This window comes from Biomphalaria glabrata, chromosome 7 (genome assembly GCF_947242115.1).
Source record: "Biomphalaria glabrata chromosome 7, xgBioGlab47.1, whole genome shotgun sequence".
Taxonomy (NCBI): domain Eukaryota; kingdom Metazoa; phylum Mollusca; class Gastropoda; family Planorbidae; genus Biomphalaria; species Biomphalaria glabrata.
Window position 1 is genome coordinate 18716200 of NC_074717.1, and position 72089 is coordinate 18788288.

General features: G+C 36.5%; 3 protein-coding genes across 6 annotated transcripts; all 3 read left to right on the top strand.

Moving 5' to 3' along the window:
* Window positions 1-821: 821 nt before the first annotated feature.
* Window positions 822-25227, top strand: LOC106050231 (uncharacterized). Its single transcript, XM_056035942.1, has 4 exons — window positions 822-1025; window positions 13678-13876; window positions 16039-16134; window positions 21707-25227. Exons 1-4 carry the CDS (start codon window positions 1009-1011, stop codon window positions 23708-23710), a joined length of 2316 nt encoding a protein of 771 aa, XP_055891917.1. The 5' UTR covers window positions 822-1008; the 3' UTR covers window positions 23711-25227.
* Window positions 25228-26064: 837 nt separating this feature from the next.
* On the top strand, window positions 26065-42848 carry LOC106062253 (uncharacterized). Of its 3 annotated transcripts, none has more exons than XM_056036612.1 (4): window positions 26065-26355; window positions 34495-34728; window positions 36603-36810; window positions 41003-42848. In XM_056036612.1, exons 2-4 carry the CDS (start codon window positions 34517-34519, stop codon window positions 41216-41218), a joined length of 636 nt encoding a protein of 211 aa, XP_055892587.1. In that variant the 5' UTR covers window positions 26065-26355; window positions 34495-34516; the 3' UTR covers window positions 41219-42848. The 3 variants fall into 3 exon arrangements, with proteins under 3 accessions (XP_055892587.1, XP_055892588.1, XP_055892589.1); XM_056036613.1 differs by lacking the exon at window positions 26065-26355 and adding an exon at window positions 30955-31174; XM_056036614.1 differs by lacking the exon at window positions 26065-26355 and adding an exon at window positions 31201-31253.
* Window positions 42849-47026: 4178 nt separating this feature from the next.
* On the top strand, window positions 47027-63346 carry LOC106051141 (2-aminomuconic semialdehyde dehydrogenase-like). 2 transcript variants are annotated; one of them, XM_056036069.1, is made up of 11 exons: window positions 47027-47120; window positions 49255-49450; window positions 51366-51566; window positions 52071-52282; window positions 52610-52776; window positions 53101-53171; window positions 58563-58667; window positions 58916-59087; window positions 59488-59601; window positions 60144-60239; window positions 61613-63346. In XM_056036069.1, the coding sequence occupies exons 2-11, from the start codon at window positions 49281-49283 to the stop codon at window positions 61757-61759; spliced, it is 1455 nt and encodes a 484-aa protein (XP_055892044.1). In that variant the 5' UTR covers window positions 47027-47120; window positions 49255-49280; the 3' UTR covers window positions 61760-63346. The 2 variants fall into 2 exon arrangements, with proteins under 2 accessions (XP_055892044.1, XP_055892045.1); XM_056036070.1 differs by lacking the exon at window positions 47027-47120 and adding an exon at window positions 47366-47378.
* Window positions 63347-72089: the final 8743 nt, after the last annotated feature.

Sequence of the window (72089 nt, forward strand, 5' to 3'; positions counted from 1 at the left end):
TAGAGCTTTATACCCATATTGAGCTGTGAATAAGTTGGGTGGTTTGCAACTTCGCGGCTGTGTGTATGTGTTTAAGTTAATTTCTATTAAGTATTGTTAAAGAGTTAATTGTCGCGCCTCTTTGCTGCTTTATATCAATGTTTTCTAACTTAACCTCTCTCATCCCTCTTTTTGGTTAAATTTCATTGGAAACATTAAAAGACTGGCGAGGGAAGGAGCAAAAAAAAAATGGGAGCGCCATCAAAGGCCCATGCCGACCAGCGAAATGATTAGGCCAAACACAATCTCGAAGACATCAAAGCAGTCCATGCCGTTCGTACATAGCAAACACTACGGTCTTACGTTTTGCAGTAATACGTACAGTGTATAGTGTATTTTTTGTTGTTGATATTCTTGTTGAATTTCAAACAAAATTAACTGTAATAAGAATTAAAAAAAAAAACAATAAGAAAACGTGTTCGGGCCTTTGTGTCTTGCTGCTGTCACTTGTTTTTTTAAAGTTGTCTGCATTGAAATGTTTTTTTCTTTGATCGCGACCAGACCGGCCCATTTGGTACCGGCCCAACGGGCATTAGCCCGTTTGCCCATATAGCCAGTCCGCCCCTGAATAGAAACAATCTGATATAAACTTTTCACATGTAAATTATGAGTTAGTCTGGTGTGAATGTACATTTGTTATTTATAGTTATAATGTTTTGTTTGGTGTAATGCACAAATTGTAAGACAAATTTCCATACGGACAATAAAGATTATTATTATTATTCGATAAAAAAAAGGAAAAGAAAACACAATAGGATGGAATTAAAATGAAGAGTTCGCATTTTTAACTTCAGACCGGAAATGAATGTACGTCACCAGAGATTGAGTGACAACACCAAATTGCACTAAAAATGTAAGCTTGTAGCTCTCTAGTCTTTGCCTTCGTGGTAAAGCAAAGAATCTGCCTTAGGACATAGCAGAAGCTCCCGAGAAAGTTAATGCTATTCCATACAGGCAGACGCTTCAAAAATGCCTGACCATTCAAGGTAGTCTACATCTCTATGTTTCTGGGTTGCCTTAGCTCTAGACATTCTCGATTCTACTAAAGTCACTAAAAGTAAAAGTCATTATTAATAATTAAAAGAAAACAATTTCTAAATTGAATACTAATATAATAGACTATTTATATAGTAGATCAATAATCTAATATATATATAAAATATAATATAAATAAAGTCTAGTTCTTGTGCATCTCTAAACTATGTTCAGCCCAATAGTCATAACGCTTTGCCTTAAGTCGTAGTCACTTTTAGTTCTAAAGTCAGTTGAAACATCCTAGCCACGTTGTTGTTTTATTGACATTTGAAACTGGACACCGCAAATTTTAGTTATGAAAGAATACATTACTAAGCTTATATCAACTCACTCTGTCTGTGTGTCTGTTTGTGTATCTGTCTGTCTGGACAAAAGATTAAACGCGTTATTTCTCCGACACCAATAAACCAGCTTTTCACATCACACCACAACGCTAGGTCACAGTACAAACATATTGTTTTCTTATAATATAATTGAAAAAATGGTTTACAATATTGTCAAAACCTATCAATGTGACGTGATGGGGAGGGCTGTCTGCAAGTTAGTTGTAAGAGCAGATACAATCAATTCTTATTCAACCAATAGTAACAAACTATTTCTGCCACTCATATTCGCTGTAACGTAAATTGGTTGGAAGCGTACCTCATCAAACTAGAAAGAAATAGGTTAATCTGTTTGTTTGTCCAACGCTCTCAATCAATCTTTCTGTTTGTCCAGCTCTCTCTATCTCTCTCTCTCTCTCTCAATCAATCTGTTTGTCCAACTCTCTCTCTCTCAATCTGTCTGTCTATCCAACTCTCTCTCTCTCTCTCAATCTGTCTGTCTCTCCAACTCTCTCTCTCTCTCTCAATCTGTCTGTCTATCCAACTCTCTCTCTCTCTCTCAATCTGTCTGTTTGTCCAACTCTCTCTCTCAATCTGTCTGTTTAGTTTGTCCAACTCTCTCTCTCAATCTCTCTGTTTGTCCAACTCTCTCTCTCTCTCTCTCTCTCTCTCTCAATCTGTCTGTTTAGTTTGTCCAACTCTCTCTCTCTCAATCTCTCTGTTTGTCCAACTCTCTCTCTCTCTCTCTCTCTCTCTCTCTCAATCTGTCTGTTTGTCCAACTCTCTCTCTCTCTCAATCTCTGTTTGTCCAACTCTCTCTCTCTCTCAATCTGTCTGTCTATCCAATTCTTTCTCCCAATCTGTCTGTTTGTCCAACTCTCTCTCTCTCTCTCTCAATCTGTCTGTCTATCTAATTCTTTCTCTCAATCTGTCTGTTTGTCCAACTCTCTATCTCTTTCTCAATATGTCTCCCTGTCAGTCTCTATGTCTGTCAGTAGGTCTATCAGTGTAACTGTCTGTCTGTCTGTCCTTCCATCTCTCTCTCCTCACCTCTTTTTATATAAATATATTCATGGACGTAGCCTGGGGATGGGAGAGTTTCGACTCCATTAATAAATTACATTTATGAGAATAGAAAAAAAAACAACCTAAGAAAAACTAAAACAAATTTCGGTGGCCTATCCCAGGGGTCGGCAACCTTTTGAGCCAAAAATTACAATTTATAAAATTTCGAAGTTTTTAAAGAGCTACAAAGTTTTTTCTTTTAAATGAAAAAAAACAAACAAACATAGTAGTGTTTTTCACAACAATATATATATATATATATATATATATATATATATATATATATATATATATATATATATATATATATATATATATGGAATTATTAGAATTTTTTTCGTTAACAACTAAAGAAGTTATACATTGACTTTCTACTTCTGATTTTACTTCAATAACGAACAGTTGACTATATAGTCTATGGCATCTTGTTCCTTTTACATGGTTTTAGAAAGTCTGGATACATTTGACTCATACGGTAACTAGTTTTTAGTTTTAAACTTGACTCTTAAATTTTCATTTGTTAGTTGGCTTCTTATTTTACTTGTAATTATATTTATGCAAGGGTACGCTTGTTTGCACAAATCTGTCGATCCAAAGATAGTCAGCACTCCAAATGCCAACTTCTTTACCTCACTGTCGCAATCTGGAAGACTATTCCATGCGCCGAATGAAAGTGCCTCAACTCCAGACATTTCTTTTAAAGTTGTCCACTTTTGTTGCGTTACTTACATTTTTGGACCTCTAACACTTCTATATGCTTTTCAATCAAGTAAATTTTCTACCCCACAAAGCTTTAGTTTTTAAATCAATCGGTTGCATTTCAGTATCAATTTTAAATGTATCTATGTGGATTTCGTTACTTTTGTGCTGATATGGCGTATTAGGAATGCTAGTGTCACAACACACTCACACAAGATGTCACAATGTGTTGTGATGCCGGGGATTTTACTTGAATTAAAAATAGTTGAATAAATGTCGATCTAGGATCACAATAAAAGATTCTTTGTTTAAACAAAACTCTGGAACTTTATTTAAATATAAAACGTAAGTACAGCTTATGTACAAATTACAAATCAATCAACACATAATATCACAAAGGCTTTTAAAACAGAGCTCTTAGAAGACCGACTGACTACTATGAAAATATTTTATCGACTGGCGTTCTTTTTACTCTCGCCAATTCTCTGGCGCTAACTCTTTAAAAAAATGTCTTTGTTTAATTTCAAATCAACCAATAGATTTGCAACATCATAATCACGTCTTGGGTAAAACCTGAGGTGCTGTCAAGGGTCTAGATTTGTGGGGTAATTCCTGAGGCTCAGTCAAGGGTTTATATTTCTTTTAAATGTGAAATGTACAAATAATTCTATAATGGCATCTGTGACAGCTAGAATAGTTTTGTAGGTTTTAAACTGCTCAAATCTGTCAAGAAATTAATCTTTGATTTTTTTGTAACTGTGCTGAAGTAATTTGTGTCAACAGTTGCACTGGTTTTATCGCGATACTGAATTAGACATTCAAAATGAAGTAATTGACTGCTCTGAATATCTTCTGCAAAAAGAATTAGTTTTTCTTCAAAACAAGCCAATTTATCTATCAGAACATAGGCTGGGTTTTCCTTTCCTTGCAGCTTTAGATTTAGCTCATTTAATTTCTCTGTTATATCAATAATATCAATCATAAAGTAAAATTTTTGCAACTATTTGTCGCAGTGGCGTAGCTACCAATGTGCGGGTGGTGCGGGCCGCACAGGGCACCAAGTGGAGAGGGGCACCAAAAGTGACCAAAACTCCCCCCAGTGTGTATTAATTTCCTATTTCCCTGAGCTTTTCAGTTAAAACGACTAATTGTATGGACACTAACAAACATAAACTACTGTATTTAAAAAATGAACTAACGATTTATAAACTAGTCATGTCGCTATTTTGTTTCATCTCCTTGACTATTTCTTCAATACAGTGTAAGGTATAGAACAGTTTGAATCTAATTTACTACATTTATTTCGGACACACGGTACATTTTGTTACTACACTGATCAATGCTCTGTAATATAAAGAAGAAGATAGGCCAACCTTTTTTTTACTTCATTGTTTAGTCCATTGGTTTAATCTAGACATTGAGTTTACAAATATTTTTCTAAACTCTTTTAACTAACTAGTTAATACTGTAACGTAAAAAAAAATGATGAACAGTGCTCAAGGCTGACTAGTCAGGCTGGCGCCTCAAAACCATTTTAAGCTCAGACGGAGAAATCGGCATATCTGGTTCTGTCCGGTCTGGGTAGACTATAAAGTCTAAAGAAGCATCGAGACAATTTCAAGTCACATCATTGCCAGAGTCCACCGACTATAGGCGAGCTGTTATTGGGTATGAATTAACTGAACAATTAAAAGCAACAAAGCAAGATGAGACGGTTATCATTGAATCCAGAAAAAAATGACGAGGCCGACATCCTGAATGATGAAGAAGAAGAAAATACGTCAATACCGCAGGTTCTATAGACTAAAGGACAGCACACAAGCATGTCTTTAGTACACTACTCAAAAATTCATACTGAAGAAGCTGAACCATCAGACAGTGTAAACAATACAGAAAGCAGGATAATAAACTCTAGACTTAACGACATTGGAGATTGGCCTTATGTCATCACAGATAATATTCGCATACACCTTGTCACTCAAGGATCTGAAACAGTTCAGCGTGTGGACAGTCAATTCAGAGAGGCGTATAGACATCAAGAATCAGCAAAAGGAAAGGCTAGAAAGCTTTCAAAGGCTTGTTTTTTCCGGCAAATGTCAAACGGCGAGAAAGTTCTTAGAAAGTGGATGTGTTATTCGCCCAAAAAAAAAAAGAATCCTTATTTTGCTTCCTCTGCATACTCTTCTCAACAAGATCAAGTACCAAATCTTCATTTAAATCCAAAGATGGATTCAATGAGTGGTGGAGGGTATCCCCGAAAATAGAAAAACATGAGACCAGCAGAGCTCACATTCAGTCATCGCTTGCTTGGAGGGAACTTGAAGTTCGCCTGAGAGTAGGGAACAATATTGACAACAAGGCCCAAGATTTGATTATACAAGAGACGAAAACCTGGAGAGTTAGTAAAATTACTATCAAAGTACGATCCACTCTTGAGGGAGCATGTGCTTCGAACTACAATATTGGGGGATCACGCTAAAAAACAAATCATACAGCAAGTAAAAGAAGCCAAATATTTCTCTATTATTTTTGACAGTTGTGATGTTGCTTATTCAGGCTGTCTTGAAGTCAACCAATTACTCTGCAGGCGTTTGGGTGTAATTGTTCGGGTGTATTCCGTGTAGTTGACCAACAAAACATATAGAACAAAACAACACCTGTTTTAACAAGTGAAGAGATGTAGTCAACGATGATGAACAAGTTCATATGGATTTATTCTGATAAAAGGCCACAGTAGAAGTCTCTGTCACTAAACACGTCGTTACCCTGGAGTGTTCTATCGCTAACTGATTTTCCGGTCTCTAACCCAACATATCCCAAACGTCACTAGTCCCGTTCAATATGCGTCTCCTATGGTGCGTCGCTAAATAACTAACCTATATAAATAAGGTGTCTAACAGATTCCTCCCCCCCTTGAAAAAAAAATATGTCAATATTTTTCCACTACTGTCAAGTCTTACAAGGGCATTTTCAATTTAAGGGGAAGACAACAAACATAAAATCTTGACATCTTCATCTTGACATCTTCATCTTGACTTGACAGTTCCTCATATTCAATGTCAATGTTCATAACATTCCAGAATCATCTTCATTAGTACACAGTTCATCATGGAGGAAAATGTGGCATCTTATGGGCACGTCCATACATTACAAATGTTCTTCACTGGCAGTAATCTGATAAAATACAATATTTCAAAAAACAATTATAGACTTTATTTACACATTCAATAAATTTTTTTTCTTACCACCCTTTTATACGCTTTTGTCCATTTTTCTTTTATACTCACCCTTTTCCATAGAACTAACTTTCGTCAATGATATATGAAATGATTCACACAAAAAAAATATCCTTACTTACTTTTAAATGCTTAACATCAAATTTACTTATCTCCCTTTTCCATAACATATAAATGGTGTCAATATATTAATATATATTACATACTCAATATAATCATAGTTTATTTACAAAATTATTTCACTTCAATGTCATTCTAGACAATAGATCAGCTACAATATTCACAGATCCACTAATAGCTTTCACTTCAAATTTATATTCCTGTAGTGATAAGAACCATCTATAAACACGACTGTTTTTCATGCTCTTTTGCTGTATATACTGAATAGGTTTATGATCAGTTAATAAAATGAATTTCCTTCCTATTAAATAGCTCTCTAGCTTAGTAATTACCCATATTACAGCTAAGGCTTCTCTTTCAATGACACTATATTTTTTCTCTGCCTCTGACAATTTTCTACTTACATATAATATAGGATGTAAGTTATCATAGTTCTGCATTAAACATCCACCAATAGCATTACCAGATGCATCAGTTGTGACATAAAATATTTTGTCTTTATCAGGCAGCCTTAATATTAGTTCATGACTAAAAACATCTTTAATTCTGTCAATAGCTTTCACACATTCCTCATTACAAACTACTTTTTGAGGTTTTCCTTTTTTAAGTAAGTCATTTAATGGATTCAATATTTCTGCTAAGTTCTTTATAAACTTTCTGTAATAATTTACTATTCCCAATATGCTTTTAATTTGTCTTTTTGTTGTAGGTATTTCAATATTAAGTACTTTCTTTATGTTATCTTCAATAGGGCTAATCATGTTGTTATTTACTTTATGTCCTAAGAAAATTATTTCCTCCAATCCTATTTCTACTTTTTCTGCTTGAATTGTAAGTCCACTTTCTTTTATTATTTTGAACACTTCTTTTACATCTACCAAATGTTCCTCCCAACTATTATTAAAAATACATATGTCATCCAAATAGCAAATAACATTTTCTTTGTTTCCAATTATCATGTTCATCATTCTATTAAATGTGGCAGGTGCATTTACTAATCCAAAACTCATATAATTCCATTGGAAAATACCATATGGTGTTACAAATGCTGTGTAAGGTTTTGCATTTTCTGTTAAAGGTATTTGCCAATAACCTTTAGTTAAATCCAATTTAGTAAAAAATTTTGCTCCATTTAATTTATGTAAAATATCCTCTATATTTGGCATTGGATATGGGTCAAATTCTGTGATGTTGTTAAGTTTCCTATAATCAATACATAACCGTATATCTCCATTCTTCTTTTTGGCTATTACAATTGGTGAAGCATAAGGAGATGTTGATGGTTCAATTATACCTGATTCTAGTAAATTGTCTATTTCTTTCTTTACTTTGTCTTGTAAATGTAGCGGTATTCTATATGGCTTAAGCTTGATAGGTTTTGGGTCTGTTACTTTAATGTCATGTTTAATAATATTAGTTTTTCCTGGTATGCTGGAAAAAATTTCTTTGTATTCCTGTATTATTTTAGTTATGTCTTTTGACTTTTTCTTAGTTAAATTATTAAGATTAATCTTTTGCCAAGTTTGATTCTCTTTTGTTTCTATTACAGGTATTTCCTTAATATCATTTTCATTGTGATTTTCATTTGTTATTATCATTAAGCATTCTTCTCTTTCTGAAAATTTATTTTCTATTTCCTCCTGAATGTTTTGTATCAACTCATCTTCTCTATCATGATACAGTTTCAAATTATTTATGTGATATGTTTTAATTTTCCCATTTATTTTAATTTGATAATTCACATCACTAATTTGTTTTATCACCTTAAATGGACCTTTCCATTGTTTACCAATTTTATTTTTCAGGTCATTTATCAATATTAATACATTGTTTCCTACTTCTAGTGTTTTCAATTGTCTTTTCTTATTTATATTCTCATGAGCACTTTGTTTGTATTTCTTATTGTTGTTATATGCTTGAGTCCATATTTCTTTCAATTCTGTTGTGATTGTTGTTTCACTGTCATTATTTAATTTATTCTCATTGCCTATTAGATTTTCTTTAAAAACATCTAATTCATCTCTAGGTTTTCTTCCATGTATTATTTCATATGGTGAAAATTGTGTTGCTTCATGGATGTTGTTTCTATGAGCAAATAGTACATAGTTAATGTAATGATCCCACTTGTTCTGATTATTCTGAATTATTTTTGTTAGTGATCTTTTTAATGAACCACCATATCGTTCACATAAACCATTACTCTCCGGGTGGTAAACCGAAGAGTATATGTGTTGTATATTGTATTGTTTAGTCCATTTCTTAAATTGTTCTGACTTAAACTGAGATCCCTGATCACTCAATATAATTTTAGGTATACCATGTCTTGTAATTACTTTTTGAGTTATGGCATTAATGATATTTTCTGTACTTGTATTTGATAATGGGATTGCCTCTGGATATCTACTAAACATGTCTATTACTGTTAGAATGTATTTGTTATTATTTTCAGTTTGAATTAAAGGACCTATTAAATCAATAGATACTTTCTGAAATGGTTCTGTAGGTTCATCCATTTCTTGAATAGGTGCTTTATTCACTATGCTTTTGTTAGATCTCTTTTGACATATGTCACATGAGTTTATGTATTTATTGATTGTTGCTTTCATTTTGGGCCAAAATACTTGTTTTGACAAATTCCTATAACATTTCTTTACTCCCCTATGTGCTGCTAAATTATTATCATGTGTCATGATTAAAACATCTTTCCAATATTTCTGTGGTAAGACAAGTTGTTTTATTTTCTTGTTATCATTACTTGTTTGTCTAAATAATATTTTATTCTCTATACAAAATTTCTCCATTGGATTATTATTGTTTTTATCTGATATTCTTGAATAAATTTTCCCAATAATATTGTCATTCATTTGTTCTAATGCAAATTTGGGTATTGTTTCTTTTTCACTTTGAGATATTTGTGTTTCAAGACTATTTTGTGTTTCATTTTCTATCTCTCTTTCCTTAACATCTGTATTTTCTATTTGTATTACATTACTGGCTTCTTTTTCGAAGTCAACCAATTACTCTGCAGGCGTTTGGGTGTAATTGTTCGGGTGTATTCCGTGTAGTTGACCAACAAAACATATAGAACAAAACAACACCTGTTTTAACAAGTGAAGAGATGTAGTCAACGATGATGAACAAGTTCATATGGATTTATTCTGATAAAAGGCCACAGTAGAAGTCTCTGTCACTAAACACGTCGTTACCCTGGAATATTCTATCGCTAACTGATTTTCCGGTCTCTAACCCAACATATCCCAAACGTCACTAGTCCCGTTCATTATGCGTCTCCTATGGTGCGTCGCTAAATAACTAACCTATATAAATAAGGTGTCTAACACAGTACAGCTGACATCTGAAAACTGGATCAAACTTCCCAAATTTTACGGTACGCTGTCATGAATAATGACGGGGTGCAGGTTTGTGAGTCATTTGTTGACTTCATCGACACAAAGGACAAGCATGCTGCTGGAATCGCTGAGATGATTCTAGAGAAACTGCGTTCGGATGGCTTAGACATAATGGACTGCAGGGGTCAAGGCTATGGTAATGCTGCGGTCATGAAAGGTCAAAACTACGGTGTCCAAAAACGTATTCTAGAAGTCACTATTTATTGCCTGCTCAAACAATTCTCTTAATTTAGCAGAAATTCGAGCTGCTGAAGCTGAAGTCAATTCGGTAACATTTTTTGGTACACTGGACCGTTTACATGCCTTTTTCTCAACTTCAATACACCGCTGGGATATCCTCATCAAAATAACCGGAACTAGCCTTAAACGTTTAGTTGAGACCCGCTGGAGCGCCAGAGCAGAAGCCGTCAAGATGATTAGGAATACACTTTCTAAAATTATAGAAACTCTGGAGACATTAACTAGCAGAGATGAAAATTCATCGACTACATCTGAAGCAGGTGGATTATTGGTTGCTATTCAGTCTTTTAGTTTTCTCACCTACCTTGGATTTTGGGCTCCTGTATTAACTGAAATTAATGATGCGCAAGTCTACCTTCAAAAACACGGATTGTCTTTTCGAGACTGCTCACTCAAACTAAAAACATTAGAGACATTTTTAAGTAGTAATCGAGAGGACATCGCTGAAGTCAGCATTACCTTTGCCGAAAGCGTGTGTTCAGATCTGAGAATCAGTACAGAACCTCAAAAACGTATTGGCCATAAGAAAAAGATGCCTGGTGAGAAAAGTGACGACTCTGTACTTACACACAAAGAAGAGCTACGAAGGGAAATTTATTCTACCTTAGACAGGATTGTTCAAGAAATAATCACCCGATTCGAGCAACTTCATGATGTAGTAGATAGATATGAATTTTTGCCGCCTTCCCAGCTATTAAATCCTCAGGTCGAAATCAATCTCGATAGTACTCCTAGCGACATTGATAAAAACGAATTTCTGCTGGAGCGAAAGAGGCTTCAACGTTTTGTCTCAGTTTCATCTGAAGCCTCCAAACTTCCAAAACAAGGACCTGTTGAGCTCTTGAAATTTATAAAAAAAATATCAGCTAGATGATTCAGTCCCGAATATCGTCATCATGATTCGCATATTTTTGACTATTGCGGTAAACGTCGCTACATGCGAGAGAAGTTTTTCCAAACTTAAACTGATCAAGAATTACTTGCGATCAACGATGAGAAATTTACGACTCACTAATTTGTCCATTTTGTCCATTAAACAAGAGCTGGTGGAAAAAATTGATAAAATTATTGATAGCCTACTTTTGCTAGCAAGAAAGCGCGTAAAATTCATTTGTAGTATGTTTATGTAAAAGCGATTTTTTTTAATTAACAATATTTGATTAATGAATACATATTATTTTGAACAAAAAAGTAAGGTTTTGCAATGTTATTGATTAGTTGTTTTTTTTTTTTTTGGGGGGGGGGGCATCAAGATGAGGTACCGCACCAGGCACCATATACTCTAGCTACGCCACTGATTTGCCGTTCTCTAATCCAATGTGTTAAGGCTATTTCATCTAGAAATGTATTTATTTCATTCAAGCACAAAACAAAACGTTTCAACACCTTACCTTTGGAAAGTAATAGCACTTTTTGTTTTGGAAAGAAGGAGGTCGGAATACTGAGTCTCCATTTCGTTTAAGTGGTAGAGTGCTTTTGACAAGATGCTGTTAACAATCTTGATTACCAAAGTCATGACCTCATCTATTTCGGTCTGAATCGTATTGGACACAAAACGCTTATTGGTGTATTATTCCATGAAACGTAAGAATTTCTTGGTTTATTGTGAATTATTTATTTTAACAACGAATCGTTGTTGCTCTTTTATTTTTTCCTGTCATACTTATAGCTCCATTAGTTGCTTTTTAAACGATTTAAATCGTTCTTCTTGTCTTCAAGGTATTTTTGCAAGGCATTCGCTCTATCGTCCCCTCTAGTTTGTCATGAGAGCGGTAGCAATCCTAGAAGTTCTTCTTTTGGACAAAATGGGCAACTTGAGCCATGTTGAATATCTTCCACCGGCAAATATTTTACTTTTAGCTATTCTATCTTGTACTGTTTTAGCGGATACTGTCAAATGTTTGATTTTTTTTTTCAAGATTTCTGGTTTGTTTTTGAAATCATGAAACAGTTCTTCAGATGCATATAAAAAGCAGTCTTTGACATACTCAACATCTCTAAATGGTTTGCCTTTTTGTGCCAGAATAGCATTACTTGTAGATTGCTTCTAATTTTGAGAAGACAATTCGTTTCTAACTCATTTACTTGAAACATGCTATAAGCATGAAAGTAGCGCTATATAAAGGCCATAATTTATAACATCAAAACACTTTGTTAAGATGCCAATTCGCCTTGTGTCAATGCGAATTAAAACCTACAAAGAAACATCCGACGAGGGCATCATTCGAGAGATTCCGACGGACTGACAACAGTGACGATGACGATGTAATGGGGGAGGGGTGTGGTGAACAACGAGTACAAGTGGCTGAGAGATCTATTTGGTACCTGATCCTCGTTAAAAATGTTTCGATAAAATAAATAATATTTAATATGGAACTAAAGAGCCGCAGCCTCACATCCAAAGAGCCGCATGTGGCTCGCGAGCCGCAGGTTGCCGACCCCGGGCCTAGCCGCTGGCTGTTTGGGTGGAGTAAATTTGAGGTTTAACTGTCAAATAAAATAAATCACACTTTGATCAGTAAATGATCTCCTTAAAAATGTGAATAGAAGATTTGATATTTGACTTGCAATTTTTTGTAAGAAAAAATAGCAGAAGCATATCTAAACACCTCAGAAAATGCATTTTTGAAGCTTAGATGACAAGAACAACACGCAGAGAACTGGGCCATATTTCAAATATTTCAAACTTTGTATTTGTAACTGCTCGAATAACTCACTGGCAAAACATGTCGGACATCATGGAGTTCAAATTCAGACTCGAGGGCCACACCCCCCCCCCTTTTTTTTTTACCTTATTTATATTAAATGAGACATTTCTCAGCATGCGAGATAGCAGACGCTTAAAAGTCGCAAGATTAGGGAGTAATTTACGCAATTATGTACATTCATAAGTATGTCTATCTCAACAAGTTCCATCCAAAATATGTCATATAAAATATATATCACTGACTTTATAATTTCTAAGAATGCTCCCATATCGCACTCAAATGGTCGGTACTGATAAACCAAGCGGTTTATCCTTTTTGAACAGGAAACCTATTTGATAGTGTAAGTCTTCGGTTCAATTTTGAGCCATTAAAAATCTATTATATGACTGCTTCAAAATAATTAATGCCATTTCAATAGAAGCCAGGATTTGAAACAATTATGTCAATATATAACTTGTTGTTTTCTCTCTCTTTTTTAAGTGTGGTTTTTTTTTTGGGGGGGGGGGGGGGAAAGAAGCGAAACTTAACTCGCAGTAGAATGGATAGGTATTTTAAACTAACAAACAACAAAATATAAGTGTGATCAATTGATAAAGTCTTAACATATCCAAACATGATTTTATTTTCTATAAAATTCTTAAAGGCTATGTTGTTCATTGCCATCTTACTCTAAGCGTTAGAACAACAACAAATATTTTACGTTTTTCTTGTGACGTTCTCACCATGTCTCGCACACAACACTTTGACTCTTCTCATTGAACATCCTGTATAGAAAGAGTATTGCTGTCCTGTGTTTCTCTAGCAACGCCATTCTAGACTGCTTGGTTCACGAGGTGTACAGACCTTATATAGAGGAGCACGTCAACGTCGTCCAGGTGGCTGAGCTGATGCCTTGCATGAAGGAGGTTCTGGCAAGCATGAGATCTGCCAACTCTCCATCCCAAGCTACTCACATCTTTCTGCAGCAGCTGAGACAGACCAAGAACCCAGATAAGTTTAAGGTGTTCAGTGACATTTCGTTTACTTTTATCATTCTTCCAAAAGTCTGTTCTCTCCACTGGCGGAAAGGAGGGGGGGCGGTAGGGGCGATCGGCCGACCTGGGGGGGGGGGCGGACGAATTTTAGTATAGAATTATACACAATTTGTATACGAATCTATTACTTATGTTAATAATATATACTAATTATTTATATTTCAACTTTTTTAGATTATTTCGCCCCCCCCCCCCAGTATGTTGGCTGACTTAATGGGGTCGTGAGGGGGGGATGGCATCAATCCCGCACCCCCCCTTCCATAAATTTTCGAGTGGGGGGGGGCGGTCTAATTTATTTGTAGAAATGAAAGCTTGCTAACAATTATCAATTAAATATCTATATGATTAAAACTTGTTATTAGTGTTTTAACCAATCTTTATATTATGTCGTTCCCCTGTTGGCCGATTGGGGGGGGGGGGCGAATACTTCTACTGCCCTTCCCACCTAAACCATTTGAGGGGGGGGGGCGGTCCTACTTTAATGGGGAAATCATAGTTTGTGAACAAAATAAGTTGCATTAAAATATAATTTGTATATGATGTCGCTCCCTTTCTGGTGTCTTGGCCGATTCGGTGGGGTAAAAGGGGGGGGGGGAATTGATTGTATTGTCCTCCCCACTCTAGCCCTCTGAGTGGGGGGGAGGGGCGGTCCTATTTTTATGGAGAAATTATAGTTTGTGAACAAAATAAGTTGAATATATATATAATATAAGCTACATATTGATATGTGAACCCATTGTATATTATGTCGCACCACACTCTAATATCAAATTTTATCATTAGTAAATATAAAAATGAAAAAGGGTTGTACCAGGTGGGAGGGGCGATTCATGCAATCGCCTTCCGCCCATCGGACAAAACAATACTTTTTCTTTTTTTGTTTTATAGTTAAGATATTAAATTTTTTCTTTTTAAATCTGTCACTAATATTATTTATATATGCTATAGATTAAATTCTTATATCGAGTCGCCCCACCCCTATTCTTTAATGCCAAATGCAATCATTAGCAAATATTATAAAAAGGAGCGAGGATTAATCGTTTTCACTCTACCGCCCCTCTTTTTCCAGACGAGTTGGACAGACGTAAAGGCCTATAAATTCATATTAGAATATTTTTCAAGTAAAACATTTTTCAAAAGTTCCTTTTTTAATAGGATGAATAATGAGCTGTAGATGTCATGGAAATGCGTTTCTGCAGGGAAGAATGCAAGAAATCGCTTTTGGCGTCGGGGCTTGATTACTGAAGAGTTTGAACTTGATCCGAGAGTGGGTGTGGGAAAAAAACGTGTGCTATTACCTAAAGTAACAAAACCCTACATATTAAGCCCATATATATATATATATATATATATATATATATATATATATATATATATATATATATATATATATATATATATATATATATATATATATATATATATATTATTTTATTTATGTGAATACTGAAGAATTAATTTCCCTTGATGCTATCAAACAAAATATTTAATTACCAGTAGTTAATAGACTAACTGTTTTTTTTTATTGATTCGTGTATTGTTTTCGCTAATGAATGATTGTACAAAGATTCAACTTGATCTGAGAGTGGGTATGGGAGATATAACGTGTTCAAACTTTTGACCAGACAAAGTTGATATAAGTTTTGTAAAAAGAAATCCAGACGAAAAATGAAGGAAAAAATGTGTCTACTGATTGACCCTATGGACGAGTCCTTATTTCTTGTTACGTTAGAGTCACAAAGTGTTTAGACATAGATAGTTCACTTTTTTTTTTTTAGCTCATGTGGCTTTAGTTGTAGACCAACTGAAATGGTAGGCCTACATTTATTTCATGGAAACCGCTCACTTGTGATCGTGTTAAGTTAAACCTAAGGAAATTGTGGAGGATCCCCTACACCACCAAAAAGAGTGTATGGTCAATAAATCAAGGTTCTTTTGTCTCAACCTAAAATTTTTTCTTTGTTTTTAATCCTAGGAGAGTCCATTGAACTTTTATAAGGTCCAAACATTGTGGGAAAATACGTCTATACTTTGTGGTATTGACAAACGTATGCTAGTTATTCCGTAGAATCATCTAGACACAAATTCTGCATACTATTTTAACCTTTTTGTGTTTACTTTTCAATTAGGAATTATCGGAAGCGCTGCTACAAGCCGAATATGAAGTCTTGTACTGTGCCCTCGATTGTGGTCCAGTTTGTTACTGCCTAGAGGAGCATAAGAAGGTGAAACACTAGGGGAATATTAAAAAAGAGGCGGCCCCCGTCGAAGTCAGATCCCTGTCGGATCTGCATATTCGCAAATAATATTCAAGAAGTGATTTAATTTTGATGGTCAAAAGTAATAATGTTTCAAAGATTCATTTGCCGTAAATTTAAATTTAAATTAAATAAAAAATAGTAGATTAGTTTTAGTATATTAAAACATTACAATATTGATCAAAACGTTTGGAAATGAAAATCTACACTTTTTTTTTTTTACACTTTAAGTTTAGAAATTGAACTTAATCTAGTCTATTTTAGTCTAAACTAGATCTAGAAATTCTAGATCTAGACTCTAAAATAATTTTAATTAGAATATAAATCCAGATCTAGATATACTGTAATAAAAATCTAGATCTAGTTTAAAAAATCTAGATTAGATCTAAATCAAGATATCATTCCTTTATTAAACGCGAGTCACATAACGAGGCTTAATAAACATTACTATACCGAGTTCTTTTTTCATTTCATTTGAAGAATTGATTCCATATAACGTCAGAGGGGAAAAAAACTAGCTAGACTAAAAATCGCCTTCATCAATACGAGCCATTTATCGAGTGTTCATAGACTTTGGTGCACCGAGTGCGTTCTTTAAGCCTTTAATTTAAAGAATTCATTCCATATGACGTCAAAGGAAAACAAATTCCATTACCTCACAATAGGCTAGTACCGGTACCATACACGAGATATTTAACGAGGGTTCATAGACATTGGTGCACTGAGTTCTAATAGAATTTATTTAAAGAGGATCAAATCTGCATTGTTTTTGCGTTTTGTCTGTCAGTCGGTCTGTCCGTCATCTTGATATAAAAAAAAAACAACTAAAAGTTATTAAAAATTGATTAACCTTTATTTTACGTTTCAAAACATCGCAATAATTTTAGGTATGAGCACAATTGAAAAGTTTATATAATAGATTGTTCCGGATGTTTGTATAAATAGTAAAAGAAAAAGAGAATTTCAAATAAATGTAATACCGTTAATTAAATTTTTTGGATGGTCTCGTATAAAAATTAGATGTACTACAGCCATGTGGAGAGATTTTCATACCTTACTTTGGTGTTTGGATTCTGTTTTCCTTAAAAATCGGAACATAATATTAACGATAATTAGATTTTTTAATGTTTTAGGTAGAAAGTTAAATGTACTGTAAGAGAGTAGTGAGTTAAAATATTTTTCATAAAAATCCGTAAAAACATTTTTTCGTAAATGAGAAGATTATTTGTTTATTAATTAGAAGAGGAAGTTCAACCAATTATTTGGCATTAGTAGATTTTTAAATAAATTCGGAACTTTCTGGCGACGATTTGTAAGAAACAAAATCCGGAACATTCTTTATCGATTACAAAACTTCTATGTTATGTTTCAGCAAGAAAATTAAATGTCTAAAAAGTAATTTTCAGTAATCAATTCTAGTAAATTACTTTTTTTAAAGCCCTGAACAACCTATTGTCGATATGTTTAAAATTTGTTTAAAGATGAAAATACGGAACAATTTGATATTGATAACCAAATTATAGTGATGCATTGTCAAATAATATAAGTGTAATATTAGTAAATTATGCGATTTCAAACAATCATTAGGCATAATTCATGTTTATAAAACAATATCCGGAGCATTTTTACACTTAATGAAATATAAGTCAGTATAGATATTTTGATTTAGCATTAATATGCTATTTACATAAAAAATGGAACAAAATATTATTGATAATGTGTTTTTTGCAACGTTTAAGCATGGAAATTGAATCTAATATAAATTAGAAGAGGAAACAAACATTTGTTTGGGTTGATTAGTTTTGCACACAAAAAATCCGGAACAATCAATTTTTAGATACTTAAAACTATTGAGATGTTACGGGAGGAACATTAAAGTGTAAATCAGATTTTCAATAGCTTTTAGAGTTCTAGTTTTTTTTAATCTAATCGTGACGGACAGACCGACCAACAGACAAAACGCACAAAAATAATCTTCTTTTATTCGGATGGGGGCACTAAACAAAAAATAAATAAAATCTGATTTTTTTTAAAAGTTCAAGGAATTGGTTTAGCGCCAGTTCATGTAGCGACGTTACGCTACTGCACGAAAATCGCTTCATAAAAAGTCCATTAAAAAAGATGTGCGTGATATTTACAAACAAAATGCATTATTAGCCTTTATAAACAAACAGAAAAGTTTTCTTTTAATTTTAGCAGCTAGTTGACCAGAAAAAACATCTTTAACTATTATTTATATTTGTTGTAAACATTTCCTGTACATTTTAAAAATATATTTGACTTGGTGATACTGAAAATACACATAAATTGTACATCTTTGTTAGCATATTGTAACATTGCCTCCCTTACATTTACGTAATTGTTTTAGAATTGGTGTATTTCTATGAAAAAATCGCTTGCATAATTAATTTTATAAATTAAACGGTTTGCTTTTAGAAAACCAAAAGTAGCCGTTGCAACTAAACTTTTGAAGCCGCATTTAATGATGAAATAATATTTTTCATATCTCTTCTAGTTTTCGAGATCTAAGTGTGACAGACATGTTTTACATGTTTCGGATGTCCCTTCAGAGTTGAAGTCCAAACTTCCCGCAGGACTACGGGGGATGGGAGCGGGCAGGGTTTGAACCTGGTACCATCGATGAATCCAAACGACAGTCCAGCGCGCAAACTGCACTACCAAACAGCCATGATTTAGAATAGATAAAGATCTATAATTTTAATTTCTAGACTTAAAGTGTATATTTTTATTTCTTAAGTCTAGATTGTCAATATGTCAATATTGCAATGTTATAAAATACTAAAACTAATCTACTATTTTAAAATTTAATATTTCAATTAGTCTATTAAATGATTATCTAGTGTATTTTTAACATAAATCTTATCTAAATTACATCTACATTATCCCAAATATATATTTTATATTTAGATTTAGTAGATATAGATATTGAGAGTGCTAAATTAGAAGTTTAATTTATGTAGATCTACATCCTCATTCTAGTTCCATTTAAATGAAAATGCTCAATACCAAAAGATCTAAAATCGCTCTTCTGACATATTGTACATATCTAGTAGTTGTCATTCCGTAATGTGTAGGTATATTATCAATAATAGGCTATTAGTTTGTAACCAGTTTGACATTAGGTTAGTGCGCAGGACTGATTATCTCTACGGTCTCGGTTTCATACTCGATGCCATCCTCCGTCGACCTGCGGGAGATTTTACATTTTAAAAAAATATTTTTACAACGCCAAATGAATCTTTGAAACATTATTACTTTTAACAACCAAAACAAAATCACTTCTTGAATATCCCTTGTAAATATGCGGATCCGACAGGAATCCGTCTCCCACGGGGGCCGCCTCTGAGTTTGTGTGCAACACAAACTCTCTTTGTAATCTTGTTTTGTTTTGTATCTTGAACAAGGGAAAGACTGTACTTGACTGATGTGATGGTATAAGTTAAATTAACCCTCTTTTTACTTTGTAGGTCGCCGCTTGAAAATGTCGAGCTAACAATAGAGAACTAGAAAAGTTTCTATGTTTCAACAGCGATTCTCTGGCAGTGTGGTTAGTGTATTGACCTGAGGAGGCTTAGGAGGCTTTAGCCCTCCAGTTTGAATTCAATTCGTTCATCTTTTATTTTTATATAAATGCATTTAAAAAGCGAGCAACCCAATTCCCCCTTCTTTCTCCCCCTACCCCTGTTCCAGACAAGGGATGGGATCTTAGCACATCGAGATAGCTAAAAGCATGAAGTTGCGCTAAACAGACATCATTAGTAAAAATATTTGTAACATTTGTAATCGTTATTGTTAATCTAGTCTAGATCTATTACACATTTGAATATTTGACTGATCCAAACTAATTGAGACAACTACGCTTAATAGAAGCTTTGTTTTTGTCATGCGATCCCTATCATTGGTATTAGGACTGGTTTATTTATAATGCGCCCCAACAGCTTTTGAATAACATTTTATCGTGTTTCAAAAGGATTTATACATATTTGCATACTTAATATAAAAAAGACACTCTTTCAGAAGACTATACGTAACTGTTTTTAAAGAGAAAGAATGCATTTAGTATATATTTAAGTCGAATATAATTGATAATAATCATTATTAAACAGTGTTTTGAATGTGTAAGCGTGTTTTTAATTATTCAAAAACATGATTCGAAGAATGAATTAGATTTGGGCTTTATATAAATTTAATTAGTAAATCCACGTCAAAGTATTGACATAAAGAGCAATAACCAACTGACCTTCCGAAGTCTCTCTTTTGCCTGTTCTTATCCCCGTCAATCTAATAATAGATCTAAAGCCATCCAGATTCTGCGCAATATGAAACGGTTTTTTTTTTTTAAAGCTCCCCTTGTTTTTCATAAAAACATTTTAGAGCTACTATAAGTGGATATCCCAGCCTAGATAAACGATTACCTACATAGTTTGCAGTTGTGTAACTCTTCTGTCAGTACTACACGTGTTCTGAAACAAACCAACAACTTTCTTTGTTATTACCCATCAGTCATCAGTGAGACGTTTTGATTCGTGACAGTGTCTACAATGGTACTGATATCCTAGCCTAGATAAACGATTAGCTACATAATAAACTCTTCTGTCAGTAATACATTTACAATACCAACGTTTCAATCAAATTTTGTTTTACAAACCTTATATCAGCTCACGCTGTCTGTCTGTCCTTCTGGTTAAAAGTTTGTACAAACCTATTATCAGCTCACGTTGTCTGTCTGTCCTTCGGGTTAATAGTTTGTACATGTTATTTCTTCAACATTCTAGAATCAAGTTATAAAGCTTACAAAATTATTTATTGTATCTGACAAAACAAGCTTCCGTAATATAAATAACCAATTAGTTATTGAATTATTGGTAAATAATTATTTTGTTTTTGTATCGAATAAGGGAAATAAATGACACTTTTTAAGAGATGTGGCAGTATATATGTTAGTATTAATTCTTACGTTTTGGACACGTTTTTTCTCGCACTTTCCATTCACGGATCACGTGAACATTTGGCATGAATTATTCATAGCCGATGACAGTACATGACTCAATGAAAAACAATTAACCAAGTAACTAATGAAATAGAGGACATTCTTTCATTGTGTTTTGTATAGGAAAGAGATAAGACGGAAGTTTATTTCTGCAGAGGATAGATTTATGACCCTGAATTGAGCGGTTCTAAAAAAAAAGCTTTTTTTTGTTGCGTTCTTTTAGTTCATTTTCGTGATCTATGGGCGCCACCCAGCTCTAATGGGTACCTCTGAGTCCACCCAGCTCTAATGGGTACCTCTGAGTCCACCCAGCTCTAATGACCTGACACTAGTAGGGGAAAAGGAAAGGCGGTTAGTTGTGCTGGCCACATGACACCCTCGTTAACCGTCGGCCACAGAAACAGATGACCTTTATATCATTTAGATCACAAGGTCTGAAAGGGGAACTTACTTTTTTTCCCTTTAAGTTAGAATAAAACAGCGTTTTTTTTTAATAACTCTTTGAATGATTATCTAATTCTTTTGTAGATGATGTCTCTCTTTACGCATGGCATTGAAGAAACGTTTAGCCCGAGTGAAGTTGGCGAGCAGCTCGCATGTCGAGGAGTCCTTGCCATCGATAACTTCCAAGCCATCAAATCTCTAGAAGACAACGGAAACCACGCAGACGCCGTGTTTTTGTTGTTTGATTCGTTAGCGAGGCAGAATGAAGAGTGGTATCAGCACCTACTCTGCGTGCTGGACTGCTGCGAATACACAAAGCTGGTCACCGAGCTAGAACCTACTTATTACGAGCAGAGAGGTGCTGACACTGCAAAGAAACCTGCAGCCAAGATCAGATCTGTAACGGAAAAGACCGTTGAAAACGCAGGTGCCGCCATGGGAGTGTCCGTTTACCCACAGCAGCCTGAAGAGAAGTGCCTGCCAACGAACGAGTATAGAGATGGGAGACAAGTGTATCAGGTGTACCAGGATGTGAATTCGGAAGGCAGAAAAGGAATGATGTTTCATGGACAACAACCAGAGAACAGAAAGGGAAATGCATGTCCAGTACAAATGCAAGACAACAGAAAGGGAATTACATATCATGGACAGATGCAAGATAACAGAAAGGGAAACTCAACTCTAATGGGTACCGGACAAGGTCTACAATGTAGACCTGATTGCAGACAGGGCCCTATATATTCCGGACAAGAGCAAGAAAACAGAAACCCTAGTACGTATCCTTTACAAGCTCCAGTAAGCAGACAAGTCAATATATATCCTGAACAAGTGCAAGAAAATATGAAGGGAACTTTATATTCTGGTCAAGCCCCAGAATACCGACCGGCACCAATATACGCTGCACAGGTTCAAGAAAGCAGACAAGGATTATTTTATCCAGCACAGACTACAGAAAGCAGGAGAGGCACAATTAACCCTGACATCCGCCCTAGTTATACGTATTCAGAACAAACTTCTGATGGTCGAACTGGAACTGCATACTCGGCACAAAATCCTGATAATCGACCTTCACAAATATATCAAGGACTAAATCCAGAGAGCCGCCCAGGAAGCATATACAAAGGGCAAACAGCAGATAGTCGAACTGTTGTCATGTATTCTGATCAAGTAGCCGATGCTCGTTCTGGTTTAATGTACTCGGGGCCAACCGCCGATGGACGGGCTGGTCCAGCATACCCCGAACAGGGCTCCGATGTTCGGACACCCACATCATTTCCCGGTCAAAATTCTATGAGCCGATTGGGCACAGCGTACGCTGGGAAAGTTGATCAGATTCGGGATAGTCGTCTTTTAGTAGCTCAAGATGCGTCTTTGAATCATGAACAGAATACAGATTTTAGAGATACAAGTGACCAAAGAGAAAATTTAAATCCAGGAGGTTTTTCTGTCAAACCTAGCCGCATTGTTTCATTGGCGCGTGACGGACGAATAATCAATTCTAAGTCTATTGATTCAATCCCAGCGGAGTCTCAAGTAAATCCAGTCCAATTCCCAATTGATTCCGTTGGGAATAGACCAATGGAAAGCTACCGTGCTAACAATCAATCACAGCAAAATATCCTTAATAAACAGACTATGGTTCGCGTGGCATCATTTGCCCCTGGGGTGAGACCTTCTAGTGCTGGTGCAGCCGTACCTTGCGACCAGGGCAAATGCCCAGCTCAAGAACGCGCGGTAGAAGGCGGTTGCAAGTTTTGTATCGGTAATTTGCCCTGTACTCTATTAAATAATCAAGTCAGAAAAGCGGAGGTGGCTCAAGCCGGGGGAGCCACTAATTTCCAGCCAGGAAATGACACAAAATACATCGATCAACACAGTAGGCCACAATACGAAAACGACCACAACAGAAATTTAACAGTCACCGATTGTCAGTTAGGATGTGTTCGGCAACAGTTATCAGAGCTGACCTGTCTTGTGTTGAAACAAATGACCCTGATAGGGCATATGAACGACAAAGTGGACAGGGTTGAAGCACATCTTTGCAAAATTCTTGAATTCAGCCCATACCTTAACCATGCAAAACATTAACCCTACATAACATCCTAGCTTAACAAAAATATATTTCTATTCAATGCAAATATTTTCCATGAACGAAGTTTCATGTTGGTAACAAAAAAAGTTTTAACCCTCTAATACCTGCCAGATGTAAAAATATTTCAGTGTCTCGATAAGCTTTAACCCTCTATTACCTGCCAGATGTAAAAATATTTCAGTGTCTCGATAAGCTTTAACCCTCTAATACTTGGTAGATGTTTCATTTTTTGTTTTTGTAACTTAGGAATCCGAGTTGGAATCTAGGGACATCTCCTCACACTGTTCTCTTTCTGCACTCTGTACTCAGTTTTTTGTGTACACTCACTCTGTACTCAGTTTTATTTGTGCACTCACTTTGTACTCAGTTTCATTTGTGCACTCACTCTGTACTCAGTTTTCTTTCTGCACTCACTCTGTACTCAGTTTCATTTGTGCACTCACTCTGTACTCAGTTTTCTGTCCAACCTTCTGTTTCTCTTGCTGCTACATTTCCCATGTTCTATTTTGCTACTATGTAGACTTAGTGCTGCAGGTCTGTAAAAGTATCACAAACTTTTGATCAACACAAAGAGTCTTCAACGTCATTTTATTTAGTCCACTTGTTTACACCTGAAATATTTGTTTCATTTCTTTTACTATCACAAAAATCAGATTGGAAATGTTCCCACATGAAATAAGTCTACTACACGTTTCAATAGGTCTCTGAAAAGATTAAAACGTTCCATTGAAAGTCACCTCAGAGTCCCGCTAAGAAAAGAAGTCGACTGATGATGTTACCGTCTGCTGTACAGACGTGCTACTGATTTTGAAACAGAAGCAGTGCCCATTACTCTAGCTGACCAGTGGACTGTAAGAGATGTTGGAAAGGGGAAGTTGAACACAAATGAACCTAAAATAAAAGTCTTGGTGGTCATTTTAAAATACGTATGTATTGGAACTATGTGAGAAAAAAAAAGTCAACTATCATTTCTTGCACCCAAAAGAAGCTGTTCTGGCCTGCAGAAATTAGAAAATGCTATCTAAAAAACAATGCATAGAAATTTGGGGGATGTTATCTTTTAACTCTATTAAACCCGACTATTGCTGCTTCAAAACCATCATGACCCAATGTTCTATCCTTTCGTTTAGTAGGTTAAAATAGACAAAAATAATTAGTGTTTAGTATAAGACATTTGATGTGTTGGATTATTTAATTTCATTTTGTCCCCAGTTTCGGACACTCTGTGCTCCTTAGAACTGTTGCTCTCTGTACGTCAATGTTGACAGCACACAGCTCGTGTGTCATCTCTAGTGAGAGTAAAAGAATCTAACAATATCATTTGTTGTAGTTCTTTATTACTTTGTCTAGTACAGTTGTGGCTTGCAGGCAGTAGTACCCAGGATACCTGTTCAAGTCTTGTTCATTAATAAACCAAGAGCTTTAGATGTTTGTACTGTAGATCTAATTGATTTTTACAGTTAAAAACTCTTTAAAATTGAGACGAGTTGGAAATAAATTTCAGATTTTAATATTGTTTTCTTTATGAGTGTCAATTTTAGTAAGTATGCATACACAATGAATGTGTTTATGTTAAATAAGACAAATAGATTTCTTGACCAAGACTGTCATTTTCAATTTCGGGATTTTTAGGTCGTCTCTGAGTCCACACAGTTCTAATGGATACCTTACAATAGCAGGAGTAAGTAAAGGCAGTTGGTCGTTGTGCTGACTTCATGACACCCTCGTTAACCGTCGGTCATAGAAACAGATGATCTTTATATCATCTACTCTGTAGATTGCAAGATCTTGAAGTACTTTTTTTGTAACACTTAAATCACAATTAGATCAAAATAAACTCGAAGTCACGTCCAGTTGAACTCATCAACAGATCAAGATAAATTCAAACCATTAAAGATTTGTATCAAATCCAGATCACAACAGGATCAGACAAATATAAAATCAAGATCCTATTGAGATTCCTATCCGGGTCAAATCAAAGTCACGTGACATCAAATCAGACACAAATGAAAGTTAACTCAGAATCAAATCAAGTTCCATTGAAGATCAAAACATGTGATTGGAGACCAAAATGAAGGATATAATGGGGATCAATTCAAGATTTAAATTGGGATCAAAAGAGAATCACACTCAAATCCTAAACACATTAAGATAAAAGTCAAACCAAAGAGAGATATAAGTAGAAGAGCAATACACAAGAAAAAGTGGTTCCATCTAGTTGTTATCTCAAACTGACGCTGTTTTTTTTTTTTTTGGTTCATTTACACTTCGTCAATATCGTGAGACCTGTGTGAAAATATCGATTTCCAATCAATCAATTGAAAGTCTATCAGCGTGTACTCAATAGAAATGAAAACTCTCTCCACCCCTGTGTATTTGTATGTCAATATTATGTCCGTTGTTGTATGTTCTGCCTAGAAACCTACGTGTTTGGATAATGTTTCAGAGAAAGTAGCCAACTCTTTCATCAAAGGTAACTGTAATTTTGGAATTAAGACAGCCACTCGTGCACTATGTCTTAACATCCTAAGTGGATGTGGGCAAGCTATTTCTACTACACATTGAAACACTGGAACGACCGCTTCACAACTTAAAGATATGGATGTACGTATCCACCAAGACAACAAGTTTTAACAAAAAGGTGAGTATATCTGTTTTATTTAGTGTGACCTATTGTCCTTTCTCGCCTTCTTTTTAGAGATAAATATATATGTTCAGAAATAAAACAAGGTTACAAAGACAGTTTGCGTGGAAACACAAACTCAAAATCGGCCCGTAAGTGATCCACTCAGGCAGTTAAAAAGGCAGGTTTCAATATTTGCGGCAAGAATATTAGAAACTATGATCAACAATCACAACCTATCAACAACTACAACCTATCAACAACCACAACCTATCAACATCCACAACCTTATCTCCGCTAATACAAAAAGACGGGTAAGTTTCGAAAGTGTTGCCGCTACTATTGTTTTGTTAGTCCGATTGACGATATCATACCACTAGATACGGATATCTATTACTGTTATTATTGTTTTACTTTAAATATTGCTATGTATTCAATGAACTGATAGTTACGAAGATATGGTTCAATGTGAATCTTGCCTAACTGAAGGTATTGAAACTTAAAAGATTATCTAATTGATTTAATTGCCTTCTTAAGGGTCAAGCTCTCATTCAAGTCCTCAAGGAAGAAACGTTTTCCTTTGGTTCAATGTTGAAGTGTATTTCGCGGATTGGACTTGACATTTCTCTTGTAAATACCAAACTCTGCTGATTAATTGTTGTTTTAAATTAATAATGGCAATGTCTTCGATTCCATGGATAAAAGATGAGTGCAGTGTTTCACAAGACTCCACAAACCCAGTTGTGACTTGGAGACTAAGTTCTTTTCTTGCCGTCTTTTTAAGATTTATTTTCGCCTTCTGCGCCTGTCTTCAATAAAGGCTTTTCTTTGAGTCTCAAATGTAAGTTCTGTGACCATTATGAGAGCTAACCAACATCTCTTTCAGAGGCCATTCGCTGCCAGATATTTTCCTCTATGACAGTTTAGGGCGAAATTGGGCCTGAGTTGAACTTTATAGCTCTTACGAAGGACATCTGTTACGCCGTCCTCCTTTAAGCTGGTCAAAGAAAATCGCGTTTGGCATGCTGTCGTCTTCCATGCGGGCACTGTGTCTGTCTAGCGCAGCTGTCGAATGATAATTTGTGCTTCTATACAATCACATCTGCCTCTAGCAGAACATAGTTATTTGTAATGTAGTCTTGCCAGCGTATACCCATTAAAGAGCGGATGCACCTTTGATGGAAGCGATCGAGGAGCCTTCGATACAGCACCCAGGTCTCGAAGCCACGCAAAAGTGTGGTGAGAACCACTGCTTTATATGCATTGATCTGCAACTCACTCCGCCTGTCTGTCTCAACTCACTCCACCTGTCTGTCCCAACTCACTCCACCTGTCTGTCCCAACTCACTCCGCCTGTCTGTCCCAACTCACTCCACCTGTCTGTCTCAACTCACTCCGCCCGTCTGTCTCAACTCACTCCACCTGTCTGTCCCAACTCACTCCACCTGTCTGTCCCAACTCACTCCGCCTGTCTGTCCCAACTCACTCCGCCTGTGTGTCTCAACTCACTCCAAATGTCTGTCTCAACTCACTCCACCTGTCTGTCCCAACTCACTCCACCTGTCTGTCTCAACTCACTCCACCTGTCTGTCTCATCTCACTCCACCTGTCTGTCTCAACTCACTCCACCTGTCTGTCTCATCTCACTCCACCTGTCTGTCTAAACTCACTCCACCTGTCTGTCTCATCTCACTCCGCCTGTCTGTCTCATCTCACTCCACCTGTCTGTCTCAACTCACTCCACCCGTCTGTCTGTCTCATCTCACTCCTCCTGTCTGTCTCATCTCACTCAACCTGTCTGTCTCAACTCACTCCACCCGTCTGTCTCATCTCACTCCGCCTGTCTGTCTCAACGCACTCCGCCTGTCTGTCTCATCTCACTCCGCCTATCTGTCTCAACGCACTCCGCCTGTCTGTCTCATCTCACTCCACCTGACTGTCTCAACTCACTCCACCCGTCTGTCTGTCTCATCTCACTCCGCCGGTCTGTCTCAACGCACTCCGCCTGTCTGTCTGTCTCATCTCACTCCGCCTGTCTGTCTCAACGCACTCCACCCGTCTGTCTCTCTCATCTCACTCCGCCTGTCTGTCTCAACTCACTCCACCCGTCTGTCTCAACTCACTCCACCCGTCTGTCTCAACTCACTCCGCCTGTCTGTCTCAACTCACTCCGCCTGTCTGTCTCAACTCACTCCACCTGTCTGTCACATCTCACTCCGCCTGTCTGTCTCAACGCACTCCGCCCGTCTGTCTCAACTCACTCCCCTGTCTGTCTCATCTCACTCCACCCGTCTGTCTCATCTCACTCCCCTGTATGTCTCATCTCACTCCACCCGTCTGTCTCATCTCACTCCCCTGTCTGTCTCAACTCACTCCACCCGTCTGTCTCAACTCACTCCACCCGTCTGTCTCAACTCACTCCACCCGTCTGTCTCAACTCACTCCGCCTGTCTGTCTCAACTCACTCCGCCTGTCTGTCTCAACTCACTCCACCTGTCTGTCACATCTCACTCCGCCTGTCTGTCTCAACGCACTCCGCCCGTCTGTCTCAACTCACTCCCCTGTCTGTCTCATCTCACTCCACCCGTCTGTCTCATCTCACTCCCCTGTATGTCTCATCTCACTCCACCCGTCTGTCTCATCTCACTCCCCTGTCTGTCTCAACTCACTCCACCCGTCTGTCTCAACTCACTCCACCCGTCTGTCTCAACTCACTCCACCCGTCTGTCTCAACTCACTCCTTCCGTCTGTCTCAACTCACTCCACCCGTCTGTCTCAACTCACTCCACCCGTCTGTCTCATCTCACTCCACCCGTCTGTCTCAACTCACTCCACCCGTCTGTCTCAACTCACTCCACCCGTCTGTCTCAACTCACTCCACCCGTCTGTCTCATCTCACTCCGCCTGTCTGTCTCAACTCACTCAGGCTATACGACTTTCACAACCCTTTATAGGAGTACGGAAACCACTAAAGAATACAGTTTTAATATAGTCTTAACTTTTAGTCGAAAGTTTATGCTAGTCTTACAGTTAAATAAATGATTATTTCCAACATATAATAAATATGTGAATGTCATTCTTGTTGCTATTGTAAATAATAAAGAAGTTTAGAGGAACACCTACTTTTTGACATGAACTGACAGCTGACAATAGAAAGCAATGGTCGATATTGCTACTAGCATATCTTCTCTTGACAAACAAGTTATTTGGGTGACATGCATTTTGCAGATCTATTTTTAAATTGAAAGTAAAGCGCTGTAACTCTCAATGTAAATGATTCAGAAAAAGAATTCTGTACAAAAAAAAAAAAGGGTTTGGACCAAACAGATACAGATTATTAATCCAGAAGACCTAAGCACAGCAGGTCGAAACTACTTATTAGAAATACTTTAAAAGTAACATTGAATTCCATTTTCAGATCTTTTGATCTACATGGCAGATGGTGTTAAAATCATTTGTATTTTGGCCAACGGTTAATAAGCAGGGTGTCTGTGGCCAGCACAACGACCAACCGCCTTCACTTTTCCAATTAGAGTTGGGTGGACTCAGGTGCGTACTAAATATCCCGAAATTCAAAATCCCAGTCTTCTCCAAGATTTGAACCCAGGATCCCGGTCCGTAAGCCAAGCGTTTAACAAATCAGCCACCGCGTTCCCATCTTTAACAAGTGGCCATGTATTTTACCCCAGATGTATGGATTATTTGAAAAGCTTTTATGTATCAAGTTTTGCCTGGATATAGTTTCAGAAATAAATGTATACCAAAAGATGTATATCTTTTTATCCGAAATATATTCCTTTTTAATGTAAACTAACAGCATCAATATCAGATTTCAAATTAAATGAACAAAATAAAAAAGATACTTTAAAAAATGTCATTTTAAGTGTAATTGTATCAATTAGTTTGGATCAGTCGTGTAATTAAATTTGTAATACATCTAGACTAACAATAATAAGTCGATAACTATTTTTATCAATTGTTTGTGCTATTTCATGCTTTTAGCTTTCACAATGCGCTATAATCCTATTGTAGAATATTTGTATTACACAAATAACAAACTAGTGTTTAAGAGGGAAGACATATTAGGAACTGCATTTATTACGTAAATACAAGCGGTGTTGCACTGACACTAGTGTGCAAATGTACATATGATATCACTGTGTTACACCGTAACTTACACCTATCACTTCTCTGGAACTGTTGGGTAAAGAGGAAGAGAAGCATTAAAAGAAATCGAACTCGGGGAACCAATATTTTATACTTCAGTAACATAGTTCATTGAAAATGTATAAGTAGGCTACTAGCCTCTCAAAGGGTAATTTGAACTTAATGAAAACCTATAAGGAAAGCTTAAAAATAAAGAGGCCTATTGCCAATGACTGCTAAATAATAAATATCTCAAGGACATGTAAAAATAGCGGCCCTTTAAATTGTCGAGGTACCTCTAATGACAGCTACATGCACAAATAGTTGTGTTGACACATACACACGAGCCACAGTTGTACAGATTGATCGGAAAGTGTGTGAAAACACTTTCAACCGATTCTGTATTGATTCCTGGTCAATAAACGAACCAAACGAGTTGATCTCCCTTTCTTTCTTTCATTCACTCAAAGTGTAGTGGCACACCTTATATGGGTCGACACGGACTATTGGTTTTCTAGCTAAATACTTCAAATATTAAACCCATAGGGTAGTTCATCTTATACTTCCAGTCCTTCTTGTAAAGACTTGTATAGACAGTATTTCTAGCCTGGTGTCTGTGAAGACGTCTTAGGAACATTTTAGGAGTTGTTGAATATAATTCTGAAGTAAATGTTCGCTTCCTACGTTCTAGGTAATGTGTTCATTCTGCTATATATATATTTCAGTATATCACTACAATTTGAAATCAATGTTCGCTTCCTACGTTCTAGGTAATGTGTTCATTCTGCTATATATATATTTCAGTATATCACTACAATTTGAAATCAATGTTGTTGCCAACTTGTCCTTGGAAATAGATTTATACATAGCAGTCATCAATGGCGTTGTAAAGCTATTTATAAATCGCGTTAGTAATTAAGAACTAAGAAGCGCATGCATGTTTGGAGAGTCTGGATCTAGGTCTAAACTCACATTCTTGCAACTATCTATATATATGATTCTCTTCATGGCTCAAGAGTTTGGACGAGAAGAAGTAAAGGAAAGATCACTCTTTTATTTCTGCGGAAAGAGTTACCCCACGAAAAAACAAGAGGGGGGAGGGAGAACAAGTAGTATTCACCCGTCACTACGGATGGCTGCCTGGTCGTGCGGTCGTACGGTTTGCTCACTGGACAGTCTTTTGGATTCATCGATAGTCCCGGGTTCAAACCCTGCCCGTTTTCATCCCCTATCGTCCTGCGGGATGTTTGGACTAGGAAGTAAACTATCTTCAACTCTGAAGGAACATCCGAAACATGTAAAACATTTTACAAATAAAAATTTTACAAACACTAAGCAGCAGCGCCAGACTTAACCATTGTGACCAAGAAGTCATGGAAAGAGAACAACTAATCTGCTATGTATATTCACCTGTCACTAAATAGCAGGGAAGGACTTAATCATTTGTGGGGCCCTATGCGAAAATGATTTCGCGGGGCCAAGTTTGGTTAGGGAAGCGGATAATAAGTGAAATTTAGGAGTTTGTATTAGAAAATAAATTCGTCATTGCATTTTATTCATTCTTTACTACGTACAGAATTACTTTACGAGCCTTGCGTATTGCGAAGTCATACAGTATATCATAATAATTCTGTTTCCTACATAGATCACGCTCAATAGCATGAATTACCAAATATTTCAATCTATCTTTGAGCATTGTTGACCTTAAGTAATTTTTCATTAGTTTGAGGCGCGAGAAGCTTCTTTTACCAGACTACACAATTACGGCTAATGTATAATGCCGTTTTTATTTACCGCGCGTAGGATTGGCGTTTTCCATATTGAATGACACCCCAAAATATATTACGCCGCCGGTCGACTAGTTTTGTTGCAAACAGAGCTGGTTCTGTCTGGGTGAAATCTTGTACACGTCACTAATGGAAGATAAGCCTTGTGTAGAGAGTTAGGTCGTTCACTAAACAATAGACTTTTTAAAGAGTAGGCCTTCTATTTATATAAGTACTTGTGTAGCTCAGAGGCTAACGCACCGGTCTTCCATTAAGGAATCTCAAGACCTCGAGTTCCAATTCAGCAACTTTTGAAAAAGCAGGGGGGAAACACTTCTTAATAATATCCCCCCTCCCCCAAGAAGTGTAAATGCATCGCTGTCTGTCTGTTGCAACAGTTGTCACATGGTGACCATGACATTGGTATTCTCGTCATATTGCGTTGTTTTTTTTTTAATTAATACTCCAAGTGGTTGCCGAGTAGTGAAGCGCTGGTCTGGAGTTCAAATCTCGATGAAGAATGAGATATTTTACATAGAGATTTTCAGGACGCCCCTGAGTCCATCCAGCTCTAATGGGTACCAGACATTAGTTGGTAAAGTAAAGATGTTTGGTCGTTGTGCTAGTTGAAATCAGGTCTGAACGTATGTCACACCATGGGTAACAAGAACCAAAGAAGAAACTTTACTAAACTACTTTTGTTAATTAAAATTATAGCAATAAATTGGTTTATCATTTAACCTATAATACAAAGGATTAACACAGGTCCACCAAAAAGACCTCCTTTTCGGAGTGGGTATATGTCCGGCGTTTACTCTGTTGCTTGCTGTAATGGGATGTATATATATATATGTTACGAAGTGTTGGTTGATGTTACGATGAGACTGTATAGATCAGACAATGCATTTCTGATGTACAGCTCTTTCCAAGTACTGAACACTCAATCTCCTGATGCCGGAGATACAAATGTCAACCAGAAATTCAAAACTGAGATCCTTGAACAATAAATACAAAGCTTGTATTCTGGAACTAGGAACCACTTGAATTCTATCCACACTTTATATAAATGTACAAATACAATTTAAGGAAAACATTTACTGTTGTCGTTCAACTACCAATGTCTCTCTTTTTACCACCTTCGTCCTCCCGCCTGTTTGTAACCAACCAATCTCCTTTTGCGCACGTCTGAAATTTCTCAACCACTCCTTTTATGGTATGGAATAGCAGTCATTAACATGCCGCAGTAATCTTATGATGCAAACATTCAACCAATGAAAGAAAAATAATTTTTATTCAAATGCCCTTGCAAGGTTCCGTTCCGTATCAATCAGTATTCCATCCTGTCTTCTAGTTATAAAACAAACTTTCTCAAATGGAAGAAAAAAAATAGAGCATCTGTTAATCTATTCTATATGGAAACTGTTTTTCAAAGCTGTAAATGTAAATTTTTTTTTTGGCTTTCACGAGTAGAATTCATCGTCGAAATTGCGTTTTTGTAAAAGAACCCACATAGTGGACAAAAGAGAAAAAATAAACTCTTCATTGACTTACGTACACTGAGTTCCAGACTTAATCTATGTTTGACACTGAGTTCCAGACTTAATCTATGTTTGACATTGAGTTCCAGACTTAATCTATGTTTAACTTTGAGTTCCAGACTTAATCTATGTTTGACACTGAGTTCCAGACTTAATCTATGTTTGACATTGAGTTCCAGACTTAATCTATGTTTAACTTTGAGTTCCAGACTTAATCTATGTTTGACATTTCGTTCCAGACTTATTCTATGTTTGACATTGAATTCCAGACTTAAACTATGTTTGACATTGAGTTCCAGACTTAATCTATCTTTGACTTTGAGTTCCAGACTTAATCTATGTTTGACACTGAGTTCCAGACTTAATCTATGTATGACTTTGAGTTCCAGACTTAATCTATGTTTGACATTAAGTTCCAGACTTAATCTATGTATGACTTTGAGTTCCAGACTTAATCTATGTTTGACACTGAGTTCCAGACTTAATCTATGTTTGACATTGAGTTCCAGACTTAATCTATGTTTGACTTTGAGTTTCAGTTTGGTAACCCTAAGTACATATGTACATCTAAATACAATGAATATTATACATCGTTTTGGTAATTAATAATTGTGTTCAATAAAAGATAATGACTCTTGACTTGACAAAATATTTAATGATTTTATTTGAAAAAAAAATAATGCCGACAACTCTTATCTGTTATCTAGAAATTAAGACAAGATTTCACTCATGGAGGTGGAAGATGTCGAATATGATCCTGCCACACAAGTATCTAAACCAGACAACACTGAACCAGTTCCTGGACTAGCTCGAAACCCCTCGTCAGTCAACAAGAAAGACGCTAAGAAGAACACCACAGACAGCAAGATAATCACAGTCCAGACAAAAAACACAAATGATGCCCAAAATAAAACCAAGAAAGACATTATACGGCAACCAGTGTAAGTCATGTTATCCGCTGTACAACCTAAACTAGGCTGAATATATAAGTCATATTTACCCATTCTACAACCAGAACAAAATGGAACTTTAAAAAAAAATTTTGTTATATCAAAGACTGACAATGTAGCTAGCGAGCTTGTCTATTGCTGAATTGTAAAGATACCAGTGGTGTAGCTAGCGAGCTTGTCTGGTGTTGAATTGTAAAGATACCAGTGGTGTAGCTAGCGAGCTTGTCTGGTGTTAAATTGTAAAGATACCAGTGGTGTAGCTAGCGAGCTTGTCTGGTGTTGAATTGTAAAGATATCAGTGGTGTAGCTAGCGAGCTTGTCTGGTGTTGAATTGTAAAGATATCAGTGGTGTAGCTAGCGAGCTTGTCTGGTGTTGAATTGTAAAGATACCAGTGGTGTAGCTAGCGAGCTTGTCTGGTGTTGAATTGTAAAGATACCAGTGGTGTAGCTAGCGAGCTTGTCTGATGTTGAATTGTAAAGATATCAGTGGTGTAGCTAGCGTGCTTGTCTGGCGTTGAATTGTAAAGATATCAGTGGTGTAGCTAGCGTCATTGTCTGTTGTTGAATTGTAAAGATATCAGTGGTGTAGCTAGCGTCATTGTCTCTTGTTGAATTGTAAAGATATCAGTGGTGTAGCTAGCGTCATTGTCTGTTGTTGAATTGTAAAGATATCAGTGGTGTAGCTAGCGTCATTGTCTGTTGTTGAATTGTAAAGATATCAGTGGTGTAGCTAGCGAGCTTGTCTGGTGTTGAATTGTAAAGATATCAGTGGTGTAGCTAGCGTCATTGTCTGTTGTTGAATTGTAAAGATACCAGTGGTGTAGCTAGCGTCATTGTCTGTTGTTGAATAGTAAAGATACCAGTGGTGTAGCTAGCGTGCTTGTCTGTTATTGAATTGTAAAGATATCAGTGGTGTAGCTAGCGTCATTGTCTGTTGTTGAATTGTAAAGATATCAGTGGTGTAGCTAGCGTCATTGTCTGGTGTTGAATTGTAAAGATACCAGTGGTGTAACTAGCGTCATTGTCTGTTGTTGAATTGTAAAGATACCAGTGGTGTAGCCAGCGTGCTTGTCTGTTGTTGAATTGTAAAGATACCAGTGGTGTAGCTAGCGTCATTGTCTGTTGTTGAATTGTAAAGATATCAGTTGTGTAGCTAGCGAGCTTGTCTGGTGTTGAATTGTAAAGATATCAGTGGTGTAGCTAGCGAGCTTGTTTGTTGTTGAATTGTAAAGATATCAGTGGTGTAGCTAGCGAGCTTGTCTGGTGTTGAATTGTAAAGATATCAGTGGTGTAGCTAGCGAGCTTGTCTGTTGTTGAATTGTAAAGATATCAGTTGTGTAGCTAGCGAGCTTGTCTGGTGTTGAATTGTAAAGATATCAGTGGTGTAGCTAGCGAGCTTGTTTGTTGTTGAATTGTAAAGATATCAGTGGTGTAGCTAGCGAGCTTGTCTGGTGTTGAATTGTAAAGATATCAGTGGTGTAGCTAGCGAGCTTGTCTGTTGTTGAATTGTAAAGATATCAGTTGTGTAGCTAGCGAGCTTGTCTGGTGTTGAATTGTAAAGATATCAGTGGTGTAGCTAGCGTCATTGTCTGTTGTTGAATTGTAAAGATATCAGTGGTGTAGCTAGCGAGCTTGTCTGGTGTTGAATTGTAAAGATATCAGTGATGTAGTTAGCGTGCTTGTCTGTTATTGAATTGTAAAGATATCAGTGGTGTAGCTAGCGTGCTTGTTGTCGCTCTGAGTCCTCCATTTGTGAGGTCTAATTCTGTGTAAACCTGTATGATGCCCGTCCATTCCAGCACAATTATTTGGATTTAAAATCGACATATGTAAATAAATGACCAACATATGTGTTTTTCTTTCAGCCAAAAAGGGATCCAGATGGCCGGGGACTTCTTCGGCCGAATGGCCACGCTAATCGTGATGGTGGTGACAACAATAAACACAACAATAGTCTGCGTCAATGACCTGACAAATGGCAATTACTGGTCAGGTGGATTGCACGCCTTTCTCCTTGCTTTTATTCACATTCCTGTCATTGTCATCATGATCTGGCTCATGGTCAAAGCAAAGGTAGGTAATAAGTAACACCAAAGAGGGCAGATAGTATCAAGATGCGAAACTTAGCAAGGATGTCGTTACGTTATACATTGGAAACAAGAATTCAAGTCTTACAAGATTTTGTTAACGAGTTAGATTATGCTTGCTGATAAGTCTTAAACATTTTTTTGCACGCAGAACAATTCGTCTTTACGATCACTACCTTTTTAAAAATGAATTAATTTTTTTAAACATCCAAAACTAGTATTTTTATGGGAATACACCATCCCAAAATATTTTGGGCCCAGACAGTTGGGTACCTGTGGGTACACCCGACACAATCTAAAATCCTGTTTGTCTCCTCTTCCTGGCGACGGGCCTGTCTTTATGTATAATGACTGGTCTGTATAGATTTATGACAAGAATGAAAGAAAATGATGATGAGATATGACCTTAAAGATTTGTACATCATTTTACGGTACTGAACAACCTAATCAACTTAGTACCTAATCGTGTTGTCACCGATCTGTCGCAATCAAACGTGGTCGTAAGTCAAACACCAGCTGTACACAACAGTGCAAGTCTATCAAGTCTCTAAACCAGCTGTACACAACAGTGCAAGTCTATCAAGTCTCTAAACCAGCTGTACACAACAGTGCAAGTCTATCAAGTCTCTAAACCAGCTGTACACAACAGTGCAAGTCTCTAAACCAGCTGTACACAACAGTGCAAGTCTATCAAGTCTCTAAACCAGTGTTTCCCAAACTTCCATCTTCACTAAACACTTCACACATTCTGAGTATTTTGCTGAAGGCTTGACTTATTTTTTTAGAGACTAATTCACGTAGTGGTCTTCTAATGAATTATTCCAGTAGTTCGTGGAACACCTATTCAGGCCTCACAAAACACTGGGGTTTCGCGGAACATAATTCGGGAAACACGGCTCTAAACAATAACACCGCAATGCGCCAACCATCTAGTAATGTGTGATGTGATCTGAAAAAAAAACAACTTTAAAATAGCTTTATCTTGCTGAGTTACCATTATAGCTTGGCTTTGAAAGAGTATTTGGGATGGTCTATTTTGTGTGTGTGTGTGGGGGGGGGCGGGTGTCTCTAAAAGATTTACTTTAAAACAATACGGTTGAATGAGCTAGTCTAGCTTAAAATGTTCATGCGTATCTACGTCTTTAGAAGTTCAGAATGGTATCAAACAAACAAAATGTACAGCTCCTGTTGTCTCAGTGCGACGCCAAACGGTATGTATCACTGGCACCCTGATGGCGTGGAGAGTATTTTATCCAGTGGTCACCTGATACTTCACAAAAATAACGCGTCACTCAAATAACAATCAATAAAATAGAAATAGATTTGTTGGGCATTCTGTGTGTGTGTGTGTATGCAGTGTCAGGCCTTTAAAAAAATTCAATGAGAGATTTTTTTTTTTTACAAAGCTAATATATATCAACTCACACTGTCTCACACTCTGTCTCACACTGTCTCACACTGTCTCACACTGTCTCACACTGTCTCACACTCTGTCTCACACTGTCTCACACTGTCTCACACTGTCTATCTGGGTGGAATATTTTCCTTTCTTTTCTCCCACTTCCCATTCTCGGATAAAGTTGAAACTTTTCACAATTATTCATTGTCGATGACATTACATGATTCAGATTTTAAAAAAATAATTAATTTATTTATTTTGTTTTATAAAGAGACAGTTAAGCTAAGCTAGGGGGACATGAGAATTAGGTCGCTTGCTAACATTTTTAAACCTACAATTGACTTTCTTTTTTAAGTAGTTGGCTAGCTCAGTGGCTAACAAGTCGGCTTTCCATCCTGAAGGCTTGAGTTTGAATTCAGACTCTTAAAAAGGCACCTTATTGGTTGGACCATAGCGCACTAAGCATGCTATAATAATAAAAGTTGCGATTTTACAAAAACATTTAATAGAAATATTTCAATTCGTAAAATTGTATAACTGTTAGCCTAGATGAACTAAAAATGATTGATTCAAAATATATAATGTCAGTTCATTTAATTTAAATTTTTAAAATGTATTTTTATAGACCTATTTGTATGTGTTTTGATCAAATATGAAAATATACAATTGTAGTTCTACGTGTTGTTCTACATAGTTCATGTGCAGGGCCGGTCTTAGGCCACTGCAACCTATGCGGCCGCAGTGGGCCCGCACTTTCATAGGCCCCGCACGAATTCTATGTGTAAATTATTAAATAAAACTATTTTCAAATTTCCTTAAAAACAGACAAAATTGGCATTTCGGGATGTCCTTCAATACGGAAAATGCCAATCCTACTCGCGATTAAAAAAAAAACGGCATTGTCAACTTTCATTTAATAAAAGTGTAATAATTAGGCGAATTTTAAACAAAACAAGAAGTTTAAATACCTAATTTACTTTAATAGTCACTAGCATAAAAATATAGATCTAAGTCTTTCTCGGCCTCTTAAAAAAATCAAAAGCTACATTTTGCTAGTTGAGTTGTTGATAGTAAATCTAAAAGGCAGATCTGAATCCTATGTATATCGGCTTTTTGTTCGAAATCTACCATCTACTGTAGATGGCTCGTAAACGTAGTTTGACAGTAATAAATGCAAAGATGATTCTATTTTCTAATACCAAACCTCTAGTTTCATTTTTTATACTTATCCTTACCCAGACTAGGCCCCGCGCAATCCGTTTCGCATAGGGCCCCGCAATCTGTAGGACCGGCCCTGTTCATGTGGACTGCCCTATAGATTACAAGTTCTGAAGGGGGAACTAAGAAGAAAAGAAAAGGGGAGCCACTTTCATCTCCCAGTGGTTGTAAGGGTTGATATATACCAAAACAATAACATCTTTGTTTTTTTTTTCAGACATTGTCAAGTATCGACTCAGATCGAATTGGATACTGATCTGAGAAAGGGAACAGAGTAGGAAGGACTAATTCGCCCTTAATGCCTCGTAGCCCCCATGCAAATCGAGTATGGGGATCAAACCGTGACCACCGTGTCGAAGGCGCCGATCAAACCCACGATATTCGCGCTATCAGCCGGCCAGTATGGGAATCAAACCCACGATATTCGCGTTATCAGCCGGCCAGTATGGGAATCAAACCCACGATATTCGCGCTATCAGCCGGCCAGTATGGGAATCAAACCCACGATATTCGCGCTATCAGCCGGCCAGTATGGGAATCTAACCCACGATATTCGCGCTATCAGCCGACCAGTATGGGAATCAAACCCACGATATTCGCGTTATAAGCGCAATATTCCATTAACTTCGCTGCTTGTTTTGTGAATTTCCAAACTTCCACCCAACTTCAAAAGTAGAGTTTTTTTTATTCTAAATGTTTGCTAATTGTTGGAATTGAAAACAAAAAAAGGGAAGCGAGTTTTGGAGTGTGTTGATAAGAGCAGTACAAACATAGTCATTACACCACCTCACCTTACCTATGCCTTAGTCTGTTAGACCGTTTGGGCACCACACAAGATTTGTAAATCGTCTTTCTCCATTCCTCTCTTTCTCTTTCAATGGCAGGTCTGTCTATTCTTTTATGTTGTCTTCCCATCGCTTTCTCTGTCTGCCTCTTCTTTTCCCTGGTACTGTTCCCTGAAGGAAGGTCCTTGCGAGCCCCGAAGTACATGAAAGCTAAAATTAAAATTTCTATTTTATTGTTCTCTCTTTTTTTTTTTACAAAGATTATATCAACTCTATATGGTAAAAGTTTGAACACGTTATTTCTCCCAAACTCATTCTCGGATCAAGTTGAAACTTTGCACAATCATTCATTGGCTTAGATTAGACAATACTACATAAATCAATTTAGAAAAAGTAAGCAATAAGTCAATATATGCTGATTATATATTATTTTGTTTGATACCAAGATAATTTAATTCTTCAGTGTTCACAGATATGTTAAAATATGTCGGGTTTTGTCCCCTTAAATAATTGTACACGTTATTTCTTTCACAACAATTCACAGATCAAACTTAAAACAATTATTTAGTACCTATGAAAACATGAATCAGTTATAAAAATAAAAAATTAGTCAATTATTTATTGGTAATATATTATTTTGTTTGATACCGAAAAATGGGAAGGACTTCTACCTTCTGAGAGATATAGTTGTAAGTGCTGAGTTCTTTCCTTTACATAAGCTTCGTCTTGTTTGTTAAGGAGTTAAACAAAAAATATTTTGCTTGCTATATTTCTAGGTGCAATCTATTTATAGAAAAATACGACCAGGAAAAGTGAACGAAACTATTATTGTGACGGAGATCAATGAATTGGACGGTCAAATCACTGAAGTCCAGAAAGAAATTCCAAAGGAACAGAAGTCGAAAGTTGATAAAGCTACGACATTACTGCGAAAAGGGGAACAACTGGGTAAAACATTGGAAGGTGGACAGATCAACAAAGCTTTTGGATGACAAAAATTGTGTATACCTTTTTTACAATGTTAATATAATTTATATATCAAAAGTGAGTGTGTGTTTGTGTGCGTATGTACTAGGGAGAGAAAGAGAGAGATAATATTAAAATTCTAACGACTAACGGTCAAACATGTATGTTGAGTGACATGCCATCCGTATTACGCCCTGCAAATATAGGCTTATAATAAAGAGACCCATATACGATTCTAAAAGAAGTAACTCAACATGATCTCAGGTCTGAAAGGGGAACCATTTTTCTTTACTTTAACTCAGCATATTTGATATGCTTATTAGTGTTCAAGAATTCAATATTTCTCAATTCTTTTTTTCTGATTAATGTAAAACTAATTCTAATAATGATTTGTTATAATGCGCATGAGGTTGTGAGCTATTTGCAAGAACCGAAGTCACTATTTGTTTAATTTTGACCAAATTTATTAGAGTTTAATACAACATAATACTTGCATATAACAGATGCATACGAAAATGCTCATAGGCCTATTATATGTGTCTATATTTGTGAAATATAGCCTTTATAAATGAGATATGTAGGCCTAGAATATCGTGTAACCCTATATATACATGAAATATAACGGGAGAAAATGGAAACATGAAAACAATTATTAATTGTGACATTATTTAGAGGTTCCATAATTCCTACATAAATATCTACTTTTTGTTAATGATGTCAATTTTTTGTTTATTCTGTGATATTTTTTCCATATATGTAATATCAGTGATATCATAACAAAGTCTTTCATTTTTTTAAATAACAGTAACAATGATAAGCCTCAGTTTCTGGTTTCTTTCAATTCTCTTCTGTTAAGAGCAAAATACATAAATCTGAGCATTTTACAATCTATACATATGAAAATGCCACTGAAATAGTCAAAGTGTTTCAAAATCTGTAAACAATTTATAGCAGTTTTTAGTAGCATGGGCTTTTAGACTTTCATTTAAACATATACATATATATGTGTATATGTTTATTGTAGCTCCTTTATCAAGAGTATTATGCTTTGAGAGAGTTTCTTATAATGTGGTAGGCCTGCAACAGTAGGCCCAATATTCTTTTATATGCACACATAATTTTTCCTCTTCTCTGGGGGGGGGGGATATAGAATGTAAAGATATAATCAGGACTCTTAAGGTAACTTTGACTTTGGTGTCGTCTTTCCATCGGCTGACAATGACAATTATTTTTTTTATATATTAGTTTCCATAGACATTCGCTTTCCAAACTTTTGTTAACATCATCTTTATTGTTGTCTTATTATTACAGTTGTCATTATCACACACACATGTCAGTCATTGATTAACATGCATGACTAAATTGACCTAGAGACACTCGTAGGGCGTAATGTTTTTTTAAGTACTGTCTCACGTCTGTATTTATAATAAGATAATAAACACACAGACACATACATATTTATAGACATACGTTCACAATGCATATCTATTTATTTATTAGGGTAGCAATTAATGCCTAACAAAGACATACTAAGGGTTAGATGCTGCCAATGGACTAGATACTCTCGTGAAAACTGTTATTGTTATTTAAGTATTGTTTTGTGTAAATAGCTAGAATCTAATAAATGATAATTAAAGCTATAATTTCATAAAATAATATGCTGTTGTGTTGTTGATATTATTTTCTTTATTCAGTAGGCCTAATAATAAAATAATGCAATCCACTGACTCAGGGCGGACTGGTTGTCAAAATCGGCCATGGCATTTGAATATATCCGGTCCACAGATCACTTGCCATATGATTGTAAATATGTTAACCTTGATAATGCAAAATGCAAGTATTATATTTTTACACGAACTGATAAGCTATATGAAATCAAAATGTATTTTTAAAATTTACACTAGGTTTACAAGGTTAACTTTAATTATGCTTCCATTTTTAACAAGCGCGTCCTTTTCAGTATTATTTATCAAGTAGCTTCCGCAAGGTTGTCATTGTCATATACGCACTACACTACCTATGAAATGCTACCTAATGATATGTGGCTCAAAAGGCCTCTGACAACCAGTCCAACTTCTGGATCTTCACGTTTGGCTCAGATATTTAGTCCAGCAGAACAGTTTTCACAAATAGAAGAAGTCGTGAAGGCGCAGAACTGGCGCCTAAACAAGTAAGCTTCGGGCAGGAGGGTCTCGTTAGCCATTGCTGCTTTCCCACCTATGTGAAGGAAAACTGAATTCAAACGTCTGCTCCCTTGCTGTTATACTCAATCCTGGGAAAGGCTTCGGGAGTCTACCCTAAGGAAAAATCAGGAGCCGGCGACCCTGACGCAGTTTGCAACACCCAGTGCTACACCTTGGCAAAACCTTCGGCGTCGTTGACCCCAAACTGTATCGGCATTTGCCGTTCCTTTGGATAAATCAGCTGCGTGGAGAGGGGGGAACTGATGTGTGAGCGACATCGTTCCGACCACAGCTAATGCCTAGGCATTCATCTCATTTCCATGAGATGATCTATAGTCGCTTCACGACTGAAGGAGGCCATAACATGTCACTTAAAAAGGGAAATGCTTAACGTACAATTTTCTTTTGACATATATATTCACATTCAAGGCATGAGAATAATCTCTCACCAACGAACTACTCGCTATTACCAATGTCTAGTAGAGACGTTAGCAAGAAGATCCATTTAAAAGATTCTTTTCAAGAAGATATTACAATGTTTTATCGCCAAAGCGAGACTAGAGTCTTCTACTTTTATGTCGGAGCTATTCCAGATCCCAACTCATCGTGGTTGCCGCGTGAACACCCCTCAAGGGGGTGGCCAAGTGGAACTGGTTTTTGGTTACTGGTTTTAAAGGCCAGGTGACTAATGTAAAAATATCCACACGTCTCCGCCCCCCCCCCCCAGCGTGTGGGGGAGCATGGCTAACCTAGTAATCACTGTATCTGACTCACAAGGTCTCACGGGAGACTAACGTGCTACGATACAGCGCGCTATTAACGTTAAGAGACCTCTGAGCCAGTGTTTCCGGAAACACCGGCATAGCACTAAGCCGCCACGCCGACGGCATTGGAAACGAACGTTGAAAGAAACGGTCTCTAAAATTTCCCCTCTCTCGAAGAGAAAGCAGGCAGTGCCGACAATGGGTTCAGCAGTCTTGGGCACCAGCTCAAGACATTCAGCTATTGTCTCAACCATGGGGACAGTCCAATTGTTTAACATGCAACCAGTTGCCCCCCCCTAGGGGCAAATTTCTCTCTATCATGTCAAAGTCAATAATCGGAAAAGCGGGTATGGGCAGGACCGACGTCGAAGGCCCCGACCATACAACGGCAACGATGGGTTTATGGTCGCAAAGTGTGCTACCATCGGATAACCTATCAACTTACGCGGGAACGGTTGCTTCTACCGGATATACGTCAGGATGTGAGCCAGGTAGCACTTTCCGGGCGCGACGCCCGGGACCAGTCCACAGTATCAGATTGCCACGATGGCCTCGCCGGCGCCTTCGACATAGAAAGCCTTAGCTCTGACCACGGGGTCACGGAGGTCACGGCCTCTCGCACAAACGAGGAAGTTGCCCCCCCCCACACACACACGAAAACCCGAAAGGTGACACCACCAGGAGGCAAGGCATTAGAAAGTGGTGCACTCCCACCCGGTTACGACCGAAGCAAACAGCTTCGGATTATCCACCTCAATCTGAATCGGCAGTTCTCACTTAAAAACGGATTGAGGTCTCTACGATTGCAGAGCAATACGAGGCAGATGTCCTACTGTGTCAAGAGACTCTACGCTCAGACGAAGGACCACACCTTCTTTATGGCTTTACCGCTTACCGGTGTTCCTGCTCGAGGAATCCAGCGCCCCTGTTGGACCCGGCGAGACGGATACTTTGACAGTTGAGGTGTACAAACATGGTCAGCGATTCACATGCACATACAATCCACCTAAGTCTGAGTTGCAATTCAAACTGCGTAAGCCATTTGATACAAGGATGATCGTTGTAGTTGATTTTAACGCTAAGTCCCCCGCCTTGGAATGCCAGGAGACAGACGTCAGAGGGCGTCGACTACTTGAGATACCGGTATGTGACAAAACACATCTGGGTGTCTTGCAGGGTAAAGACTGCCCCCCCCCCGACCTATCATTATAATTCTGTTTCCTACATAGATCACGCTCAATAGCAAGAATTACCAAATGTTTCAATCTATATTTGAGAATTGTTGACCTCAAGTAATTCTTCATTAGTTTGAGGCGCGAGAAGCTTCTTTCAACCTATTACACAATTACGGCTAATGCCATTTTTATTTATCGCGCGTAGGATTGGCGTTTTCCATATTGAATGACACCCCAAAATGACAATTTTTTTCTATATATTTCCATATATTTTAAGGACTTTTTTGTATATTTTGCAATTTCGGGAGATTTCCAGGAGCTCCTGGTAAATTGACAGGAGGGCACGGGAAATCTGTGTTAAGTTATGAAATGGTTTAATTTAATAATTTATACACCTTGAATTAGCGCGGGTTCTATGAAGGTACGGGGCTCACTGCGGTCACATAGGTTGCAGTGGCCTAAAGCCGTCCCCTCAAAATAGCGGCGTATGCTACGCCGCCGGTCGACTAGTAGGCCCTATTATATTGTTACAAATGACCAGTGACAGGAAGAGGTTAACGTGTGACCCCGGCGAGATAACACAAGAGCGAGTGTTCTCTGGAATGTACATGTATAAACAAAGACAGGATGTGACGTGTCCTTAGGTGTTGTTCCAGAAGTGTACTAGCAATGTCCAGTGACAGATAGAGGTCACTACTTGTGACCCCGGCAAGATGACACTGCAGCGGGTGTTTTTTGGAATCTACATGTATAAACAAAGACGGATGTGACGTTTCCTCACGTGTTATTCCAGAAGATACTAGCAGTGTTTGTGCAACTTTGGAGAAGCGATTAGGGACTCTATATAAGCCAGAGAGTTAATGTGAAAGGCAGTCGTATGAAGTCGTAGGTACAGTCGTCGTTACTGTTGTCTACTGTGCGAGACAGTAGAAGAGAGATGTCTACGACTCGATGCACGTTAACTAGGGTAGAGTTAACTGGAGTGGACTACTGTCGTTAAAGTCTATACAGCGAACTACAGTGGACTTAAGCCGTTACAGTCGATGTAAGACATGTACGGCTCTGATTCGGTAGACTTGAGTAAGACTTGGTTCAGCTTTGGGAGACCTGGAGCGACACTGGGAAGTGTGTCGGTGGTCTGTTCTGTGGAATACGGCTCGATGTAAGTTGACAAGAGATGAATTGCAACGAAGTGAAGAGATGAATTGCAACGAAGTATAGCTAACTGTAAATTGACAGATATTGTACAGTCTTCTACGCTACATGTCACAGTGACGAATTGTTAGAGTAAATAGTCAATAAAGTTATATGAAGCTGAAAGTTTAGTTGTCAAGTTCTTTGCAGTGTTTTTATTTGTGTGCCTACTAGTACATTTAGCCAGAAGATCAGAAATACGTAACAATATATAGGCGCTGAGGTGCATGCCCGGTGTAAAAGACCGTGAGTCCCATTAATAAGTGAATATTATAAAAATCATTTACTAGCCTTATATTTTCTTTGAAAGCGGCCTAAAAGCGGGGGCGCACCGCAGGCCCACGGTATGCAATCCAACGGGTGTTTGCCCAAATGCCCATATAGATATCTAGCAAGTTCTTTTTAAAATGGACGCAGCCTAGGTGTTTACAAATTGCCTAATACTAGCTGGACAAGAAAACGTGCAAACTATACCTCAGTCATAGACAAAATATATATGGGTCTGTGATTACAGTAACCTTTAAAAAAAAAAAAACGTATTTCCGCCTCCGGTATCATTTAACCTACTTTTACTATCATTTAGATTTATCAAGATCTTGACTCGTTTTTAATGTAAAAGTTTATTAAAAACAAACAACTGTACACTAGAATCTTATCTACTTATCTATCTATATCTAGACACTAGATAAACAGTTACACTAGATTATCCCCGCGGCCCGGGCTAAGACGTCAAAGTCTATCTAGTTCTAGAATAGATATATTATTATAATATACTACCATAATTTCTATAATCTATTCTCTAGAGTCTAGTGACTACTAGACCTATTATTAAACTATTAAATATCTAACTCTTAAGTCTAAAGACTAAAAGTAAAAGAGTCTAGCTAGATTCTAGATCAGGTGGCTGCCTGGTTGGTGGTTTAGTAGGCCTATGCACTCTGGCATCTCTGGTCTGGAGTACTGTTCTCCTGATGGCCAATGGTATCAGGTCCAAACGCTTCCTTCCACTCCACCATCCACCGCTGTCCACTGGAAGTTATGAGTTAGGATCTAGACTCAAGTTAGCGTAAAAGAAATAAGAAGATGTATCTGAACATCTATAAAGAAATGGACCTTGCTCTAAAACTATAACAATGGACTAATCTAACCATAGGCATAGCTATCAAAACAAAGGGCAAGGCTCATTTTAAACAATATGGTGGGGTGTTATTGTTGGCTAAAATCAGAAAATTGGAGTATTAGAAAATGAATCTAGATCTAACAATCTCAATTGAAGGATCTGAGATTGTTTACAAAACAACCAAAAACAAATCAAAATCTAAATATAGCCTAGTTGTAGAGATCTAATCTAGAATTAATTAAATATCTCTACTAATTAGATCTAGAGCTAGATCTATATGGCTATATACTATATTCACATGATTGACACTGACGGTTGAATGACCACCGAATTAGGGTTGGTACTAGCCAAGCATTATGCTTGACATACTTTAGATGCTCTTGCCCTTGTAAACTGTCATGACCATGTCCTCCAAAGCTGCATACAGGCCAAAAAAACAACAACAAACCCTTATTAAATAATCTATAGAAAAAAACAACTATTGAGATCTTCCTGATCTGGAAACCACAGCATACAACAGTCTGGATCAAGATTAGTATTTAATTTATGACCCGAGCAGTGTTTCTTAGTCTCAATGTGACGCTTGGGTGGAAATGGTTGTTGTAGAAGATGATTCTTTAGATGAATAGAATTCTACCCCGTTAGAGTGCCTAATGACTGAGTCTATTGCACTGATGGGGGTGGAAGAAAGCCCCAACAAACATGTCCTCAAGGGTTTATTTTTATGATGGAACGAGAGACAATAGGGGTTTCTATCAAGGTGTGCTCAACCTTTGTCTTGGAATACGAGCTATCAGAAGTAGGGATGTAAACAATTTACATATATCTGCTTAAATCTTTCCTAGACAGAAGAGTAAAGACCTAAGCAGATAGAGGGGAAAGGGGGGCTTCTGTGTTTCTAGAGTTCTAAAAGCCTTTGACTTTTAAAACTATTTAAATCTAGTTTATAGATAAATCTAGATTCTAGTTTAAAAGCTATTCTTTTATTAACACCCTTTAAAATTTGCTATTTTTTAGAGTGATAATGACATAAAGATCTAGGCCAATCTAGCCCTAGATAATAGATTCTAGATTTAGATCTCTGTTAATGTTGCCTCAACTAGATTCTAGATCTATATACAATTTTTATTGCTCAACAATATAATAGAGCAATCAGAAAATTGATAATCAGTTTAGTTTCAGCAATTTTTTAACATGATAAAGTAGGTCAGCCACTCCCTGAAATGGATAATCCAGATTTCAAATATTTTTGTCCTACAGTCGGTGACTTTACCATAGCAATATGAACATTGTCACAAAATAAAATGGTTATTTTGTTAGATTTATAGCAACCCCCATAGTTTGTGTCTGTATCAAACTATGTTCATGTTGTTAAACTACTTTTATAAAAAAAAAAGTATAAAACTTGTAACCTACTACTTTTGATGTAACCGTTCTAGTTCTAGTTAATGACTATATTATGATCACATTTCTTTTATATCTTAGTTAATCATATAGATCTAGAACCAATCATTTTTTGATTTAATCATCTGTAGGCTTAAGTTCTTGTCTTTTTTTTTTTATTTCAATGCGCTGTGTGGGAGTGACTAAGTTTTGATTTCTTTGTTTCTTCTTGCTACATTAAAGGTCTTGTGCTAGATACAACTAGGAAAATGTCCCAGCTTGTAACTGTCAACAACTTTATTGACGGAAAATTTGTAACGACTAAGGAATACCTTGATAGTTTTGACCCATCTACTGGCCAGGTTTGGGCTAGGGTGTCTAACAGCTCTGCAGACGAAGTTGATACAGCTGTTCAAGCTGCAGAAAAAGCCTTTCCACAGTAAGTAGTAATTTTGGAAATTAATTTCTTAATTAATTTGGTTTGAAATTTAAAGATTTATCTTTTTTTTTGTTTTTTAAATTTCATGTTTGAATTGAGATTATTTATTGGTAGTTTATAAAATTGCTTATAAATTATAATTTTAAAACTGACAAAAGATAAATATGTGCAATCAAAAGTATATTACTAGTTTAGATTTTTATTTAATGATACTTTTGTTTTTAAATATTATATATATATATATCATGGGCGTAGCCAGTGGGGGGTTTTTGGGGTTCAACCCCCCCACCCCCACCCCCGGTAATGAAATCCCCGAAGGGTGGAGTTGGAATTTAGTGACTGATTTTTTGCTTTGATTTTGTTTATTTTAGTTGAGATTTGAATACTAAACCATCACTTGCCCCAGCACAACCAAAGGGGTTTTGAGTTAACCCCCTACCACGGGGGTCCGAGTTTTAAAAACCCTACCGGGGGGGTTCGAGTTTAAAACCCCTACCAGAGGGGTTCGAGTTTGAGGATAAAAAATACATCTTCAGTGTAAGAAAAAAAAGCAAATTACGCACTCAAAATGTTATGAGCGTTGCCAAAAGGGGTTTTGAGTTTAAACCCCCATTCAAAGGGGTTTGATGCTAAAAATACCTCTTCAATATAAAAAAAAAAGCAAATTACACACTAAAATTATTTTAGTGTAGCCAATCCAATCGGGGGTTTTGAGTTTAAACCCCTCTTGTACAGATGGCTTTTTTTTTTAAGTTTAAACCCCCTCCAGATGGTTTTGAGTTTAAGATCCCCCTAAAGAGCATTTTGAGGTGGAAAACCCCCAACAGATGATTTTGACGATAAAACTTCTCTTTTCGATATAAAATCTAAAGCAAACTACAGTCACTACAGCTCCTGGTGCTCCCCAGACTCCCTTGCTAGCAATCACGGGGAGTTATCAATTTTTTCACTAACTCCAGAAAGTACCTATTTTAGAGTAGAAAGAATGAAGGGTCAGACGCCACTCATTCATGGAGGTCCTCATGGCTGGTGGGATGAGGCTTCAGACATTACCAGTGACAGATTTTTATGGAAACAGCTTGACGTCAAATGCTCCGAACGGCGCGGGAGGATCTAAGTCAGTAAGAATAGCACATTAGGTTTTTGAAATAAAACTTTTTAATAGCAGGAAAATGCAGTGTAGATACCTCAGAATATGCATTTTGTTGGTTTTCAATATCAGAAATAGTGCTTGGCGGCAGGGCTTTGCCCCACGCTGGGGGAGCTCCTAGCGCTCCCCCAGACCCCCTTGCTATTAATAGCGGGGAATCTACAATTTTTACGTTAACTCATGGAAGAACCTATTCTAGGGCACAATAAACGTCTTCCGAAAGAATGAAGGGTCAGAATGTAATAAAGATTATGTACACACACACACACACATAAATATTTTTTTTTCCTCAGGGGGGGGGGGGAGAAAAAAATCCCCCCCCCCCCCAAAAAAAAAAATCCTGGCTACGCCCATGATATATATATATATATATCAGGCTTTATAAAATTTTCTAGAACAGTTGTTTTTATTTCAATAGTCTAAATATAAAATTAAAAAATTGAGATTGGTTTGAAAGCACATTAAAAAAATGTTTTTTGTGGCCACTAGTTAACAAGGAAGTCATGTGGCTAGCTCAAAGATGACCTGTTTACTTTCTCTGACATTTGCTTGGTGGACTCATGGGGTATCCTAAAATTTAAATAAAAAAATCTCTTTATTAAATTTTAATGTAAGCTTAGAGCTTTTATCATAAGCACTGCATTTAAATGCATTATATTCTTTGTAATTTAATGAAATATATTACATATCTATCATTATTGAAACAAAAAAGGAATCAATACAAAAATAAATGATCAACAAATGATAGTTTCCGTTGGGTTGCAGATGGTCAGTCACTCCAGTGGAGCAGAGGTCAAAGTTGATGCTTAAAATAGCAGATCTAATTGAAGCCAGATTGGATGAATTTGCTGAAGTGGAGTCACATGATCAAGGAAAGCCTGTTTCATTGGCTAAAAGAATTGACATTCCTCGTTTAATTCATAACTTTAGATATTTTGCAACTTATTGTTTGCATGATTTGAACAGGTAAGAACCTATTTATATTTTAATTTCAAACGTGAAAGAAAATGTTGCCTATGAATACATAGACTAAGCTATATCTGTATCACATGTCCTCAAATTTTATTAAGTAATTTTAAACTAAGCACATTTTCCTAAAACTGAGCTTTTATTTTTAACAATATGTTTCAAGTTGTTATAAAAACAATAAACAAGGTCAGCAGAATAGCTCCAACATACCCTTACATTTCTTTGACAGCTGTATGTCTTATAGTTTATACTATCAAACAGGAAGTTCTCAAATATTTCAATATAGACTTTCTTTATCAAACAAATAATTACAAAAACTGATTATTTTCATGAATGTCTAAATGCAGATTCAAGTTAGTCTGTTATGCACTGAACATCTGTTTGGGCAACTAAAGCATTCACCTAAGTTTTCTGCAATAGTCCACTCTCCAATCTTTGTATGCCTTTCATACTCATGACACTTGTGTTCTGTAATTTAACATCCCTAATTTTTTATTTCAGTTCAACTGTACAGCTTGAGGCCAGCGCTACTAACTACACTGTCAAGTGTCCTGTTGGTGTGGCTGGTCTAATCAGCCCCTGGAACTTGCCCCTGTATTTGTTAAGTTTTAAAATAGCTCCAGCCATAGCTTGTGGTAACACAGTAGTGGCCAAGCCCAGTGAGATGACTTCAGTTTCAACTCAGTTGCTGTGTCAAGTTTTCCAAGAAGCAGGTAAGCTTACAACAGTATTATTTTAGATTTAGTGAAATGTGAGCAATATATAAATAAATATATATAAACTAATATTTTCTATAGGTTTGACTTCACAGTAGTGAAATAAATTAAACACTCAAATAAACCCCTAACCTTGTAATATTTGATAGTGGTGTATTGTTATGTTTGTTTGTGATGTATGTTTATTTGATTCTAAGAATGGTACTCCTCCTCCCCCTCCTCCTCCCCAAATTAAAAAAAAAATAAACATGGAGAGTTTGATATTTGATCAAAACAAAGAAGATATTTGTAGTGATTTAAGAATGTTTAACTTTGTTTTTTTAGGTGTGCCTAAAGGTGTGATTAACATTGTCTATGGCTACGGGTGGACTGCAGGTACAGCTCTGGTAGAACACCCCCGAGTCCCTCTCATTTCTTTCACTGGTGGCACTGCCACAGGGGAGGTGATTCGCAAGAGTGCAGCACATCTCAACAAAAGATTTTCTTTGGAAGTTAGTTCATTTGAATGACTAAAATTAATAACCTGTGTTTTTGTAGTAGTTCATTCAAATGGTTACAATTAATAGACAAATAAAAATGCTTGCATAATGAAATAAAAGTTCTTGCAGGAATTCTCAGACATACATGTTTTGATTTATTTAAACAAAATGTCTCCAGTAAAAAAAATACCTAGTGCCTTTATTGTAACAATAAAATAGACTCAATATAATACTTCAAGAAATGCTTGACATAAATTTTGCTGTATATGAGTTTAATTTCTTAAGAATCTCACTGATACATTGATTTTGTTTAAAACTTCTATTATCCTTTTACAGCTTGGTGGAAAAAACCCTGCCATTATCTTTGATGACTGTAGTTTTGAGAAATGTGTCGAGACCACCATTCGGTAAGTTCTTCATTTAGATTATGTATTTTTTTTAGCAGGTGGATATTTTCTCCTACATGCATCAGAGTCCTGGACCCTATACTCCCGAAACACCAAAAAGCTAAACTCCTTCCATCTACGCTTTCTAAGGAGTATCAATAAGGTGCGTTGGTCTGACCACATACCAGACACAGAAATCTTAAAGCTGTCCAACATGCACAGTATCAATGCGACAGTAAAAAGGTCCCAACTTCGATTCGCGGGACATGTAGTCCGCATGCCAGACAATCGCCTTCCCAAGCTAATTCTGTACGTGGAGTTATGTGCATGAAAGCGCTCCCATGGAGGCCAATACAAGCGCTACAAAGACACTCTCAAGAGCTCCTTCAAGGAATGAGATATCGACATTCACGGCTGGGAAGCACTAGCTCTCGATCGCTCCACATGGCGTGAAGCTGTCAGTCTCGGAGTCTCAAGATTTGAAGCAAGAAGAGTGGCCAGGGCGAAATTTAGAAAGCCTTCAGGACAGAAGACTCAAAAGTAAAGTAGCAATTATACATAAAACACTGAACCATAATCTTCAAATGCAAAAACAAAATTTTATAAAATACTCTGAAAGACACAAAGATAAAGGCACATTCCTTGTCCCATATGCTAGGACAAATTTGTACAAATACTCCTTCTTCCCTAGTGCTATTAGAGCATGGAATGGGTTGCCTGAGCTAGCCAGGAAAACCAGTGACTTGGCAGAATTTAAGTCATTGGTTAATATATATATGGCTCCTTTTGTCTCGAAAGGCAATGGATGCGCCCAAATGAGTCACTGGTTTTGGCTTAATCTTGAGACGGGGCAGAATCTGGTGTGGCTAATCAAGCCAATTCTAGAACGGCAGACTTTGCCACAATTCGTACATGTGTATGCCTCTGATTTAGGGCTAGCAGACAGGGCAGCTTTCTTTTTATCCCTCTTGATTAAAGCCGCTTCAATTCTTTTGTTCTCAGCAAGGGTTGTCCCAGCACGCACAGTCTGTCTCCATGTACTCCGGTCTTTGGCTATGTTTTCCCACATACTTTCGCTGATGCCTGAGGCTCTCATGTCTCGCTTGCAGACATCTCTATATGTTAGTCTTGGGCGGCCCTTGGGTCTGACTCCTTCCACAAGCTCAGCATATAAGATATCTTTCGGGATTCTGCCATCTGGCATGCGGGTGACATGTCCGAGCCAGCGTAATCTTCTTTGTGTCAGGAGAGCATACATGCTGTTCATATTGGCCAATCTTAAAACTTCCTGATTGGAGACATGGTCCCTCCAAGAGATGCCCATTATGCGTCTCAGGCAGCGCAAGTGGAAACTATTCAATCTGTGCTCTTGGTACATGTATGTTGACCAGCTCTCACTGCCATAAAGGAGAGTGCTCACAACACAGGCGTTGTAGACTAGGATTTTGGTCGCTGTGGTCAATTTACCATATTCCCAGACGCGCTTGGAGAGTTTTGCCAATGCTGTGGAAGCTTTTCCTATCCTTTTTGTCAGCTCGATGTCTAAGTCTAGGTTACTGACAATTGTTGAACCCAAGTAGGTAAATTCCTGCACCACTGAAAGGGTGTGGTTCCCAATTTGTATTATAGGTATTTCTGCGACGTCTTGTGCCAGGATTTCGGTCTTGGAGAGACTTATAGTAAGGCTAAACTCTTGACAAGCAGCTGCTAAGGCGTTCACTAGCTTCTGTAGACCTCCTTGTGAGTGAGATACGAGTGCCGCGTCATCGGCAAACAGCAGCTCCCTTATCAATATACGACGCCTTTTCGTTTTGGCTTTAAGACGTGCCAGGTTAAAGAGCCTTCCATCGGATCTGCTATGGATGTATATTCCGTCTTCCAGGGATTTAAAAGCACTGGATAGTACGACTGAGAAGAAGATGCCAAATAGTGTAGGGGCCAGTACACATCCTTGTTTGACACCGCTCTTAATGGAGAATGGCCTGGAGGAAGAACTTTCAAACTGAACGGTGCCCTGCATATTTTCGTGAAAAGCTGACACTAGTTTTCTTAACTTATTTGGGCAGCCGATTCTCTCTAGTACAGCAAACAGACCGCTTCTGCTAACAAGGTCAAAGGCCTTGGTCAAATCAATAAATGCTATGAAGAGGGGCTGCTTTTGTTCTCTGCTCTTCTCCTGTAGCTGCCGAAGAGAGAAAATCATATCTGTTGTAGAGCTACCTGCCCTAAAGCCACACTGCGACTCTGGATAAACACGATCTGCCAGGATCTGTAATCGCTTTAGTAATACTCTAGCAAAAGCCTTTCCGACTATGCTAAGCAGTGAGATGCCTCTGTAATTGTTACAATCAGAGCGGTCGCCTTTATTTTTATAAATTGTAACAATGTTGGAGTCTTTCAATTCCTGGGGGACCATTCCTTGTTCCCAGCACAAGCTTAGCAGTTCATGGAGTGGTTTGATTAGGGCATGTTTTCCAGCCTGAATTACTTCAGCAGGAATGCCATCTCCTCCGGGTGTTTTCCCATGTGCAAGCATGTCAATGGCAATGCTCAGCTCCTTTACTGAGGGCGTTTCGTCTAATTCCGTCAAAACTGGAAGTGATGGGAAGTTGGAAACAGCATTTGGTGAGATGGCGTTTTCAATCTGGTAGAGTTCTGCATAGTGTTCAACCCATCGTTCCATTTGCAGCGCACGATCGCTGATGATTGAGCCATCTTTTGACTTGAGCGGAGCACACTTGCTGGTGTGAGGTCCAAAGGCTTTTCTCATGCCCTCATATAGTCCTCTTATGTTACCACAGTCGGCACAAGATTGAATATCTTCGCATAGCTCCTGCCAGTATTTGTTAGCACATTGTCTCGCTACTCTTTGGGCATTGTTACGTGCAGCTCTGAGCCTTTTTAAGTTGCTTGGGGTGGGATCCTTCTTGTAGATTAGCATGGCTGCTCTCTTGTTCGTAGTGGCAGTTTCCATTTCTGGTAGACTAGCTTCAAACCAGTCTTCGCTTTTCTTGGTTTTGTTTCCAAAGACCAGTGATGATGTTTGGTAGATTGTATCACGCATAAACGTCCAGCTTTTTTCTACCTCAGTCACAGAGAAGTTTTTAAAAGCTTCCTCTAATTTGTTCTCAAATTCGGTGCAAAGATCAGGATTTTTTGTGCTAGTAGTATTCAGGCGTGATTTTCTTTTTCCCTGTGATGTGTGGATCTTAGTTGGCAGCAGTCTTGTCCGGCAGGACACTAAAGTATGATCAGTATCACAATCCGCGCTTTGGTAGCTACGTGTCAGCAGTATATTTCCAATGTCCTTTTTTCGTGTCAGTATCATATCCAGCTGGTGCCAGTGCCCAGACCTAGGGTGCCTCCATGAGACACAGTGCTGTGGTTTTGTTCTGAAGTATGTGTTGGTAATGCAGAGCTTATGGTATGTGCAGAATTCAAGCAGTCTTTGTCCGTTCTCATTCATCTTTCCGATTCCAAAAAGCCCAAGACAGTCTGGCCAGGTAGTGTGATCTGATCCTACTCTGGCATTGAAGTCACCTAGAAGGATCATATGTTCTTTTTGAGGAATGTTTGCAATGGCTTCTTTGAGGTCTTCATAGAACTTGTCTTTGTCCTCCTGAAGCGAGCTTAGTGTGGGGGCATAGGCACTAATTAGAGTGACTTTTCCAGATGCTGTCATCATACTTATGCTTAGTAGCCGTTCCGAGCCACCAACTGGAGGGACTATCATGGGAAGAAGACTGTTCTTGACAGCAAAGCCCACACCATGTATTCGAGTCTCATCCTGTGCTTTCCCTTTCCAAAAGAAAGTGTAGTCAGTCTCGCGGAGCATGCCGTTTTCGGCCAGTCGGGTTTCTTGCAGGGCTGCAATGTCGATATGTAGCCTTTTTAGCTCGTTGTTTATAACTGCCGTCTTCCTTGCATCGTCGATCTGCCTTAGATCATCAGTGAGACCAGGACACATTGTCCTGACATTCCAAGTGGCCAGTCGCATGACAGGGATTTTCTTTTTCAGTTTAATTTTTCTTCTTTTGTTGCTTGGTGCAAGTTTCCAGCCTACTTGTCGTTTTAAACTAAGCTCTAAGCACCCATTAGAGCAGGCAGGCTGTGGCGGATCAGCACCTAACTGACTGGGGGCTGCCCAGGTTGAGGCGGGCGGTAGCTGATCAGTGAGGTGCGAAGACCTCTCCCACCGTCAGAGACAACCCGTGGCGTCCATACATTACGCCAATCAAGTTGGACTTATAACCCGTAACTGTTGTCTCCCGTGTTGTTTTAGCCGCTTTGCAGCAGCACCAGAGTTTCCTCTCCAGGGCGCATTCCTGGGCCTTGGATAAAGGGGTCATGGGTGGCCCATGCGTCATGATCCCTCTCTCGACCTTGCTGATGTGATCCAAAGGAACGCATCGCATTACATTTGGCACCAACTCAGTTGCAGAAGCTGCCGGAGGGAATTTCGCAGCTGATACTCCCAACGCCTAAGGGGCTTCACTCCTGATTTCTCCTCGAGGTTGTCTCCTGAAGCCTCAGTACCGCAAGGCAGCGGGGGTTTGAAGTCAGAGTACCCCTCTCCTAGATGAACTGCCTTACTAGGCTGACGAGCTCCATCTGCCCGAAGCTCCCGGTTTTGTGGCATTGGTTAATATGTATGACTAAATGCATGACGCGTAGGACGTAATCATCTTCTTTTTTGAAGTAACGTCTGTATTATATAAGAAGAAGATAAAGAGCACCGAACCAACAAAAAGCTGAGAGAAGAAGCAGGCCTATCTGCAACTGACCTAACCCACTCATGCCACATATGCGGCCAGCTTTTTAAAGCGAAGTTTGGACTTAACAGCCATCTTCGAGTCCATAGGAAATGAGAAATGTGCTCATCTTCGACCACGAAGGAGGAGCTATATATATAAGATATGACTCACTATCAAATGTCATTCTTCAAGGTACAGTGGAAGGAGGATGAAGAAAGGGTCATTCATATAAAAACTTGCTGGACAATATAAAAGAATGGACTGGCCTCTCTCTCTCTTTTGATATCATGCTAAGAACAGCTGCTGAGCAGGAAAAGTGGAAGGATTAGGTTATGTGAACTGTCACAGCACCCCTACGACAGAAGTGAAAGGACAAAAGAAAGATAATTATTTCTGTTGTGACATCATGCCCATACTAAATATGTTGGGTTTCACTCAATTTACTTGCTATATTTTATCTGTAATGTATGATACAAATGGGATACAATTTGGTTTTCAAATATTTCAGTACATTTGAAGTTGTTTATTTATGTGCTGTATTGTTTTTGAATTTGTTCAAGAATTTGTGTTTTAATATTATAATTTTTATTATTTGATGCTGTATTAAGAACAGTAATAACTATATTTCATGCTGTTTTTTCTTTTTATTCACTTGAAGGTCCAGTTTTGTCAACCAAGGAGAAGTTTGTTTATGTACAAGTCGTATCTTTGTCCAGAGAGGAATCTATGAGAAGTTTTTGGAAGCCTTTGTGGCTAAAGCAAAGTAAGCATTACACTTAATGTATCTATTTTTTTAACAAAGTTTTTTTTTAATAGTAATTTAGATTTCCCACAGAAGTTCACCAATTTCATATTTGGATTCAAGTATTGCATTTTAGTGCAAAGGACATTTGTAAGGTTCACTTTTTGTAGCTAGTGCATGTTCAGAGACTATGCTAGCTGGCAAACGATTTATTGACTGTTGATTATTTTGTGTTGATTTATGTGCCCTTTACTTTTTAATACTTTTAGAGCTTTGGTTGTGGGTGACCCAAAGGACCCCAACACTTTCTGTGGCGCCTTGATCAGCAAACAGCACAGAGAGAAAGTGGTGGGCTACATAGAGGGGGCTAGAAGTGGTGGGGCCACAATCAGATGTGGTCATGGAGTGGAGCACCTTTCTTTGCCAGACAGGTGCCAGAATGTAAGGGGCTTTAGTTTTATTTTTGTTGTTGTTATGTCTTTCAAGATATATGAAACTGGAAAACTTATCTACTTGCTAATCACTAAAATGGTTGTACAGACCTGAGATGTCATACAGACCTGTGACATTTTAACAAGCTGTTGGTCTAAACTGCAGGTCAGTGTTGAGGCCTTCTGTAATGAATGGTCTCAATATGACTTACCCACAGGGAGCCACCTATGTGTTAGTGTGCAACACAAATGCCCTTTTATACTTAAAGCATCTAGCTAAAAACATAAACTTTTTTTTTTTGCTAAAAGTCATATTGTATTCATTGTTTTAATTACAGTTTATGTTAGTGTTAGTTTTGGGTAGGTAACCTTTTTTTTTGGTGACAATGCAATCATCATCTTTTCACCAGGGCTACTTTGTCCAACCAACGGTCATCTCTGATCTGCCAGACTCTGCCCCTGCCATGATGGATGAAATCTTTGGTCCAGTTACTTGTGTTGTCCCATTTGATGATGAGGCAGAGGTCAGTTTAAATTGAAAATTATGCTTCTTGCACTTTTACTTTTCATGTGAAGAGATTCAATAGATAACTGTTTGGTAACAGAAACACTAGAGGCTGATTTTATAATACTTTTTGTTTTTAAAGGGGATAATAATTGATAATTGCGCCCCTAATTCAACCAAATCTTTAAGTTTATCTCACCCACTACAGGTGATTAAAATAATAAAATCTCTTGCATTCATGTCCATGTCTCCCTGTATTAGACACACTAAGTTTGGTCCATTCATGTCCATGTCTCCCTGTATTAGACACACTAAGTTTGGTCCATTCATGTCCATGTCTCCCTGTATTAGACACAAAGTTTGGTCCATTCATGTCCATGTCTCCCTGTATTAGACACTAAGTTTGGTCCATTCATGTCCATGTCTCCCTGTATTAGACACAAAGTTTGGTCCAGTGTAACTGTTCTACCTAAGGATTACAGAGGGAAGGAAACTTAAGATTTTATTTATGCAATGCAAATGTGAAACATGACCTTGCCTATGCCTGTTTGTTTTCTATAGGTCATCCAGAGGGCTAACTCAGTTCGTTATGGACTCTGTGCTACATTGTGGACAGAAAATGTTTCTCGAGTCCACAGGATGTCTCCTAAATTAGAAGTGAGTCTCTTGATAGTTTGATATCTTACAGTCAAATAGTTCACAAAGAAATCATTTTGTAGAAGTAAATGTGTGAATCAACATCTACAATTGTTTCTGCCATTATCCACATAATTGTTAGTATAGTAAACCATTATCTTGAACATTTGTAATGAAAATTACAGCCATTATTTGATTTGGTGGTACAGCGGCTAATGCATTAAGGCACTAATTCAAATGTTTAGGTTAGTGTTTCTCATGACTGTTGGAAATGTGGTGTTTACAAGGGGACATGAAGGGGTCATTTATCATTGACTCTTTTCTTGTCAAAGACATTTTTTTAGTACATCTTTGTCAACACACATCTACCTGAGATGTTTTTGAGATCAGAATGTTTGACTTTCTATTAAGGGCTCTACCATCTTTTAGTTGACATCTTTTTTTTTTTTTTTTACCAAAACAGAGTCTCTAAAAGACATTTGGCTTAGCACAAAGATGATCAAGCACCTCACGGGTGTATGTGTGCTACATATATCTTAGATGTCTCTCACAGTTATCTATTACCTCCTTTATTGGACTTTTTTTTTTTTACCTACAATGCTTTCTGTATTTTGATGAAGTCACCAACAGAATTGCATTTAGCTGTACATGGGTATCTATTTTACTGTAGTTTTGTTAGTGAGTTCTGAATAGAAGTACAACACGCCAGAAGAGATTTCAAAGATGACATTCCATCAGTTTAATACAAGATCAAAGGAAACTCCAGTCTAAGTCACTGTCCATTCAAGAGATGCTTCATTGAGAAGGCTCTATGTGAACTATTTTAAATCACTGTCCATTCAAGAGATGCTTCATTGAGAAGGCTCTATGTGAACTATTTTAAATCACTGTCCATTCAAGAGATGCTTCATTGAGAAGGCTCTATGTGAACTATTTCAAATCACTGTCCATTCAAGAGATGCTTCACTGAGAAGGCTCTATGTGAACTATTTCAAATCACGCATCTCATTGATCTTGTGTTCTCAGTCTGTCCTTTTTAGTGTAATGATGTCTAACTCATACATAAGGTTGTAAAACACTGATTTGGAGCTAGACTTCTGTTATCTATTAGAAACTTGTATACAATTTTAGGATGTGCTTGAGTCCAGATTTCTACAATTTTTATGGTTGTTCAGCCCATGCAAAATTCTTATAACTGTTTGCCACAGAAACAGGATAAGTTTACTTTCGTTGCTGTTGCCACATCAAAATCTTAAGAGGGCTTTTCATAGTGTAAATTTCAAGTTATAATTTTAGAGTTTTATGTTGCATTTTATTTTTTCAACTTATCTTCAATGTTCCAAAATGTTTTTATTGAAAAATTGAAATATTTTTTATATTGTTCTATTTTGTAGTCGGCCACTATCTGGGTCAATTGTTGGCTGGTGCGTGACCTAAATATGCCGTTTGGAGGAATGAAAGATTCAGGAACTGGCAAAGAAGGGGGAAAATACTCAACAGAGTTTTTCACCCAGGAGAAGACCATCTGTATCCAACATTGATTGGTCTCAGTAGCAAGTAGAAAATGTTGAGGGCTCAGCTTGTTAGAAATGGTGGTCTATGGTTAAATTTTATACCACCAGAGTAACTTCTCCCATGCATTCCATTATTGTACCCCAGAAGCTGAAAGTTGTAATCTTAAAAGTTTCTCTTATGCATGCATTTAACTTTTGTTTTGAACGATGTAATGTGATATTTTATTCTAGTGATTCAGCTGTTCTTAGTAGCCAAAAGAAATTTGAAGATCAGAAATGTGTTGAAAGATAATGGGAAAAGGTTATTCAAGCCAAAATTTGGTAAATTTTTTAGTGTAATTTTGATTATAGTTTCTCTTGCAATTTTTTGTGCCCGTCTTAAATTGTCTGTATACAAGAGTACATTGTAGCATAAATGGTCTTGCAATATTTCATTGAATATAATAATAATAAAGATTAAAATTGTGTTGGTTGTGGTGAATAGAATTAAACATTTATAAACAGTTTAAAACTGAAACTTTGGTTGGAACTACTGAATTAGCCCCAGACCCAAAGGATGTTGTTTAGTAGTTTGTTTCACCGACAGAGCAGATAAGTTCATGGAGTGATTAAACACATCTTGATCCAATTCATGTTCCTTAGTCAGCCGTAGGGCTGATGTAGTCTGACAGAGTAAGGAACAAATGAGTTTGAAGAAAATTGTCTTCCATGCATTTCATGACTTAATATTTGTGTAGTGAAATACTTTGTTATTGATTTCTATTGTCGTTGTCTTCCACAATGTGCCTTGTCTATTCACTTTACACTTTCAGTACCAACGATTTGTTAACATTAAGTCCTATGACTTGATAAACTTACATGCATTTGAATAAACATGTTGTATTATTTTAATTAATTTTACAATTATAACTTACAATGTTTAAGTAGTGATGTGATTTGTTACATAGTGTATTTCTTTCCATCATGTATTGAACATTGCAATCTTTTTGTTTAGATTGAATTATACTTCATTCGTTTGCAGTTTATGAAATGATTATCTATACATGATTATTTCTGTATTATAATAATAAAAATAATCATGATATTATCTGTGAAAAAAAATATTTTACAAAGCACAAATTGCATGTATCTATAAGTCCCATCATGCTGTTAGATAATTGACTAGTGATAAAACAAGATCAGATTCAGTTTAGAAATGAAAACATTTGTTTTAAGATTTTTCATACCCAAGATTTAATTTGATATTTTGTATTTGAAGTATTCAATTTATTATTCTTTCAATTTAAGAGAGAAAAGAAAAACTTGTGATTTCTTATTTATTTGATTTACTTTGAAAGAGTCTGGCATTTAATGGAGAATTCTCTCTGATATGGAGGGTATCTATGTCTCAATGTTTTTGTTTTGGTAAGAGAACAATGACTATCTCTTTGTGTACACACACTATATTTGATGTGCCTTGTACAGTTTGTTGTAACTAGTCTACAGCTACACTGGCATTGTATTATAAATCTTACTCAGGGGGAGTGGGTGTAAACTCGCATGATGATGTTATAATACTTTCATGTCTAAACCTAACCAAAAAAAAAAGAAATAAAGCTAAATATTTGTAAATTATCCTTTAAAGTTTACACTTTTTTTTGCACTGCTTATAACATTCAGCCAGCCTTTGACCAGTTTTATTACAACACCAGGGTAACTTTGTTTTCATCTTATGTGATTCAATGAATAACTCCACAAGCTTAAAAAATTAGAAACATAAATCCAGAGATGATGGTAGACTTTAGACTAAATTTGTTAATGTTTTATGTTCACATCATTCTTTCTATATTCATACAATAGACAACATTTAAATACATATATCACTTCAACAGCTCTCTTCTGTATCCTCTATAATTGCAAAAAAAAAAAGATTTCAAAGAGAGTTTGTGTTATTACACAAACTCAGAGGCGGCCCCCGTCGGAGTCTATTTGCAACCAATATTGAAGACGTGATTTAATTTTGATGGTCATAAGATATGATGTTTCAAAGATTCATTTGTTGTAAAAAAAAAAATGTGCAGTTCGGATTTATTGATGGTTCAAACCCTTCCCACTCACATCACCCGTCGTCCTGCGGGTGCTTTGGACTAGGAAGTAAACTATCTTCAACTCTGAAGAAACATCCGAAACATGTAAAACAAACAAAGATAATCAGTTTAGCACGCTAACCGCACGGCCAGGCATTGCAAACTGGTTACAAACAAATATAGCTTAGTATTGGATAAAGATTACACATTACGGCATGGCATCTACCGGATATGTACAATATGTCAGACAAGCAGTTTTAGATAATCTTTCAGCATTGATTTGTAATTGGGAAAAAAAAAAGAACAGATATATCGTGCTTCTACTTCGATGTCAGAGCACAGTTATCAACAGTACTACTATTCTTACTATTGGCATTTTCATTTAAATAAAAGGAACTAGAATAAGGATGTAGATCTACATATCTAACTTCTGATTTAACACTCTTAAGATCTATAGGCGCCTATCTTCTAGATCTTGTTTGTTTGTATAATATAAATTTGGAATAATTTAGATGTAATTAAGATTAGATTAATCCCCCCCTCACATTAATATATGATTAATTTAATGTTGAATGCAACATTAAATTTAAAAATAGTAGATTTGTTTTAGTATATTATAAAATTGCAATATTGATCTAGACGTTTGGAAATCAAAATCTACACTTTAAGTCTAAAAACTGAAATTCTAGATTTTGATTTAGTCTATCAGTTTAAACTAGACCTAGAAATTCAAGATCTAGACTCTTACCACGATTTTAATTACAATCAAAAACCAGATCTAGTTTAAAAAATCTAGATATACTGTTACAAAAATCTAGATTAGATCTAAAATCTAAATCTAGCTATCATGCCTTTTTTGAAAACGAGTCACATTACTATAGGCCTACTAGCTGAGTTCTTTTAGCATTTCATTTAAAGAATGAATTCCAAAGACGTCAAAGGAAAAAAATCCACAACGTCACACGGTCTAGTTAGACTAAAAAATGACTTCATCAATACGAGATAGTTATTGAGGGATCATAGATATTGGCGCACCAAGTTTTTTTTTAGCATTGCATTTAAAGAATTCATTATTCATATGACGTCAAAGGAAAAAAAATCCATTACGTCACAATGGGCTATAATATATTCGTGACAATTTTTTTTAACAGAGATTCTAATAAAATTCATTTAAAGATATTTGTTTGTATATATATATTCGGATTAACGCCGCATTTGTTTTTGCATTTTGTCTGTCCTACTATAATAGTAATTTTTTATATAGTTAGTTATACACGTAAATATATTGATCTAGAATCTAGAATTAGATCTAGAATCTAGATCTATTCTAGGTCCATATTTTGAATTTAATATATAAACCATTTGATTTGATTTAATTGTCATTGTAAATTAGCTTTCACTTTAGATTTAGACTTAACTTAGGCATTGTAAACCTTAAACTAGATTTAGACTAGACTCCTTTAAAAACTAAAATCAACAACAGTCATCATGAAATTGCTCTGGCTATTTATCCTAAAAATCACTAAATACACACTAGCTGAACACAGAACTAGATCTACCTTTGTCAACACTAAACTTAAAAAGGAAACAACAGTCATAATCATAATCAATCATCACACTTTAGAACAATGCAACTTCAAAAATAACCTAACATACACATCCATAACATTAAAGAAGATTACCCATCACAAATGGAAGTTTTCAATCAGACACAGCAGAAATAAATACCTATCACTGTTAATATTAATAGCAGGAGATGTAGAGTCAAATCCAGGGCCTAGATCTAAAGATAGATGCAACATCTGCAAAAAAATATGCACCCTGAAACAGAAAGCCATTCAATGTGACACCTGCGATGAATGGTACCATGCATCATGTCTCCATATGAATACACCTGTGTATTATGCCTTAGGCAACAAAGACGCATCATGGCACTGTGTACTGTGTGGGTTACCTCAGTTTACATCAGGACTGTTTGATTCCTTTGATGCGGACACTTCTAACCCATACAACATCCTAAACACCATCCCAAACCAAACTCACCAACCACTAGCTAGCCAGATCCACTCCTGTTAAACCTAAATCTACTAAAATTAATACAACAGCCTCACTAAACAAACATACTAAAGAAGTAATACCAAAATACCTTAAAACCTTAGTAATAAATTTTCAAAGCATTAGGAACAAAACAGCAGACTTAGAAATTTTATTAGAATGTGAGAAACCAGACATAATTGCAGGAACAGAAACTTGGCTACATCCTGAAATTTATAATGCAGAAATTTTCAATAGTAATTATGAAATTTTTAGAAAAGATAGGGCTGATAATCATGGAGGAGTTCTTTTAGCAATAAAAAACACTCTTATAGCAGAAGAAATTACCTTACCTAACTCAAAAAATGTAGATCAACATTTTGTAAAATTAATACCACCTCAACATCCCTAATAATAGGCAGCATTTACAGACCACCAAATTCTAGTTTAGAATACATGCAGGAACTATGTAATCAGATTAATACACTTAAAGAGACAAATAAAAATGCAGTTTTTTGGATTATGGGTGATTTCAACCTACCTGATATAAATTGGAAAACACTAACCATAGATAAACACCAAAACCTTAAGGACATAAATGAGCTTTTCATAGAAACTTTACACAACCTAAGTTTAGATCAAATCATTAAAAAGCCAACTAGATTAAACAACACATTAGATCTCTTCTTAACCAACAGACCTGGATTAGTAGTTGATTATGAAATTATCCCTGGTCTATGAGACCATGAGATCATAAAAATACACAGTCAGATAAAAGCAGTAGCCAATACAAAACCCAAAAGAAAAATCTTACTCTGGAATAAATGTAACCTGACACAACTACACCAAGCTGCATTAAACTTTCAACAAACATTCTTATTAGAAAAAGACATTAACCAACCAGTCGATGACCTCTGGAATTTCATTAAAAACCATCTTAAAAGCATTATAGAAAATCATATACCAACTAAATACACATCAAACAAAATAAATAAATGCTGGTTTAATAATAGACTAAAGAAGCTTTATAAACAGAAGGTAAACCTATATAAAAAATTGAAAGAAACTAATGCAGAAAGAGTTTACAAAAAGTATATAAAAATTAAACACTTAACCCAAAAAGTAAGCAGACAGCTGCAGAGTGAATACATAAACAATGTAATATCTAAAGATAACAACAAAAACCTATGGTCATACATTAAGTCTAAGAAAATGGAAACAACAGGCATAGCGCCATTAAAAGATGAACATAACATAATACATAATGATAATGAAACTAAAGCAAACATCCTAAACAAATACTTTGCATCAGCATTCTCAGCCCCAGGAGACAAAGACATATTACTGAATTTGAACCAAGTAAACAACATAGAAGATATAGTAGTACAAGAAAATGGAATTCAAAAACTATTAGCCAACACCAAACAAAATAAAGCTTCTGGGCCTGATGGTATTCCAGCTAGATTACTCAAAGAACTAAGCAATGAGCTAGCCCCAGTGTTCAAAATACTCTTTCAGGCTTCACTTAACCAGGGCAGAGTACCAAAGGACTGGAAAGAAGCTAATGTCACCCCCCTATTTAAAAAAGGAGAAAAATCTGACCAAGGAAACTACAGACCAGTATCACTTACCAGCATCACATGTAAAATCCTAGAACACATAATATGTAGCAACATCATAAACCACTTAGACAAACATAATGTCCTCACACCATACCAACATAGCTTTAGGAAATATAGATCATGTGAAACACAACTAATAGGACTAATTGATGATTTTTCAAAAGATAATAGTGAACAAATAGATGCTATCTTACTAGATTTTTCTAAGGCTTTTGACAAAGTCCACCACCATAGTTTGCTTAAAAAATTAAAATATTTTGGCATTAATGGTTCACTGCATCAGTGGATTAAAGATTTTCTGATAGGGAGAGAACAAACTGTAATAATAAATGGCTCTAAATCAACACCAATAACAGTAAACTCAGGTGTACCACAAGGAACAGTCTTGGGTCCACTACTATTTTTAATTTACATAAATGATTTACCAAATTGCATTACTTCAGGAACAAAAGTCAGATTATTTGCAGACGATTGCATAATATATAGAACAATAAAAACAACACAGGACACGGATATTTTACAAAGAGAATTAGATGAATTACAGAAATGGGAATCAAATTGGAGCATGTCTTTCCACCTAGAAAAATGTCAGTTGTTAAATCACTAGCTCTAGAATGTAGTGAAGCCTAGAAAAATTCGCAAATTTTAGTGTCTTAAATTAGATCTTGAGTCTGGATTTACGTTAGATTCGGTGAAGATAATTCTCACATAGCTGTGAAAAGTCCGCGAATTTTAGTGACTTAGATCTAGAGTCTAGATTTACGGTAGATTAAGGGAAGATAATTGTCACACATCCGTGAAAAGTCCGCGAAATTTTGTGACTTAGATCTAAAGTCTTGATTTACGGTAGTTTCAGGGAACATAATTGTCACACAGCCGCGAAAAATCCGCGGATTTAGTCACCTAGATCTAGAGTCTAAATTTACAGTAGATAGGTGAAGATAATTCTCACACAGCCGTGAAAAGTCGCGAATTTTAGTGTCTTAAATTTAGATCTTGACTCTAAATTTTACACTAAATCATAGAATCTAGTAAAGATAATTCACTCACAGCTGTGAAAAGTCCGCGAATTTTCTGACTTAGATCTAGAAATCTAGACTCTAGATCTACTGTAGATTTAAGCAAAATATTTCGCACACAGCTGTGAAAGCCCGTAAAAGTTATTTCGGTCGTAAAAGACAGGGAAACTACATAGTTGAAAAAGAAATTGAGAAATTGTGCTTGGAAAAAAAAACGCTCATGGGTTTAATTACCCCCCCCCCCAAAAAAAAAAATAATCCAAAAGTCATTATTATTTAGTAAGCAAATGCCAACTAAACACACAAATAGGCCTGCATGTTACAGGCTCTGTTTCACATAGGAACTAAAAATGTAGCCTACATTTCCACCACAGAGAAGGCAACTCTAAGAATGTTTCTTATTTTTTAAAAAATGAAATAGCAAACATTTGTAATGTTCTTTAATAAATCTTTGAAAAGAAAAATGTTTGTTTGAGGTTTTGGGATGACAGTCAAGTTGTTACTAGATTAAAAGATAACTTACACATATATATGATCTAGATCGAGAATAGAAAAGATTTGAATTTAATTAGATCTAGCTAGATCCTACTAATTTATTTTACTTTAAATTACTAATTTAATTTGCATAAAATGTTGGTGTGAGGCATATTTACAAGAAATTAAAAGATATTTCGGCCTTTGCAACTGGCTTACCTGTACATTACACACAAGTTGAGTAATAAAAATCTAAGTCTAGATCTATTGTCTAGGTATAAGCGCTATTAAATACGAGGAGAGATGTGATCGGCGCGATGTATTCCGGAACAATGAGACAATTAAGTGCTGGAACGAGATTTCATTAATTATTTTGTTTGCGCGCTTAAAACAAAAGAACGTAGGTCTAAATAGAATACTTCTTTTTCATTGGTCGAAAAAAATCTGCATAAAATGAAAAATGTAGATCTAGATAATTTTTTTTATCTAGATCCAAGATGTTCTCCTGAGGTTAAAGATTCTATATGTAATTAAACATCTGTGTTTTTTATTTTTTCATTTTCATTTGTTTGTATGTTTTCTTTTGTTTTTTTTTTTAGTTTGTACAGCGGGGGAAAAAAATGCCTTTTTGTTTAGGGATTTCCAGAACTGGACCGGCAAGGGTAAAACTTTACCAGACCAGTTAGGGCAATTCACCAATAGAACCCTAATTGATAAATAAATAAATCATAATATTACTTTAAAAAGTGATACAAAGCCAAATTTATAATTAAAATAAATTATATTAAATAAAAAAAACATCATAATACTTTTAACTGTTTTATAATAAAGATTTTATCATGTTGATTCTGGCGTGATTGGGGAAATCCCACACCGGCACGAAAGCGGAAAGACGTTAACGGCCCAATAACTAAAATCCCACACCGATCCGTTAACGTTTTTATAGGGGCGAGTGTAAGTAGGTCAATCTACCCAATGAAACATTATTACCCCTTATTACCCCACACCGCGCCAGAATGGTTTCGATGGGGCTTTGTTTATAGGGTATGTATGTATGTATGTATATATATATACACACACAATAAGGCTTGTCTTTGAGTCCGAAGATTAATGAGCAATAATAATAATCCACTTTGACTATTGTTGTGTAATATTTTTGCGCGAATTTTATGTCCTGGAATTTTAAAATTTCTCCTGGAAAAGTCCTGGAAAACTCCTTGAATTTCATATTGACTTTGGTGCAGAAACCCTGTATATAAAATAAGATAAGTCCGTCATAGTCATGTTAATATCGAAAAAAACAATTAAAAACTATTGAAAATTTGATTAACTTTTAATTTTCCTTCCGAAAGTATCTATAATACTAATAGATTGTTCCGGACGTTTGTATAGATCTATATAGTGAGAGAAAAAGAGAATTCTAGATAAATCTAATGGGCCTACCTTTATTTATAATTTCTGTAATATTCTCGTATAAAAATTAGATGTAGCTTCCATAGCCTTGTGGAGAGATTTTTATAACATATTTTGGTGTAAGAAAGTTTGTTTCCTTTAAAATCGGAACATTATACTATATTAGCGATAATTAGATTTTAAAACGTTTAGCTAGAAAATTAACTGTAATATGTACGACAGAAGTGCGATTTTACAGAAACAGAGTTAGAATGTTTTTCTAAAAAATCCGGAACAACCGATATTCGTAATTTCTTAGAAGAGGGATTTCAAACAGTTATTTGTGTTTGTAGATTTTTCATATAAAATTCGGAACAATTTTGGCGACGATTAGTAAGAAAATTGAAGTAATGTAGGTTGATTTCTTTTTCAAAATCAAATCCGGAACATTCTTTACAGATAAAAAAAAAAAACAAACTCTGTTATGTTTCAGCAAGAAAATTCAGTGTAAAATAAGTCTAAAATTGTTTTTTCAATAATCGTTTCTAGTAAATTACGTTCTTATTTTAAAATCCTGAACAACCTAATGTCGATATTTTTGAAAAAAAAAAGTAATTTGACATAAATTTGTTTTAAGTTGAAAATACGGAACAATTGGATACGATAATTAAACTATAGAATATAGGGGTAATGTTAGTCAATTTTGCTATTTCAAATAATCGTTTGATTATGTTTTTTTTTTTAATAAAACAATATCCGGAATAACTTCATAGTTCTTCATAGTTTGATAGTACGGAAATTACATATGAAATATAAGTTAGAAGAGCTAATAAACATTCGTTGGCATTGTTTTGTTTTTCACAAAAACATTCGGAACAATCTATTATAGATAAAACTATTGCAATGTTTTGGAGGGAACATTAAAGGTTTAATCAGAATTTTCAATAGCGTTAAGTGTTTTTTTTTTTTTATATATATAAACTTGACGGACAGACCAAACAACAGATTAAACGCACAAAAAATAAGCGACTTTTATCCTGATGGGGGCACTAAACAAAATATATATAAATTCTGACTGAGATTGGAATTCAGAAAAGAAATAAAATAAATTCTAGAACCAACATAATAGAGTTTAATAGACACATGCATATCTAGGTATTCTAAAAGACTATATGACTGAATACTTTAGAACATATAATATTTGCATACGATTTTTAACAAATTATTAAATTTTTACTACCTTTACTATTTTAACTGTGAATAGACCTAGTTTTTAATGATATAACTATATAGAATTTAGCCATTGTTATATAAAGGGAGAGTGATCCTTAAGGATTACGGGCACGACATGGCCTAAATTGTGCCGATGTGCCTAAACTCAAAACTCAAACTAAAATGATGCACATATTTGAAAAACTGGTTGTTGAGCGTCTTGCTAATGACACACAAGTCCTGGGTTCGATCCCCATACTAAACAATTTTTGTCAAGGATAAATGAAATATAGATGTTAAATGTTTTCTTGGAGGTTCAGCGAGAGCCGATTTAAATTATTCCGACATCGAATTCCAGAGGTGGTTGATTTTGAAACCAATGCGATGCCAATGCCCACACATTCTCATCGTATGACCTCAAAACCATCCATTCGAAGTTTATTTGTTGGTTTGTTTGTATTTTTTTTTCTTGCGGTGGTTGATTTTGAAACCAATTCGATGCCAATGCCCACACATTCTCATCGTATGACCTCAAAAC

Bases quoted from the DNA above. Each gene is read 5' to 3' on its own strand.
- LOC106050231 (XM_056035942.1), top strand. The intron at 13,877-16,038 runs GTGTTCAGTGAC...CTTTTCAATTAG, and splicing joins AGAACCCAGATAAGTTTAAG to GAATTATCGGAAGCGCTGCT. The intron at 16,135-21,706 runs GTGAAACACTAG...ATTCTTTTGTAG, and splicing joins GCCTAGAGGAGCATAAGAAG to ATGATGTCTCTCTTTACGCA.
- LOC106062253 (XM_056036612.1), top strand. From the start codon at position 34,517: ATGGAGGTGGAAGATGTCGAATATGATCCTGCCACACAAGTATCTAAA. The intron at 34,729-36,602 runs GTAAGTCATGTT...TTTTTCTTTCAG, and splicing joins GACATTATACGGCAACCAGT to CCAAAAAGGGATCCAGATGG. The intron at 36,811-41,002 runs GTAGGTAATAAG...CTATATTTCTAG, and splicing joins GGCTCATGGTCAAAGCAAAG to GTGCAATCTATTTATAGAAA.
- LOC106051141 (XM_056036069.1), top strand. From the start codon at position 49,281: ATGTCCCAGCTTGTAACTGTCAACAACTTTATTGACGGAAAATTTGTA. The intron at 49,451-51,365 runs GTAAGTAGTAAT...GTTGGGTTGCAG, and splicing joins GCAGAAAAAGCCTTTCCACA to ATGGTCAGTCACTCCAGTGG. The intron at 52,777-53,100 runs GTTAGTTCATTT...ATCCTTTTACAG, and splicing joins ACAAAAGATTTTCTTTGGAA to CTTGGTGGAAAAAACCCTGC.